At 37.2% G+C, this 72,089-nt stretch overlaps 1 long non-coding RNA gene across 1 annotated transcript; it reads right to left on the bottom strand.

The window, feature by feature from the left end:
* Window positions 1-21,837: 21,837 nt before the first annotated feature.
* On the bottom strand, window positions 21,838-62,224 carry LOC111768831 (uncharacterized). The gene is made up of 2 exons (XR_002801416.2): window positions 61,821-62,224; window positions 21,838-22,239 (listed from the first exon to the last, which is right to left on the bottom strand). It is a non-coding gene; the product is annotated as an uncharacterized lncRNA (long non-coding RNA).
* Between the last annotated feature and the right edge of the window lie 9,865 nt (window positions 62,225-72,089).

Genomic DNA, 72,089 nt, shown 5'->3' with positions numbered 1-72,089 from the left:
TGGGGCTTTTTATTTAATGCTCATAACCTCTTATGAATTTGGTACTTTTAAATTCCCATTTTACAGATAAGACAACTGAGATAGGTTTGGTAACTTGCCCACAGGCACACAACTAAGAAGTGGTAAAGCTGGGAGCCAAACTCGTGGAGACTGGACTCCGGATCTCTGCTCTTCACCCTTTCACTGTGTGTCTCGCTTGTAGGCAGGATCCAAACCAAGGTACAAAATGAAGTATTTTAAAATTAACCCAGTGTTTCACCTCCAGTACCAGATCTCAGTTATTTTAAATATTAACAGAAAAGTTCTTTCTTCTTAAATCTTATAACAGAAGAGGACATGGACAAGTAGACGAAGTGCCGTATCTCCCCCCTTGAATATCAAAGAATTGCCCGAATCGTTGTCATTATTTTATGGAGCCAAATACTACCACAGAGAGAACAAACTTTTTACATAACTAAATATCACGTGGAATCGGCTGTGTTTTTTCTATTACTATTCTACTTAAAATCTCAATGTTGAAACTGTGATCTAAAATTGATTAGTATTTATATTGCCAGAATAAATGAGATTGTTTCATGACCTTCATTGTGTTGTCTCTTCCTGCTATCTACTTGCAGAATGAAACGAGGAGAAAAATATAGAAGGAATATGATTTATGTAATAAATGGCCCCTGCTGGGCAACCCTGGTGTTCGCCAGTTCTAGTATTTATCTCCAGTAAGCCCCATTCCATCCTTCCTAGTGGGAATTCCAAACATTTGCCATGCTTCTTACCCCCCAATCTAATTTCTATTGTTTCTCTCCCCAAATAGCGTTAATTGAAGTCATTTAACATAAATTCCTCTAACCACATTCATTTTATTTGGAAAGTGTTTCTGTATTTTTAAACACATTATTTTGCATCCTCTTCTCTTTGACACCACATTCTAACTCTTTTCAACTATTTTCCCCTCAATTCCTTGTATTTTTCTTTTTTTTTTTTTAGATATTTAAACAGATGCTGGTGGAGTGACTCACTGAAGTAAAGACAGGGCTCTGGTAGTTCTGCCTTCTTGGACATTTTCTTGGGCAACTTCATACTAACAATATGCCCCTGTCTCACTCCTGTGGAACCCTCAAACTCTGAGAAACAAAGTTTGAACACCACTGTACCAGACCACACTAAGAGGTAATCTAACAGGTTTGCTCTAACCCTTCATAAGGGATCATAGTGTGCAACGGATTATAAAGGCACAGTGACAAAGCCTGGGGTTGTGTAGGAAGCCAATCCGAGCACCCAGGGTAGACCACCCTAAAACACTCCCATTAACAGAAGAAAGCTGTTTGGGTTACTCAATCTCTCTGTTTCTCTGCTGTATGCTATTTGCATTAGAGCTAATATTCTGTGTGGTTCCTCTCTACTAGAATGCTCATTTCAAAACCAAATCGAAGTCTCCTCAAAAATAGCTAGTGTGGAGGCTGCCCCAGTGGTGCAGTGGTTAAGTTTGCACACTTTGCTTCAGTGGCCCAGGATTTGAAGGTTTAGATCCCGGGTGTGGACTTAGCACCACTGATCAAGCCATGCTGTGGTGGCATCCCGCATAAAATAGAGGAAGATTGGCACAGATGTTAGCTCAGGGACCATCATCCTCAAACAAAAAGAGGAAGATAGGCAACAGCTGTTAGCTCAGGGTGAATCTTCCTCACACACACACACAAAAATAGCTAGTCTGGAAATAGTATATGTAAACACAGTAGAGAGAGGAATCATTTGATTTATTCTTGCCTCTTGCCATTTATTCTGCATTTTCTGAAAATTTGTTTGCTATATTCCCCTGCATTTGTATGGGCCATTTCAGTTAACCAACAGATTTTCATCCACAGGTTAAACTGATCCTGTGAGGTGGATAAAACAGAGGAGGAAACCAAGGTGAAGTGAGTAAATGTTGCCGGTAGAACTTGAACCCAGGGTTCCCTGTGTTTATTCAACTCAGTGGTTCTGCCTCCACAAGAAATAAGTGTTTTATTGGCACTCACTTATCTATGTGATTATGTTTCTCTTGATCATCTCACTTTTCTGGGACCTGAACAGTCTGGAAGCAAGTATTCCCATTATAGTAGAATACAATAATACGTCATTGATGGTTTCAAAATGACACTGAATCATGAGAAAAGATAAAATATGCCATACCTGTATTCTCAAGGAAGGGAAACTTATCTGATGTATATTTTAGAAAGTAGCTGAAAATTTAGCATTTCAAGACGAAAGCTTTTTTGTTCCTTGAAATTCACTTATACAAACCTCTTTATTATCTAATAGCATGTAAATAAATTAGATCCTTTTTTCAAATTAATGATAATAATAAGTTACCATTATTAGTTGCCTACTATTCATGAAGCTAGACATTAACTGCCTCGCCTTATAAGCACTCCAGCATTAAGTGTTATTATCCCTGATTTACAGGTTGTCAATGCAAATAATCCATAACCAATCTATAAACGAAAATTTGGGTGAGTTTATTCTGAGCCAAAATGTGAGGATCATAGCCTGGGGCCTTCCTTCCCGAAGGAAGAAAGGGCACCAAAGAAGTGTGGTGTGCAGAGTGGTTATATACCCTCAAAGAGGATGTTTACATATGATTGAAATGTCCCTTTTACAATAGTCATGCAGGTAACAGGTCTGCTGTCTCCGTGGACACAGCAGGTAGCCCATTTGTTGTCTCAAGCTGGGTGGTCACAGGTGAGCACAACAATCAATTCCTAGCCTAGGAAAAAATGCTTATCCTTAAGGAAACGCCAATGTGGGGGAAGTTGCACCTTTATCTTAAGACCATTTGTTCTTGTCTTTGGGACATAGCAAATATTTAAAGCAGATATACGATGCATGCTCAACAGCCATGTCAGGCCCTTTGGAAAAACAAAGTCAGGCCGAATTAGGTTTACACCAAACGGCTTCCTCATATACTCCAAGACATCCTATTGCTGGCCATTTCTATTTGTCAAGGTGGAGCTTGTATTTTTCTTGATGTTTTTCTACAAAGTTATCTTTTTTTTTCATTTTTCTCCAGCTTATCCTCCGTTAGCTCTTTGCTCTTTGGCCTAAAACCTTTTGGAATCTGACTTCTCTGTGCTAAAATATCGCTTTTTCCTGATTCCACTTCACTTCAAACTACCTTCCCTTTATTGCAATTATCTCAAAACAGGAGTAACCGTTCCAACACAGTTTCACAATACACTCAGCCACACCACACAATCTGGTTTCCCACAGTTCTACTCAACTGACAGTGCTCTCTTAGAGATAACTAGTGAGCTTCTCATTGATATACGCATGACTTTAATTTATGAAATAATTGAACATCACTTTCTACCTTTTCATTCTTCACACCTGAACTCATCTAATTTTTCTTACTTCCTTTGAATATTATTTTGTAGATGCCTTTGTTGGTTCTTCCTCTAATTGCTTCTTAAGTGTAAATTTACCCACTATTTCAATATCAACCTTGTCTATAATTGCTTAATATTTTGCCCTTGAAAGTATCACCTGCCTTCCTAGTTTTCACTTTCACTTTCAAGCTCATGACTCCCAAGTCCATGTCATCAAGTCTCAATTCTTATCTAGTTTCTAAATATCTCGTTGTAACCATGCCACCAGCCTAAAAATCACAGCTCAGAAGTGATGGTATTACTTCTTTTTCCAAGGTTACTTTTCTTCCTTTACTCAGTTTTGAATGACCATCAGCTTTTCTCCCTTATTCACTTCTTAAATTCTCACTTCTATCTTAACCATGCCACTGTTCTCGTGATCTCTCTTCTAGTCCCAGTGCTGCTGAACCAATGGTCCTTAACTGAGTGCTAGGGTATTACAATAGCTTCCTAATTGGTGTATTGACTTCTAATCTCTGGTTGTTGCAATCTATGATTCATATCACCATCACACTTCCCTTCTCAAACAAAGAGTGATGTTGACAATTTCCTTTATCAAATGTCCATACTGAATAGAGAGTGAAATAGAAACTATTCAGCCTGGCATTAAAGCCTTTTTCTTATCAGGTCACCAAAAACCTCCCTACCTACCTAACTTCAGTCATCAGAGTCTCTATTCTTTAAACTGCAACCGCTTTCCTACCTATTTGTTAGTGGCATACTACTCCTGGTGACCCTGTGTATAGCAGAGTGGTACCCTGCCAGGTCTTTTTGCCCCATCCTCTCACCTTCCAGCAATGTATCAGTCAATGGTCCTCCGCTGTTCACTGGGTTTTCGTGGCCAATTGTTTTGGAAGTGGTTGGCCGGGTCCTTCTTCCTAGTCTGTCTAGTCTGGAAGCTCCACTGAAACCTGTCCACCATCAGTGACCCTGCTGGTATTTGAAATACCAGTGACATAGCTTTCAGCATCACAGCAACACACAGCCACCAAAGTATGACAACCGACAGATGGGTGGTGCGCTTCCCTGACTGAGAAATCAACACCAGTCAAGGTGAGGAGAGCACCGAATCTTAATCACTAGACCACCAGAGCTGGCTTTCCTACTTTGCTGATTTATTTTATATTATTTTCTTATATGGTTTTATTTCCTTAGCCCTTCTCTAATTCTCTATCATATCTTCCTCATCTTCCAAGACCTAGCTAAATCTCTTTTTGACATTCACACACTTTTGACCTCATCATGTACATATTGTGTTGAATGAAATGGAATAAATTCTTTTTTTTTTCTTGAATACATTTTGAACAGTGAAAAAATAGTTTTTTGTCAAAGTGACAGAGATCCATGCTAGGAATTAGTTGCCAATGGAAAAGTGTGATTTTAAAAGCATTTACTAATGACTATAGTTAATCTCTACCTGGAACCTTACATTACTACAACTAATAGCTCATAAATTATTTTTCAAATATCTTAATTTTGAGATACTGATGTAGAAGTTTCAGGGGATGAAATTTAAAGATATTATATATGCACATCTACAATGAAATATTTCTATATTTCTCTAACCTTAATATATTTGAGATTAACAATAAAATTGCCTAATTATACAACCTAAATTATATGTTAAAAAGGTGGTTTTCTACATTTTAGAACTGGATTTGAAATTTGAAAATGGTAAATATACACTGAGATAGAGTATACTCTGACAGAGCAAAGTTTTGTCTTGCCATGCAAACTCAGTCTATCTTAAATTTCAATAGAGCTAACTCTGTTGTACTTACGTTCCACATAAATCACAGAAATACATACACTACTTTCATTATTAAAATAGTAAATAGATATCACAAATAATAATTAAGCAAAAGTAATCAATACAACTGGAAATTTCCTCGTCGATCATCCTTTTTCTCCATCATTGGGCAGTTAAAAATACATAATGCCAAATAAATGATTCTCTCCTCTAAATGCTATCTCCAAGGTTAGAGAGTCTCTATTGTCCACCTTACTCACTTCCTTCTCTCCCCATCTCTCTGTCTCCACTCTTCTGTCTCTCTCTCACACACACACAGACACAATTTAACTGACATTAATTAGATGAGATGGGGAGAGAAGGAAAGAGAAGGGGAAAATATGTGAGAAAGTCATAGTTAAAAATAAAGTATTTCGGGGCCAGCCTAGTGGCTGAATGATTAAATTTGTGTGCTCCACTTAGGCAGCCCAGGATTTTGCTGGTTTGAATCCTGGGCACAGACATGGCAGCACTCATCAAACCATACTGAGGTGGCATCCCTCATGGCACAACCAGAAGGACCTACAACTAGAATATACAACTGTGTACTGGGGGATTTTAGAGAGAAGAAGAAGAAGGAAAAAAAGAAGATTGGCAACAGATGTTAGCTCAGGGCCAATCTTTAAAAAGAAAAAAAGAAAAAAAAAGGAAATGAAAACCTTTATTAAAAAAATAAGTATTTCTGAAAGAAGAACATTAATCAGTTAAATAAGAAATGCATATCTAGCAAGAAATACCTGTTAGATGGCCTTATCTACTCTCCTGGTGTTTTATACTATTACACAATGGCATTCTCAAGTAGTTACTCTGTCACACCTATCCATAACTTGTCTTCTCATATAAATCACATTACCATTTTACACAGAATACTGGTCACAGTGGGACTGGGTGGGTACTGGAAATTGGGTTCCATTTCTCACCTGCTTTTCACAAGGACTAGAAATCACTGATTTTGTGAAGCAGGTTCTGTTTATTGGTCGTCTGGAGGCCTTGCTAATTAGCATTTAGCTGTAAGTAATGCAAGGGTTACTGACTTTAAGTAGGACTCTGTGTGAGGTCTTAGCTCAGTGTTAAGTTGAAAGAGGGCTTAGGGAATAGTCACTGTATGGACTATGTTTTCTGGAAATTATGTTAAAATCGTTGTTAGTACTTTAAGGCCAGAATCGTGTTCCCATTTGTCTTTGCACCTCTAGTCTCATTTATGGGAAGTTTAATAACAATTCCCAGTACAGTCACTTTCAAGGGACATTTTAGAACCCTCTTGTGCCATTTCTCCTCTCCATCTCTTCATTTGCTCTGTTTCCCATTTCAAGAGTCTTTTATGTTCTAAGGGAGCCATAACCCTGTATACCCAAATGGGAGTCAGGATTTGGGGATGGAGAAAATGAAGCTGAGAGAATTAGAAATGCCTTCTCCACAGCCTAATTTATGTAATTAAAATGACTTCTTCCTCCAGGCATAATTTATCATTATGGTTCTATACCCATGGTTAGATCTTTTGTTTTCTACCGAAGTCGTCAGAAACCCTTCCCAGTTATGAGCATTGACTTCTAACATTCTTCCATCCCTTTCCCTGAGACGATGGTGAACCTATCTTATCCCTGTGTTCCTACCCTTCTGTGTTCCAGTTAGTGGCTTATAGCAAAGGACAACCTTGCGCTTTTTATTCCCAGATAAGACCTACATCTACTCTTCCTCAATGACTCATCTCTATCCATCTTCATGACCCTCATAAAACTCACAGATGACTCCCTTATCTGCATCTCTAAAACCTCAGATTTCCTTCCTTCCTTTTTTTTTTGAAATGTTCCTCATTAACAAATATTTTCCCTATTGCAATAGCCTAAATAAAATCATGTTTTTAATTGTCCAGAGCAACATTTTATTTTTTACAGCTGCAACGAAGTTAAATTAAAAAAATAAAAAGTTTCTCTAAACATATCTGCAACCAGAAAGATCTTTGTCTTTTGTCTCCATAGAACTTACGAGGCTGCTCTAATGGCATAAGGAAATATTTCACTGAACTGATAACAGAAAGAAATATGGAAAACATATTTTTGAGTATGTATTGGTGGCATTACATGTTAAAACGATAAGTGAATGAGAGGAACAAAACCAGAATTTCACATTTTAAAATAGTATATTGTTGTTTAAAAGAAACACACACTCTTTTCTGAAATTAATGAGCTTTAGCAAGTTTTAATGCACCTTGAACAGGAAAATTGAGTGAAAATCTTGCTAACTCTAGGGGGTTTATGATTTCTTATCAAATTCCTTTATAGGTTTCTGAAGTGCATCAGGAATATGAATGTTTTCTAGGCATTTTTTTGAAATCTAACGTGGAAGAGATGATTCTATGTTTAAAGTATATATCATTAGTACTTGACATAAGATAGAAGTCAGTTAGAGTAAAGCAACAACGTACATACTGTGGAAATTCATTAACTTCAATAAAAGTCAAGAAATGTATAATGTTCTTATCTCTCATTCTAAAAAAGTATATCTAATTTGTCATGTGAGAATAGCCACTTGAGAATAAATTGTGTTTGGGAATGGCCTCAGTGGAATTATAAATTTACTCAGAAAATTAAATCTCACTACAGCATTTAAGCACCTGATTGATATAATGAAAAGAGCCAATGTTTGAAGATGTCCAGAAATTCTGATAGACTTGATACTAACACTGAGCAATATTTTTAGCTGAATTGTTCTTGCAAATTGTTGTCGGCCACCTATTACGTTCAGTTCACTATATAAATATCCTAGGAACACCAAGGAAAATAAGAAAAGGAAAATCCTTATCCTTCCTGGGTCATATTGAACATTCAAGGGGACACTAAAGGTAAAAGGATAAACAATGGAGACGAGTAAAAAGACATGGCAATTGCCAAATAATTGGTATATAAAGCATTTGACAAAATAAGAGTGACATATGATATAATGTACATAAAGAACTAAGCAAAATGCCTGGCATTTAATAAGTGGTCAATATGTGATACCTAGGAACATCATCTTTAAATCCGAGGGACACCACCTATTAGGGAGAAGGAATGTAAATGCTACTTGACAGGAAAAGAATTTGGTGATAAGAGGAAGCACCAGAGGACAATGTTCTAGATCATAAGGATAGGAAAAGCAAGGATATTGAGGAACAGTGTCTATATCATGGAAGTTAGAGGGTCTTAATTACAACTATACCCTTCATCATATTTTAAGGACAGCCATTAACCCCTCAGCAACACTAGAAAACTAAAGGAAGGACTCTCTAGTGTGTTCTTGGGTTTGAGGTGGATTTCACAGAGTGGACATGTAGTTTGAAAATGACCCTGGAGATTCTTCTAGTTCTTTTCTCTTGAAATTCACAGGATTTAGTAAATAATTTGTAGAATTAGTTGGAAATAAATGCGTATATGTAGGTTAAAGAGAATAAAGTTCCGTAAATATCCATCTAAGGAGTGTGGACTACAGGCAAAGGGAAGGGGGAATAGTATTTAGGGGGACAGGGCAGAGCAGAGTGACATATCGGGGGGATCTATGTGCCAATTATGTAACTAGGTTGGATGGAGGGAGGAAACTCAAGGCAAGAAAATCAATTAGGAGACTCAGAATACTGAAAGTGACTAAAACTAAACATATTCACTGAATATCTTGACAATGTAGACTGACAATGCTATTGCAATTTATAAGCCAATTCTGGTCTTTCGAGTTTTCAATTGCTGGGCAACAAATCAACCCACAACTTATGCTTAGTGATTCTGTAGGTCAGATATTCCAAAAGGGCACAGTGGCGCCTCAGCTGGAATGATTTGAATGTCTGGAGTGATTCAACATCTGGGGACTAGAATTATTTGGAGGTTTTTCACTCATTCTGGCACCTGGGGTGGAATGACTGGAAGGCTAGCCTCAGCTGGAACTGTGGGCCAGAGCACCTAATCAAGGCATGACCTCTTCATGCAGCTTGGACTTCTCAGAAGGTGGGGTCCTGTGCACATGGGACCTGTGGTGAGTTAGTGAGCATTCCAATAGACCAAGGCAAAAACTTCAAGGCTTCTTCTGATGTTGTCTTTAAGTCAAAGTCATGTAGCGTCATTTCCTTTGCATTCTATTAATCAAAGCAATCACCCAGATTCAAAGGAAAGGAGCATAGACATCACATCTCAATGGTAGGAATGTCCAAGAATTTGAGGCCATGCTTTAAAACTGACACATATAGATAGTAACAGAAAAACGTGTCAATATGAAATAAATGCAGTTTTTTTTAATCAACTGTTTTCAAAGAACCTACTACAAATTGCATACCACTTATTTTTGACTCCACTCATGCAATTCTATAATAGTCAAAATTAGGAGGCGTATAATGGACATGAGACATTAGCAATGCTGATGGAACAGAAACAGAATTGTTAATCAACAACTAAAAGCCATATTTCTAATTCAAAATTATCCTATTAGGAGCTCAAGTGTTAAAAGACATTCCATTTAAAAGACTGAAATTTCTTAGAAATGCATGCTTGAAAATGTGGCTGGCCTTCAAATGTAAAGATCATACAGATTAAAAAACCATGCAATTAATTATGCAGAAATTTTAAATGTGAGTGTTGTTATTACTTTCACAATACCACCAGCCATTTGGTTTAAATTTTTCTTTTCATTTAGGTGCTCTGAGTGGCAAATTTAGGTAAAGAATGTGGATCACCCTTAAGAGAACTCATCGCCATATGTTTTGTTTGGGTGTGAAAAATGAGACTAACCTAAACCTTTGCCACTGAGACAGGTAAAGGGTTCCCATCAATGGCCATTAAGTTTGAGTGATGAGGTTTTAAAGAGACAACTTGTAGTGTTGCTCTTTAGGAACCTCAACAGCAATTGTGCTTTAGCTGCAGGTTCCATGATCCAATGGTGTAGTTTGGCTCCACTCAGCCCCTTGCCTGTGTCACCACTCTTTGAACCCCCCTCTATGGTGTGCATCTGTTACCAATTCTCTTTCATAGAGCATCTGCTGCCAGTAGAGGCAAGCTTTTAATATGTTGATTTATCATTGTCAGATACAGGGTTTTATTGCTTGCATTTGAATATTGTATTTAAGGTGCTTTTGTGATTACAGATGTTTTACATATAAATTGCTTTATATTAGAAAAATCTTTTTTTTTAGTATTTTTAAGGAAACTTCACATTCATGTGTTTTACATTTTAATATCTTCTTCTGCATTGCCGAGCACTTGTGAATTGCTTTCTGTCTGTAATGGCAGTCACTATGAGCAACAGCATCTGTGAATGTTGCTGCTTCAAAGAAGAAAATTAAATGTGGGTATATCTTTTATTTTCTAGGGAGCCAGAATTTATTAATTGCTAAGGGGAGCTTCGATTGTTGTTTTACCCCCAAAAGGGACAGGATAGGTCATTACATAAAAACAGCTTCCCACTCCATAACCTTTTTAACCAGAAAACTATGTCAGGTTTCCACACTTTTTCTCTCACTTGTTTCTGTAGTCTTAAAATAATCTGGAAGTCTTGGGGACTGTACAGTCTTTGAAATAACAGCACCATCTACTGTCTGATCTTGAATTCATTCGTCATGTTAAGGAAAACATGAAGATGATGAAGATGAACGGGGTGCTTGGAGTTCTTTAATAATGCAGCACTAAGTAAACAATATAAACTGAAGGACGTGAAAATTCTTACCTGAAATGGAAAAATAAGGCTAATCAGACCTGGAGTTAGTCACGTTAAACAAACATTGTGAAATACTCTTTTCCATCAAGGAAGTCCATAATATACTGTTAAAATATGGAGGTAAGACAATGTTCATCATCATCGTCATCATCGTTATTTTAAACTTATTTTATATTCACTGAGATGAAGGTAAGGGGTGAGAGAGGTGGACTTAAAAAGAAATTCTTGAAGAAACTGCTACCCCTCAGGAATGCATCACTACGTAAGGTAATTGCTTCATTTTGGCGTGGTGTGCCAGCCAGCTCTCAGAGAACACCTCTCATAGTGGTAGTTGCTAGTAGGCCTGATTGCTCCCTGTCCTCAAATCCTTTTCCCAAAGGAGTAATGTTATTTCATTAAAGAAACCCAACTGTCTGGATAAATGATCAGCGAAAGTATGTCTCAGGGCTCTCATAAAGATAAGCTACCAGCTATTTGAAAAACATAGTGTGAAATTCAGGACATTCTCCAATCCTCCTTCATGCTGATTTCTTTCAATGAGCAAGAGGTCAGTTGTCACTCTGCCTCATGCACAGTTATTTTCTTGACCTCATAGCTCCCAGAGGACTGTTCTGCTTCCCACACATCTGTTGCAGACTGTATATGGCGCTTCTTGCCTCTGGAATTGGCATCAAATTATTCCACATACAGCAGAACTTTTATGCTTTCTGTCCAGTTAATTATCTCTTTTCTAAATCAGTTCAGAAAGTTTATCTTCTCTATCTGGCCTTCTATATCCCTTCTTCCCACTTCTATTCTACTTCATCTTTTTTAAATTTCAAAATGAGTCCTGAATTGAAATTCCTCACTTTAAAAAAGAGTTTTAAATAACTAATAACCTTTGCATAAAATAACGGGAGAAAACATATTCTCACTATTGATTTTTCTTGTTCTGGTCAATTTTTCTGAGATGCCATGAAATGTATTCAGTAGGAAATAAACAATGACATCATTAAAATGTCAATTGTGTTCCTATACCTATTTACCAAATAAGTGTTAACTCTCTCTTATCTGCCAAAATATGTGAAACACAATCCTTACTTTCAGAGGAGCTTACAGTTAACTAAATCTGTCCTTATTCTCTCGTCTTTTTGTTGTTGTGGTGGTGATTGTTGTTTTTGGTGAGGAAGATTGGCCCTCAGCTAACATTTGCACCAATCTTCCTCTATTTTGTATGTGGCTTGATGAGTGGTATGTAGGTCTGTTCCTGGCAGTCTAACTCACAAACCCTGGGCCACCAAAGAAGAGTGTACAAACTTAACCACTATGCCACTGGACTGGCCCCTCTCTTGTCTTTTTAAAAGACTACTGTGTTATCTGTTCATCTTCATTGTGGCAGCTAGATACTGGCCAATTACTCAGTTTTCTACTTAGCCTAACATTATCTTAGTTATTATTATAAACTACAGTAAGGTAATATTTTGAGATATTAACTATGTTTTTATTCACTGGGCAAAAATCATGACTTTATGCATGATATATATAGGGAGACAGTGATTGCAAGTGGCAAACAATAAAAGTGATAATAATAATAATAACAACAAAGCCAACTGAATTGACAAATACATTTTTTTAACTCATGGAAGAAAACAACAGCGATGGAAGTCAATATATTCAATTCCCAGGGCTACAGCTTTTCTTTCTCTTTTCTGTTTCCTGAATGAAGAAAGGTCATTTGAGAGTCAAAAAACCAAGCTCCAAAGGAAGAAGGGTGGTAAGATCATCCATGACATGTGTAGGTAAGGATGAAGCATGATAATGTAAGTGCTAGTTTCCCACTCAAAGGGGGTTATAATTCATTGGCTGTGGGGAGGAAGGCAAAAACTGGAAGAGGCAATATGACTGGGATTAGAGTGAAGTGAGCAAGACACAAGTTGGGTGCAAAATTTTAAGGGGCATCAAAAAACTCAGTAATCAAGATAAGTAATATTTTAATGCAGTGTTTGTAAAAGAAATAAAAATTAACGAAAAAACTCCATGATTGCGGCTGGCCTGGTGGCAAAGCAGTTAAGTTCATGTGCTCTGCTTGGGCAGCCAGGGGTTTACCAGATCGGATCCTGGGCACAGACCTACTCACTGCTTATCAAGCCATGCTGTGGCAGGTGTCCCACATATAAAATAGAGGAAGATGGGCACAGATGTTAGCTCAGGGCCAATTTTCCTCGAAAAAGAAAATCCATGTTAAACAAAATAGAAAAATTTTAAATAGAGACAGGGCCCCTGCAGGTGAGTGAATGTCTCTGGAAGGACCACAAATCATGATTCTCTCCTAAATGCATCTCCGGAGAGGGGTGGTCGTGATAGAAACCACAGATGGACTTAGAATAGACTGAGGAGCAGTAAGCTTTTGCCTTACAGCCCCCTCTCACTCCCATCATAGTCCAGGACACTATAAGAGGTTTGGAGAAGCCATGCATATAGACAGGGCTGGTGTGTCGATCTCAGAGGAAGCCTCCGGAAGTCCCTAACTGCATCACTGAGAAGGGTAAATAGCAGGGGGTTTGAAGAGGTTCAGAATTGCTGAGAAAGGCCAGATGAAACAAAGGTGCTGAGCCTGGGATGAGGCGGACTTAGAAATGACAGACCAAGCAAACGGCCATGCTGCAAGGACTGCAGGCTCACCGGTAGAAGCCCGAGCTGATGAGAACACAATAGAGGAAAATAAAACCTCAGGGAACGCTGTCAGGGTAGGGAGAAAAGGCATGCAGTCAATACCTGAGACACATGCAAATTTCCCCTGCACCTCAGAAGTAAAACCATCTTGACGAAAAGGAAGAAAAGGAGAGCATATGCCACTTGAAAATATGCCTCTTTGGCATAAGGATTATTTTGAACTGCTTATTTTCAGAAACAGCAGATACAAGAGAAGCTCTGAAAACAAAGTAAAAGTTACCCTTTGAAAAGGGAAATCTCCATTTATAAAGGAAATCTCTATTTGCAAGGGTGTCTCCCTCTCTGTACCATAAAGAGGAGGATGACTAAATCAAGAGAAACTCTCATCAATGGAGAAGGCGTGGGCTTAAATCTGCATAATAAACCCTACACTTGTTTACATACTTTTCCTGGCCACCTCCACATAATTGGCCTCCCCACACCCTTCCCTCTTTTGTCTTTAGTTGAAGATGGTATTTAAGCCAGAATTCTAAGCCACTTCTGAGAGTAACTCATTTTTCCCTGGATATCTCCTATGCATACATGAGGTATATGTGTTAATAAACTTCTGTTTGTTTTTCTCTTATTAAGCTTTTTGTTACAGCGTTCCCAGCTGAGAACTTAGAAAGGTGGAGGGAAAATTATTTTTTCCTCCCCTACGTTACCCAAAAGAGACTGAATTTTAAGTCGCAAGTGACTGTGGATAGAAACGGGGTTTTAAAAGCTATAACTTAGGTTGGTTTTAGAAAATCTAAACCATAATTTTTCTATGTGCATTTAGTAACTCAAAAGAGTGATCCTTGGAGGATCAGCATCAGCATCACCTGGCTGCTTGTTAGAAATGCATGGAGAATCCTGGGTGCCACACCACATATACAAAGAAGAACCTGCATTTTAGCCAGATCCCTAATGTGAGGGAAACAAAACAGCTCTATTGACAAAAGACCCCTGCATACTAATGTGGAACGAGAGAGAGAGAACATCATTTTAATAATGGGTAAGCATTATTAGAGTTCCAGGCATGTAAGGTAGTGTGAACAGCAGAGGGAAAATAATTTTTTCTCTACCTTCTTGGCTGAGATCCACCCTATAATAAAAGACAAATTAACAAGAGAAAAACAAACGGAAGTTTGATAACATGTCTACCTCAAGTATATATGGGAGATACCCAGCAAAATGAATAAACTCTCAGAAATGACCCAAGCCACCACCTTAAATACTATTTTCAGCTAAAGACAAAAGAAAGATGTTGGGGGGTGGGGAGGCCAGTTATGAGAGGTTAGCAGGGAAAACACAGTAAAGAAGAGTAAGTTTTGTCATGCAGATTTAAATCCATGCCTTCTCCATGGAGAAAAGTTTCTCTTCCTGGTACACAAATGAAGAAACCCTTAAAGTGTAGATTTCTCTTATAAATATAAATTTGCCTCACAAAAGGATAGCTTCTAATCTGTTTCCAGAGATCCTCCTGAAAATAATCAGGACTATTTTCTCAAAATAATCATGTCAAAAAAATCACCTCAAAATAATCTGTATGCCAAAGAAGCATATTTTGGGGTGGCATATTCCACTACCCTTCATGTGAAAGTGACCACAAAGTTTGGACAGAATTTCACACAAATTTATATAAAAAGTAGAAGAGAGAACAGTGAAAACTTCTCTTATTCCCTTGAGAGACAAGAGGACCAACTTTAGGATTGTGTCGTCTATGCCTGTGAGAGACCCCTGAGCTAATTTCTGGAGGTAAAAGTTCACAGTTCCAAGGGTCAGAAGGCCCAGGAACTTGCACTGCAAAATCAAAAGACCAAGCCTTTTTATCAGATGCCCTGCGTTCTCAAGGAGACACCCTAAGGCAGCAGACTCCCTTCTCAAAAAAAATGTTTAGGGGCTACTCCTGTGGCATCGTGGTTGAGTTCAGCGCACTCTGCTTTGGTGGCCCAGGTTCACAGGTTTGGATCCGGAGCATGGACTACACCACTTGTCAACTGTGCTGTGGTGGTGACCCACATATAAAGTGGAGGAAGATTGGTACAAATGTTAACTCAGGGTTAATCTACCTCAAGCAAAATAAAAGGAAAAAAAAAATAACTTTATCATTTTACCCTTACATACACAATTAGTACTCATATTCACAGTTGAGAAGCACTATGTTACATCAGCAACTTAAGTCAATATTCAGGTCTATGACTATGAATATGGGTTTAATGGTTCAACATTCTTCTTGTACGACTTCTGGGATGTTTCCAATTATATCAGTGAGAGAGCAATCTAGAGCCAGGTCAGCAAACTTTTTGTAAGGGACGGGATAGTAAATATTTTAGACCGCACAGTCTGTTCTGCAACTACTCAACTCTGCCATTGCAGCACAAAAATGGCCACAGGAATGAGGATGATTATATTCCAATAAAACTTTATTTACAATAGGCAGCATGGCAGTTTTGGCCCACAGGCCATGGTTTTCCAAATCCTATTCTAGAATGGTCTATGGAATGGTTCTTCTAAATATAAGGCAGTACTTGCTAAGGAATAAGGTTTGTCATTCCCCTAAGATCATTTCTTCATAATTCTTAAATTCTCTAGCAGTCTTTTGGCACATGCCCTCTGTGACCAAAGAGTTATTCATCTCTGTTGTACAGTCTTAGCACACATGAGGGCATGGCTTTCTGTTCTCAACCTTAGATTACAGAAGATTAAAACATTTAAAATGCCCTTTGCTTATGCTGATAATGAAATTCCTTGCTGCCAGCTTTGTACGTGTTACAGATGGATCTGTGTGGCATCCTTAAAATCAATATAGAATATTTCAAGTGTTAAGTAAAGTATGCCTATTTAGAACACTTGAAAAATAAGAGCTTAATAATGTTAAATAATAAAATAATAGTATCAGTAATATCTTTTGAATATATAATGATTTAATATCTCTCTTTTGCTCCTTTGTCCTTTGGTTGTTAAACAATTGGACCAAGTAGATAGGAAAAATATATCTAGGGCTTCAGAAAATTAAATGAGATGCTCAAGGTCACATAGCAAATAAAAGTTGGACATTGGCTCAAAGCCACGTTCCTACTTACTATTCTAGTATACTTTTCACTACAATATAATGTCTTCAACTAGTAATAGGGCTATGTATTAATGTGCTTGATAAAATCTGTAGTTAAACTCCACAATACTCTTCTAGAAGTGTTCTCAAATTCATTAGTGACCTAGATAGAACTGTTACATGTGTTTCTATTTCCTTTTATCACACCCTGTTGCATTGCACATTTCTCCTTTACAGAAAAATTTTAGATTTGTTTTCAAGGAACTGTTATGTGCATTATATTTTTATAAAAATACAATAGATGATCAACTGGCCAATAAGCTTCTCCCTTTGAGTAAGTTACATTCTTTGAGATACTCACAAATGAGTTAATTTACCCAGTGAAGTCCAGAACAAATGCCAGTCTTGTACATCTCGTAAAGGTGTATTTGATCTCTTACATTCACACCCATCTATTGGAGATCATCTGCCCTAATTGCCTTGTTCTTCTCTAGGTAAATATTAGTTGCACCTGAAAGTACATATTATCAAGCTTTAAATTCCATTAGGAGGGTCTCAATTTTTATCTGTGTTCTTTTTCTCTTTCCATTACTGCCCTATATACCTTTGGAAGATATTTAATGAAGTTAAAAGAAAGAGACTTTTCAATTCTTGGCATAATACTCTTCCTTCAGGATTTGGGAAACCTCTCAGCACAGTGGTAAATATGAATAAGGTATGCAAAGAATGAGAGGGGTCTCTCTGTTTTTGCTTCCTTCTTCCAAAAGTACTCTCAGTTCTTTTAGGAAAAGAACATGTAGGTACTGAAAAATGACATTGTAATGCAATTCTTTCTTGTTAGCACTAGTGTGATCCTTTTGATACTTGCATTAAAAGTCTCCCAACATGTTTTTGCTATAATGAATGGAAATGTATTCCCTCAAAAGCCTTTTAACTTTCTGCTTAATAGGGGGATTCAAAAGGAAAGTAAAAAACTGAGAAAGAGTGAAAACAGTAAAGTAGAATTACAGGTATAGTTACACGGCTTGTATATGTATAATAGGCTTAGGTTGTGTTTCTGAAATGATTCAAGTTCTCTGACTATATTGACCACTCATTTTGGTTTTGTCCTTATGTATTTTTGCCTTGTTTCAGAAAAGACTTGAGGTACCTGACGAGCAGAACATGAATAATAAAATGTTGGCGAAAACAAGTAAGAAGCAAGAATAAAAAATAGAGGGAAATATAAATGAAAGACTGAAAGTAGATAGTCATGACTGGGTAGAGTTGACAAGATGAGAAGGAGGAGGGAAAAAGAGTGGCAGAGAACCAACCAAATCCATGCACTTACGTTATACATTCTGCATATTTGTGATCATTGACCCTTAAGTTAGACTCTATGTTTACTGACAACAAAAGCAAAAAAGTAGTATAGCTCTGACTATCACAGAGCAGAACTACATCCTTCTTTAGGTGATCAAAGCTGCATTATGATACTTAAGATCTAAAAGCAAAAGCAAGATAACTTAGTGTTATGGACTGAATCACACCCCCTCAAATTCCATATGTTGAAGCCCTAACTCCCAATGTGATTTAGAGATAGGGCCTTTAAAGGAATAATTAAGATTAAATGAGGTCATAATGATGAAACCCTAATCCAATAGGACCAGTACCCTTATAGAAGACGAAGAGGTACCAGGAGTGTGTGCACACAGGAGAAAGACCATGTGAGGACCCAGAGGGAAGGCAGCCATCTGTGAGCCAGGAAGAGAGTCCTGATCAGAAACCAACTCTGCCAGCACCTTGATCTAGGACTTTCAGCCTCAGGATTGTGAGAAAATGAATTTCGGTTGTTTAAGCCACTCAGTCTGTGGTCTTCTGTTATGGCAGCCCTAGCAGACTAATATATTTAGAGACAGCAATATGAGCAACCTGGGACATGAGTTCTCAGCATTTCAATACATTATATAGTAATATGTTTCAAATGGCAGATTACTGGGATTTTTTAATAAAAACTAAGGATAATACATTAAAAGGCCACCTATAGGAGGCAACCTTGCACAACGCTAAATATAATCTCATATAAGATTTTTGCTTGTCTAACTCAGTCTAAGGCTAGAACTTAGAGAAAAAGATAAAGGATACCAGAGAATAGCATCTAAATAGAGAAATAGGTAGATAATAGACGATAGATAGAGATTAGATAGATGAATGTATTTAAAAACGTAAATTTTCATTATCCAGCTTTGAAAATATAGAAATTTTGTTTCTATATAATTTAAAATATTTATTTAAATAATATTACATGATAATGCAATATTTTAATATTTTTAGTAGTATTAATAAAATTTTATCAACTTTTTAAGGAACTGCCAAACTGTTTTTCAAAGTGGCTGTACTATTTTAAATTCCCACCAGCTATATATGAGGGTTCCAATTTTTTATTCCACTCCTAGGACTATACCCAAGAAAAATGAAAACATACATCAGTGCAAAAACTTGTATATTAATGCTCATAAGAGTATTATTTGTAATAACCAAAAAATTGGGAATAACAAATTTCTATCAACTGAAAAATGGACAAATAAGATGTAAAATATCCATACGATGGAATATTATTTACAATCAAAAGGAATGAAGCACTGACACGTGCTACAACGTGAATGAACCTTGAAAACATTATGCTACCTGAAAGTAGCCAGACACAAAAGCCACTTATTATATTTGAAATGTCCAGAAAGAAATTCTGGGGACAGAAAGTAGATTAGTGGCTGCTTAGGGTTTGGACAGGGATAGGAGAAGAGTGAAAATTGACTGCTAATGGGACAGAGTTCCTTTCTGGGGAGGCAGGCAAGAAAGTCCTAAAATTGATTGTGATGATTGCACTACCCTGTAAATATACCAAAAAACCCACATTTTTATACACTTTCAAATGGGTGAATTGTACGTTGTGTGAATTATATCTCAATAAAGCTGTTAAAAAAATGCTAAAATACAATGTTATACAGAAAATCTAGAAAATTCACATTAAAAATTAGCTATAATTCCAGTAAGACACAAGTAATCTCTGTTTATATTTAGTCTCATTTTTGCAGACATTGATTTTTTTTTTTAGATTATAATATACAAAACATTTTTAGCTTTTTTTTTTCTTTTAGGAATATACCCAGAGGATTTCTGATACCATTGACCATTCTGCAGGAATTCATGGTGAATTCTTCAAAGACATGAAAGAGTCATCTAGAAGGGAAGAAATTCGTACCAGTTCTTCACGTTAAGAACTCCCCTTATTCTCTCTGCTCTCTGGGAATCTTGTTATTGAGGGCTATGATTATTAATTGAAGTGTTCCTTTGGATGCACTTGGTTAGAAAAAAGCTTGAGCACCACTAAAGAGGAATTATACAGCATGATTGTTTTGATCAGTCTATCCAGAGGTGAGCATGATTGCCTACCCAGGAATTTATTTGGATGTCCGGACAGATGACACAATGCACTCAACACTGAATATGAATAGAAAGTATTCAGAACTCACAATAAGCTGGGAATTCTCAGAAGGGGAGGGGCTCAAACAGAGGTTTGATAAAAAGTCAAGCCAAGGGTGGGGTTGAAAGGGTGGGGATACCTTAGGATTTCATTGCCATTAGGGAGTGGAATTGGGGGGTGGAATTCCCACGTGGGCGAGAGGCAGCACTATAAAGTTCCCTTGGCTGAAGAGACAAAGGGCCTGTGTTGACTTTCTTATCCCAGTTGCCCAGATACGGAGCAGACAGGGAAGAGTGATGGGGATCTAAAGGCTGTCAATGGTCAAACATCAAAAATGGTCAACTTCTTTGTTGTGCTGGCCAGACAACCTTTAGCAAATTTTCTTTTAATTGAGGTCATAATAGTGTATACCATTGTGAAATTTCAGTCGTGCATTATTATTTGACCGTCACCATATAAGTGCGCCCCTTCGCCACTTGTGCCCATCCCTTTCAGCCCTCTTCCCCTGGTAACCACTAAACTGTTTTTTAGTGACTATTTTTACCCACATGTGTAAAAATCAATGAAACCAGCCATGTAAATATTTCTATAATATTACTATGGCAGGTCTCCTTTTAAGACAGTCTGATTGAGTTAAGTATAAGATATATCCTTTAAGTAACTAGACAAAATAGGTTACTCTATAGGTCTACTGGTCATGAACCCAATAAAATTTGGAAGTCATCTACCTAAAGTAACAATTCTAGTTTCTGTGAAAGCAGCCTACAACCATACATGTGTATGTCCTGGGCTATAGCAAAATACTGACAGAATCGTAGAAAATTTTATTGCATGTGCCATTCATTCTATGGAGTCCAGCCCATAATTACTGTAGCCACTTCTAGCCCTGGTAACATGACAAATCATCACACATATGTCCTATATGTAACTATATTTAGGTGCCTGAGAGAAGAGATTGCAGTAGCAACTTTTCCTTATATCTTAAGAAATGTCTGCCTATTACAACTTAGGGCAGAAGAAGTGGGCAGTACATATTTTGAATGATGCCAAGGTTTCCAGAAATTTTATCATTGATATTAAATTTTTTCTTTCTCTAAACACATTAGCCTGGCAAATGAAGCCCTCTGTGATGAAGACACAATTAATTTTAGCATCCTTGTACCTGATCCCCATCCTACTAAAACTCAGCCATGTTACACACAGGTATTTCCCATATGTGGCATGCTGTGACACCCATCAGTTAATTTTCTTATGGTGCTTTCTCTGCTTGAAATACCAGTTGTTCCCTTGTCCATGTGACAAACAACAATTGAAAACTCAGTTTGAATGTGTTACCTGAATATCGTTTCCTCCGAAGCCCTTCTTTATCACCCCAGTAACTTTGATAGTCCATAGTCCTTCCCTGTGTCCCTACTTGATGCTGTATCTATAGATTTTGCTTGTTTATATCTTTGATTTTCTCTTTCATGCTATGTGCTCCTACACTGTTGGGACTGTGTAGTTTCTACTTATGCCCAGTTTTTAGTACAATTACTTCTATTTATTAGCTGTTTGATATAAGGAAGGTGGAAAAGAAGGATGGAAGGAAGGAAGGAATGAACAAAGTAAGGAAGGAAGGAAGGCAAGGGAAGGAAAGAAGGAAGGATAGAAGTAAGGAAGGAAAGAAGAGTGGAAGGAAGGAAGACTGGAAAGAAGGAAGGAAGGAAGGGATTTTAACCTCAACAAAGGTTAAACATGATTCCCATTTTGATAAAAATAGAGCCTATCACTTTTCTAATATAAATTTACTCTTCTCTGCCAAATTTAATTCTTATTCTCAAGTCCATTCCACATCCAACTGAAATAAACAAAGATGAACTCAAAAACTCTGTTGCTTGCCCCTTTTTTCTAAATTTCTGTCCTTCTCCCCCTCTGTCACCACAATCTTGCTAAAGGTCCCCAGGTCCCTTCAATAATCCACAGGTTCCTTGAGGTCCCCTGTGCCTTTCTAGGGATTGAGCTCTCTGTGGATTACATTTCTCTCTCTCTCTTCTTCATGTTTTTTTTTTTTTTTCTTTTCCATCAATTAAAGCTTGTTCTTCTTCTGACATATATTTGAAGGGGTCATCTCTCAGCAGCCTGTCTTGGTGAGAAGTGTTCCAACGTTAATTGATTCACACAACATGCTGCCCTCTGGGTCATTTGCCTAGAACAAGGGAAAAGATTTTAAAGGTATAATCTCAGTGCCCTTAACCATGCAGTGGGAGATATTTTCCCAATTTAGAACTATTACCTGTATGAGATATATCCTATAATGCTGTTTACATATACAATAGTCTTGCAATAAAAGCAACTATTTATTGAGTATGAACATATAATAATAATGAGTGTGAATAACTAAGTATGTTCATATATCAATAATAGCGATTATCTATTCTGTGTTAGCCACTGGGCTAAGTCCTTCATGCCTATTAACCCGTTTAAAGTTCACATCAATCGTGAAAGATAAGTACTCTTCATATAAGTATACTTCATACTTAGAGAAACCAAGCTCTGTAGAGATGAAATTGTTTGCTCCAACTCACATAGCTGATAAGTGACAAAACTGCTATTTTAAAATTAGGGCCTTTCTGACTCTAAAGCCCAATACAATATTGCTGCCCTGGTCTTAAGGACTCCTTGGTCAACCCACCAGACAAGGGCAATGAACTCAATGTCAAGCCTCAGCGCTTGCAATATGTGATACCCTCAGGAAAATGTTGGCAATTCTATTTTCCCGAAGCAATAGTCTGAATTTGTTTGATTTCCCTCATGGCTTTTTTTTTCTTTTGGAGCAGGAAGTTTTGTTTACATTCTAGGCATTTCCTCCCATGTACCCTTCTGGCTGTGACATTAGTCTTGGTTGGCTGAACCTAATTTTATACAATTTGCTGCTGAGATGGTTGACCCTTTCAACTTATTTAAGGTCACTGATATAGCAAATTTTCATCGACCTACAGTTATGTAGCTCTTTTAAAAAAAATTTTTTTACAGCTAGGTAAATTTTTTAGTTATGTAATATTTTTAAAAAAGAGAAAATTGCAAGTCTACTTCTAGAGAGCATTAAAAGTTCTATTCTCATGGGACCAAATTATTTATATATTTCTCATAAACATATTACTTATGATTCAGAGTAGTTTTAGCCATACTTTTAGTAGCAAAATTTTAGTAAATGATTTGTTGTCTATAATATTTGGCGCAAGTTGTTGGTTGCTTATTAATTTTCTAAGCTTTTTCGGTTGTTGCTGCTGTTTTTATCTGACTTTTACTTTGTTTTGATGTTTGTTTTTGGACAGGAATACCTAATTCTGAAGTTCATATGCATTTTTTTGCCTCAGGGTTATGTTTCACATTTTTAAAGGATTGGTTTTACCTGTTTATTCTTGTTTTTTCTACATTCTGCAAGCAAGGTCGCTATTTTGTCACTCCTGGGTATACGTATCTCTTTCCAAACTCCTTTGAGATTTCAGCTCTCTGACAGGAAGTGTACAATTGTTCCTACTTTCAGGTCAGATCCATTCTCCCTAAAGTGTGGGATTCTCTACTCTGACTTGCTCAGTGCCTTAGGCAGGGGCAGGGGGAAAGGAAAATGTGGAGTTCCTTGTTCAAAATGCAGCGGGAGAGGTGCTGCAGGGCCATGAAAGGTACTAGAAGGTAAAGTCTTTCCTCCGTTGACTGTCGATACATCATAGTGCTTTTTATTTGCCATTTAATTTTGCTCTAATTAAAGAAAAATCAAAAATTTAAATTATTAGCATGAATTTTATTGTTCTTCATATTGTGCAATGCCAGTTTTAAATGCAAATATAAGCACTTATCTCATATATGGAATTGCCAAAATTACACAATTTGTATTTCCTAGCTCATACATACGTATGTATTTCATTCTTAACAGAACAGTGGAAATGCTGCACAAAACTAGCTCAACTCGTTTTTATTTCACTTCTGGCTACACACATATTCGACTAACATTCTCCTTCTGCTTGCTGATGAGGAAGGACAAACTGAAAGGAAAAGGAACTGCGGGTTGCCCAATCCATTTCTTTTCTGTCCATGTCCTCATTTTTCAGCATGAGTGGTTGGCTGATGTAGGGAAGTAATATGAGTAAAAAGGATATGATAAGATGCCTTGCTCATTGATGCCACTCAGAACATTTTGCCTTCTTCCTGTGTTTAAAGGAAGTTCCGGTTTAAAAGGCATGTGTGGCCTCTGAAGGCTGTCAGTGCCTCCACTTACTCAAACACAGAGGGAACACACTTATTTTGTACTTTTGAGCCTTGCTGAACTACCCATGCATCGTGTGTTCACTGGAATTCTGTGCTCGCAGGGCACCATGTCCACTGTATGCAAATGTGGCAAAAACATGCACGTTACATGTATTCCTTTTGCCTGGGTGTGTGCTCCATTGCCATACTTCATTGATAAAACACAAGATCAATGATAAGATTATTAAGAATTTCAAGATGGTGACAGCAGAGTGTTGAACCAAGTGCAGGGTCCTCCCAAGCGCCCGTGCAATGTGAATGCACAGGTTGACCTCCCAGGAAGCCAGCCCTGACACAATCCACCTAACCCCGGTGGCAAACTTCTACTGGTTGGTTCTGCATCTATAGCTGTTCTGAGCTTAACTGCATTTTGTTTAGTTTAGCTCTTGAAACTCTCTTTTGCAAGGTCACCTTTAAACCACATGACACCTTTGTGAAACTACAGGAAGGTACCTCCTTCTCTAGACAGACAGAGCCTCATGATAAGGCAAATGACTAACTCATTTCCCACGGAACACTATGGCTATGGACTCTTTTAAAGGATATTACTTGCACACTCACATGCATCAGCCTTAATATTTTTTCACTAACACTTATGGACTGTTAAAGCCAAGAAATAGCATAGGAAGCAGGTATTATTGCTGTGGCCCTGCCTCTAACCTCCTGAATCTTCTTTCACAGAGACTTTTCTTTGCTCTCCTGCCGCCCTGACCCCATAAGATATCTAGTTTCATTGTTCCTGGTCTTTGCGACTTGTAAACAATTAAGGTACCTCCAAATGCCGTTACTATCAGTTGATTAAACTGGCCTTGGAGCCTTCTAGAACTCAGCTACAACAATTCCTACCTCCTCAGCTGCCCATCATTATTGGCATAAAACCATTGTTGAAGATTTCTTGCACTTACTACTGATGATCTGCCTGAGTTCCTCTTGTTCTGGAACTTTCCTAGTGTTGTGGACACCCTCCCCCTGTCTGAGTTGGCGTAGTGGCTGCTGCTGCCTCAAATGCACTGCTGACACCAACTTCATTGGAATTTAGAATATGCCTGCCTCTGGGATATGTAGTCCTTACCTCAGTCAAATGAAAATTCAGAGACAAAATCATTTAGAAGAAGGAAGGAAAATTTTCCTCACAAAAATGGAAGAGAGTTAGACATTAAAAAGACAGGCTCACCAAATAAAGAACACAGCAAGCATTTAAAAGAAAAAAAACAAGGGGCCATCCAGGTGGTGTAGTGATTAAGTTTGCATGTTCTGCCCAAGGTTCACAGGTTGAGACTCTGAGTGTGGACCTAGCACGGCTTGTCAAGCTTGATGCTGTGGTGGCATCCCACATAAATTAAAAAATAGAAGACGATTGGTACAGGTGTCAGTGCCGCAACAGTCTTCCTCAAGCAAAAAGAGAAAGATTGTCAACAGATGTTAGCTCAGGGCCAATCTTCCTCAAAAGGAAAGAAAAGAAAATTTCCAAGGTTACTCAGTGTACATTATTGTGTTCATAGTGGAAAAACTACACATGACTGTCATATTCTGAAGGATCCTGTCATATCTTCAGATGTCACCATAGCAAACATCAGGGACAAAGTTGTTTCTGTTAAAAAATGCTAGATTTTTAACATTGCAGAATAGTGAATTTATCCCTAAATAATTCAGCATTATCTTCTCAGACCAAAAGCATTCTTTTTTTTTAAGGTATGCTTTTTTTTCGGTGAGGAAGATTGGCCCTGAGCTCACTTCTGTTGCCAATCTTCTTTTTTTTTTTTTTCCTCCCCAAAGCCCCAGTACATAGTTGTATATTCTACTTGTAAGTCATTCTAGTTCTTCTATGTGGGGTGCCACCAAAGCATGGCTCGGTGAGCAGTGCGTTGATCCATGCCCAGGATCCAAACCAGTGAAGCCTGGGCCACCAAAGCAGAGTATGTGAACTTAACCACTTGGCATGGCATCAACCCACCCCTGCCAAGAGCATTCTTTACATAACCATGATATCCTTTTAACACCCAAGGTATTTAACATTTATATCATAATATTGTATAACGTTCAGTCCATATTCAAATGTACCCACTTGTCTCCAAAATGTTCTTTTATAAAAATTCAGAATCCAATCGAAATCACATATTGTGTGGTTTTCATGTCTGTTTAATCTCCTTGAAGGAAGGAGCTGTATCTAGAACAGTCCCACTAACTTTTTCTTTGTTCCTGTTTTCTAATTCATGATGTTGATATTTTGAAGAAACCAAGCTAGTTGGTGTTTTTTAGAATCTTCTATTGATGGACTATTAATATCCTAGTACCAAATTATTAAGTTATACAGGTTGTACAATTTGTTTTAATATTGGGTGTTAATTAGTTCCCTTGTGCAATTTCTCTCATTTTTGTTTTCTTATCTCTTCTTGGATATTTACTTTTCTATATTAACTTTAGAATCTAATTTTCTACCTTTAGTAAAAGAAGAAATCTTGTTGGAATTTTTATTGAGATCAAATTAATGTTATGTATTGACTTGGGAAAATTGGAATACAAGTGTTAACCTAAAAATAAAGAGTCAAAGTGAGAGGCATTTATTTTGGGATGATAGAATTGCAAGTTGGGGAGCACAGATTGACGTAGAAACCCAAATAGTATCCTGCCAGTGAGTAAAACTCAGGGGCTTTTTTAAGGCACAGAAGCGAGATTTGTATTACAAAGAATGTTAATTGGGGTTGGTGGCAGAAAGCTAATCTTGGTTAAATGTAATTGATTGCTAAGGCTAGCTAGCGGGAGGCAAAAGTCCATCACTGTGACGAATTGCAATGTTCTCTGAATATTTGTGTCTCGACTCAGTTCAAAAGTTCACGTTCTGCCTGATGAGGACGTGCAGAAGACCCATTTCCTTAATGGTTTCTCAGTTCCATTTCAAATCCCTTAGACATAAGTGACTCCATTTTGTTTCGCATTCACACAAGCCAGGCTCTTAATCATAAAAGCAGTATTAGAAGACCTCTTAATGTTTCAAAGAGGTGGAACTTTTCCCCAGAATTCATACTTTTACTGATAACTTTAAAGAAGCCAATGCTAAACAAGATATTAATTTAAAAAAAATTTTTTTATCACCAAACATAGAAAAGTAGAGAGAATTGTATAATGAATGACCTAGAACCCATCACTCAGCTTCAATAATGATCAGCAATGATTTTTTTTCTCCTCTACCCACAGTCTGTTTTCCCTGGGACCGGGCTATTTTACCACATGGTGTTTTTTTCCGTATGTGCTATAGACATGTAATCTAGCTTTGCTAAAATACCATTATCTCTTCAAAGATCATCAAAGTTTTACTCTTCTTAATTTAAATCATGGCTGTAGTAGTCAAACTAAAAGTGAAAACCAGTGCATTCAATCAAGCTGAAAAGTAATTGATTCACTGAATAGACAATCCTTTCCACATAGTAAACTAGAATGACCAGGTATTCAGATAGATTATATAGATAATTTCTTGTTTCAAATATTTTCTGAGATAAAATAAAATATAAACTATAAATGGAGGTCATATTAGGAGCATTCCATGGATATGACCACATTTTGCCTAGGGAAATGTCTTTTAACAGTGGGATGCTGATAGTACAGCATAGGTATTTTTAAGAAAGCCAGTGGCATCTATCTGAATTTTTGCATTTAATCCAACACTAGTTGTCTTATCACTTATACTGAATTCATGGTGCTTATTGTTCTCAGAACAAAGTAAAACTAACCCATATCTCTTATGGCCTCTACTTACCTTTCCAGTCTATCTCATGTTGTGGCCTCCCTATACTCCGTGATCCAGCTGTTCTGAACTGCCCATCATTCTCCAAATGTGTTGGTCTCTCTCTGCCTCTAGGTTTTTAAGTGTACCTTATTCTTCTCACTCTTCCTGCTTTCCTCCACTTATCTCATATAATTTGACTAGTGCCTCACACAAAGGTCTAGATCGATATCACGCCTCCTGGAAACCATCCCTGACCCCCAAATTCCGATTTAGTACATTTTAAGAGTACTTATGTGATATATATTTACACGTTTTACTCTTCTTCCAAGACCATGAGCTTTTTGAAGGAAAGAGCTGCGTCTCAGTCATCTTTTTTATTTGCATCTTCTAAATAAATTCTCCTTATAAAATAGAGCTTATAAAGCTGTGTGAATGAACACTATCAGGAAAACATTTTCTCTACACAGAAATATAATCCACTGATTCATGGAATCTCAGTTGTAGCTCTTTGTCTGCCAAGAATGGATCACATGACGTACAAGTCATTTCTCTCTCTCTGTGTTTTCGGTAGCTCTAAAATGAGAATCCTAATATCAGTCAGGCATAACCTACAAAATTACTGTGAGATCTGGATGCATTAAAAAATACAAATGTAAGAAATTTTGGAAAAGAGGAAAGGGAATGGTATTAACCTCATCCTGGGACCTCTGAACCATTATATTACAAGGAACAGGCACAGTGCCTGCCATACGTAAGTGTTCAATACGTGTTAGTTCATGTCTCTCATATATCACCTCACAGCTAGTGTATTTGGAGAGGGATACATTGAACCTGTAATTATTGCAAGGTGTCTAAAAAGCTCTGCTACAATGAGCACCTTTTATATGAAGGCTTTTTAAGGGTAAACTTTAAGAGGTATCTCCTTAACATAAATTAGCACAAACAAGCAGCATTAAGTTTCAGAGATTTTTGAATAATTATCTAGTACACCTATACACATGCAAATCATTGGGGGGGGGAGCAGTATTTTTTTTTCTTTTGGCTTGGCATGTTTCTTTTGGAAAGGCAAAATATTTTACGACTGTAGGTTTACTCTGTAGCTGGCAGAACTAGTGGAACATTATCATGCTTGATGAAACACTACTTCTCCTGCTCAAACAAATGTATATCAAAATGAAAGTAAGTGAAGAGATTGCTGCTTTTTAGATTAGTGTCTATTATCAATAAGCAGAGATTTCAAGTACTCTAGCTAATGCGATTTCTTTGCCATTAAGGAAAATTTATTGTTCTATTGTATGAATAGTTGTCAAATCTTTATACAATGAGTCAGATAATCCTTTGCACAATATTTAGTACCTCTGTAAAAAATGAGATTTGAAATGTATTGAACAAGGGACTGGCTTTTAACATTTCTTCTCAGATAAAATGCTTGCTGCTTGAACATTTGATACAGATATAATCAGATAATATTTGCATGTGGCAGAGCGCCCAGTAGCTATTTACATGTGGCTGCCATCTTGTCGATTAATCACACATGATCCACATGAATTAAGGAATCTAATATGACCAAATTGGTCATGTCACCATTACTCCAAATTCAAAACAGGCCCAACATGTCAAAGCATGCAATTCTGGATTTGATTACACACAAGGTTTTCTAGCAGTGAGTGAGATCAATAGGATGTACTAGTGTGTCTGTGGGGTGGTGGAGTCAGGGTGGGGGAAACACAGAGGAGCAATAGAAGTGCAACAAAGCAGACCATGACAGCATCTTCTGTTTACTCCTTGGTAAGAATGTTCCAGGTGGGGCCAGCCCGGTGGTACAGCGGTTAAGAGCACACGTTCTACCTCGGCGGCCCAGGGTTAGCCCATTCGGATCCCGGATGTGGAGATGGCACCACTTGGCAAGCCATGGTGTGGCAGGCGTCCCACATATACAGTAGAGGAAGATGGGCATGGATGTTAGCTCAGGACCAGGCTTCCTCAGCAAAAGGAAGAGGATTGGCAGATGTTAGCTCAGGGCTAATCTTCCTCAAAAAAGAAAAAAAAAAAAAAAGAATGGTTCAGGCTAGGGAGGCTGGGGTCAGAGAGATCATGAATGAGTGACAAGATTGTTGTCTCAGAAGGCTGGCTAGGAAGTAAGGACTAGATGATGCAGAAATCCTAGCAAACAGGATCTGTCACAGAGTTGAATTTTTGGGTCAAACTTCTGGGTCACCAGAAGGGTTAGCAAGAGCAAGAAAAATCACAGTCTTATAGGAAATCTACACAGCTTCATACCATGGTATGCATCCACGAAGGGAAAACACAAATTTGGGAGCCAATTAGAAAACCTAAGAACAAGACTGGAGCTTCATACATCTCAAGGCAGAAAATCAAAATATAAAATTCAAGTTAGAACAAAGACAAAAATTGACTTGATGTTTCAAAACATGAACTATGGACAATGACTTCTTAAATTGTCCTTGACCAGAAAAAGGATTTTCCCAGGGACTTGGGTTTAGATAAATAAATCTAGATGTAAGATTTAGAGAAATATAGGGAACCAGGCAAGACATGCACAATGCTGAAGATACACTATCAAACGTTTGCTGATAAATACGCAATATTTGCAATATTTGCTGATTTCTGTAGTGTAAATATGCCCATCATGGTTGATTTCAAGCTACTAACATGTTATCAACTTGCTTACAAAATTCCTGAAAATATTAGGATTTTCTTGTGAGCCAATGAAAACTCATTCCAACATACCACTCTTATCACGGATAAGTCTATCTTAGACGAAATTTATCAAACAATTGATTGAACTTTTTAAAAATAAAATTATCAATTATTTTTAATCAATGTTTATTTTAAAATTTTTTATCATTTAAAAAATATTTGCTGAGTACCTTCTATGTACCAATGCTTGTATTGTCCATCTCACAACGTTGCATCCAATGGAGCATTTATTCTGGAAGTTCATGGAATGTATTGTATATAGGACATAAACAATCCCTGAATTATTTTAAATTAGATATCTAATAATTCAATCAGAAGATTCTTGTACTTAACCTATTTTGAGAGATTAAACACAGCCACAAATTCTTTGCTATTCCTTCCTCTGGAAGTAGAATCTAATTCTATTCTCTTTGTACCTGCGCTGGTACAAGTTGCTTGACCTAACTCAGGGCCCAATATGTCATAAGCATTCACTAAATCACTGGTGAATAAATCAGGTTTTCTTTACTTGTGTTCCTAATAACATGGAACTGGTCTCCAAATAATATGCAATGGTTCATAAGGTTATTTTGTATATTTTTATATGTGCATATTTTCACATAAAGAAGCAATCATTTTTATCATATTTTCAAATTGGAATAAATTAAAAATAAAGTTTTCTCTTTATCTCCTCTTCTCTCCTCCAGAGCATAAAAGCTATAAGTAGTCTTCCATTTTCTAAATTCTCAAAGCATTGTATTTAATTGTAGCCTCACAGTTTTAGAGTTGCATAGTTGTGTAGTCATGTCTTTTTTTCTCCAGGGTCATCTTACTTCCTGGAGAGCAGCTGCCATGTCCGATTGCCTGTGGGATCTCAATCCTCAGCATTTATTAGCGAACTGGTACACGGTGTATACTCAGTATCCTTGTCAAATTGGTTTAATACTTCAAGTTTTACTACATTCCAATTTTTTTTTTTTGAGGAAGATTAGCCCTGAGCTAACATCTGCCACCAATCTCCCTCTTTTTGCAGAGAAGACTGGCCCTGAGCTAACATCTGTGCCCCTCTTCCTTTGCTTTATTTATGGGACACCTGCCACAGCGTGGCTTGACAAGCAGTGCATAGGTCCGCACTTCGATCCAAACCAGTGAATCCTGGGTCACTGAAGTGGAGCATGCAAACTTAACCTCTGTGCCACTGGGCAGGCCCCAACATTCCAGTTTTTAACGAATAAAACATAAAATACAGAATGAGTAAATATGGTTCTGTCTAGTACACACGCATTCTTTTCTTAGAATTTCCACTGCCTCAAAGTATATTGATGTTGGTGGTGGTCTTTACATTCTGCTTTACGTTCTAATATTGACATATCTAAGATGTAAACTACTATCAAATTAATATAACGTTGTGAAGATAAATTGCTTAAGGAAGTTGCATAGGACAAATTTACTGGGATCAAATTGAAAATTATGACAAAGTGATAAGTGAACTTATCTGCATAGATTTGGGCCAAGGATTCAGTGAGAATTTGTAACAGTGGAGACCCTATCCCAACACTCATATGATCAAATTGACTTTAATAAAAAAATACAGGTCACCACCAGCAAGAGGGAAGCTATAGTCTTCAGTCTTTTTTTTTTTTTTGAGGAAGATTAGCCCTGAGCTAACTACTGCCAGTCCTCCTCTTTTTAGCTGAGGAAGCCTGGCCCTGAGCTAACATCGTGCCCATCTTCCTCTACTTCATACGTGGGACACCTACCACAGCATGGCGTGCCAAGCAGTGCCATGTCCACACCCGGGATCCAGGCCAGCGAACCCTGGGCTGCTGAGAAGTGGAATGTGGGAACTTAACTGCTTCGCCACCGGGCCGGCCCCTTTCAGTCTTTCTGTGGCTCCACACACCATCACTGCTAATGTCATTGAACTTTTGGTTACAGATTAACGTAACCTCTCATTTAGCAAAGTACCTTCATGTTATAAATCAGGATATTATTTAAAGTCTTATTTTTCATATTGGTCATTTGCATACAGCTCTTCCAACCTCAGACAAAGAGAAAAATTAATATCTATATATCGTACATGACATTTTCCCTGAAGAGGTGATGATGGAAGAGAGGGGTATAAAAGAACACCTCATCTTACAATTCTGTGCTTATTTTGTGAAAGGTTAGAGCCACTTTTAGATCCTTAAGCCCTAGATTTCAATTTTAATTTAAGCATTCTTTGCCAGTGACCTTTCCCTTTTATTGCAAAAAGACAGTGTTCAGTTTGACACTTTTGTTCTTCAAAATCTACCCGCTTCCTTGACTTTTAAGTTAGAACTGAGAGAGCCTATCAGAGTCTGTCATACGGCAGGATTTTTTTTTTCTTTCAGGCTTTTGAGTTGTCTTTATTGGAGCAGGCATGATTCAGCCTAAAGCAAAAAAGTCTTAAGAGCAGTCTTTAAAGGAGCTGGATTGTCAATGGAGAGAAAACAGGAAAAACCACCTTTTCAGTGATGTAGTGTCTACAGCCTCTCACTCCCTACTCATTTCAAAGCCTGTCAGGTACCAGGAGCTTGTTAAATTTATAAGCTGATAAAAATTGATGTTAATTTTAATTAACCCACGTTAATTTTCCTAAGTAGTGGAGGTAAGTGACAAATTATTCAGTAATAGTTACAGCATATATATTCCGTTTATTTTTTCCAAGGTATTGGGAAATTCTAGCAATTCAATGATATACACCATTAGTTCTGACGTCAACTGGTTGGAAAATATGAGCCCTTCAATGCAGCTACTACTATAATACCTATTTAAAACCTCTTCTAATGATGACAATTAAATATATCATAGTTTGGCAGTATGGAGATTTCTCAAAAAGTTAAAAATAGAAATATCATATGACTCAGCTATCCCAGTACTGGATATTTATCCAAAGAACTTGAAATCAACAATTCAAAGAGACTTCTGTACCCCTATGTTCATGGCAGCATCATTCACTATAGCAAAGGCATGGAAGTAATTCAAGTGCCCAACAACTGACGAGAGGATAAAGATGATGTGGTATATATACACAATGAAATGCTACTCAGCCATAATAAAAGACAAAATCGTCCCATTTGCAACAACATGGATAGACCTTGAGGGAATTATGTTAAGTGAAATAAGCCAGACAAAGAAAGACAAGCACCATAGGATTTCACTCATATGTGGAAGATAAACAAACACATGAATAAAGAGAACAGATGAGTGGTTACCAGAGGGGAAGGAAGTTGGAGAGTGGGCATAAGGGGTAAAGGGGCACATACATATGGTGACTGGCAAATAATAATGTACAACTGAAATTTCACAGTGTTGGAAACAGTTATGACCTCAATAAAATAAAATATTTAGATATATATCACATATATATATATATATATACATGTGATATATATATATCATACTTTGGGTTGTTATAATGTGTTTGGCAAAGGCCTTGTATAAAATACCATGAAATTTTTAAAAATTTGAAAGTTTTATCAACATTATTAACATTTGTTTATTGAGTAAAAAACTGAGGCAGGATTGTATTAATCAAAACAGACACACAACAAACATGAGAGACACGGCAGCTGTCTTTAAAGAGAAGAAGTAACAAAGGCCACATGCATCGATGTCAAAATAATCTAGTTAAAAATGGAAAAATAAATAATCACCCAGAAATTTTTTCATCTAAACCAATCATGTTCCCAATTGACTTAGTTTTGTTTAATTTGGGAGAAAGATGTTTGGGCAACACTATTTTATTCAATGGAAAATATTTTCTTATAGCTGCAAAAAAATCTGCTAAGCATCTTCCCTGTACTAATGGTTGTCTAGTACTCAGTAAACATTCTTCCTCTCTCTCTTCCTCTCCTTTTCCTGTCTCCCTTTAACAAATATTCTGTTAGCACCAAATTTGTCCCAGGTATTATGTTAGACACCTGGGATTTAAAGTATGGTACCTGGCCTTATGGAGCTAATAACAAGTTAAGATGGGCTGGGGAAATTTCTTTGAAGATAAAACACACTTGTTTGATGAAAATAATTATTTATATAGTAAACCTCATTATAAGGATTTTAAATGGGATGATACGTGAAGTGATGAATTCTGCATGTGGAATTGGGGTAGGCTTTATAAAGATTTCCTCACTATTGTGTTCTAAGAGATCTATTGGAAGGTTCTGTCTCACCAGGGTTATTTCTCACTGGGACGTAGCTAAGTTGTTATCCCTGCCCATCTCCTGCCCCTGCTACACATACACAAACACCACAATCACCTACAACATGCTTCTCCCCTTCAGCAATTCAAATACAACCCATCTTTAAAGGTGCAGTTGAAGTCATGTTAAGACTCAGGATGGGACATAATCTTCAATTGCCTGATTGCCTTTGAGTGTCATATTTTTACGGGGCTCCTGTATATATAAAATTAAATTTGTTTTTCTCCTGTTAATCTGTCTTATGTCCATTTAATTATTAGACTAGCCAACCAACCAAGAAGGGAAGAAGGGAAAGTTTTTCCTCTCCAAAAAGCTCTGTGGATTCTCTTCTCTTAGCAGGAAATTTAGCAGTGAACTATGTACAACTAGGTTGAGTCTTTTCCCTGAGACTTTGACAGTTGCTCAATAATCCTTACCCTTTTCTTCCATATCCCCAATCCTTATCCTACATGTTTATATTCTATTATAGGCTGTCAGTAATAATGTTTCTAATGAATTAAAGAGTGCTACATACTTTCCTGTGCATGAGAAGATATACAAAGAAAAAGGACTGAAACAACGCTAGTTGTCGTATTACCAACCAAGTGTATGGTCTTAGTTTTTTGTAACTTAATGCTTTAAAAGCATTTTAGCAGAATTCATTCTCAGTGATAATGGAGCTCAGTCTGGATTTAATAGGATTCTACCAACGTGAAATGTTAAAGAACGGCCTCAAAGAAAGGTGACTCATACACAGAAAATACTGTTTGTGTATAGTCATTAGACATCCCAGGTGCACACTGGTTTGCCGGAGGAAACTGAAAATGTCCCCTTTATGATGTATTTTCCATTTTTTATTTGGGCTTTTAATCGTTCTCTTTCTGAAGTACAAGGAAGAAAGACTGCGAAGGGTTTTTAAAAGGAGGAAAAAGTTGACTTCCGGTCTCTTTCTCTCCCAAAGTTGCAAGTCTTTCAATGATCTTGTTTTAAAGTATATGCACATTTACCCCTCCAAGAAAAACCACGACATGCTTTGATTTGATGTCCTTCCTGCAGCTATTCACTTCCTTAAGGAGAAAGTAAAAAAGGTTTTTTGGACTTGAAAGATTTGGATTTAGGGGGTCGGTTTATTATAGTGCCTTTATCTCCCCCTTTCCTTCTGCCTGCACTGAGCACAAAGAAATTTCCTTAGAACTTTAAGAGGAAAATGACATTTCCCCTGGGTTGTCCTTGAGTGAACAGCTGCAGACTTCAGATTTTTAAGATAACTCATGCAGCAGCACATGTGAGGAAACAGGTCCTGCCCTCACTTAAAAGTTCAAAGGCTATGGTAGAAAAATGTGCCCATAACAAGTGGCTTCTGAAGAGGCTGAACCTGTACCGAGTTGACAAGGTTAAAGGTTGGCAAATATTAGGAGGTTAGGGTGAAAAGACTCAATAAAGACCTCTCATAAAAGTTGGCCAAAAGAGAGATGATCTAGATAAGGTCAAAGAACAGAAGAGTTGATCAGCAGGAAACACACACAGTGGTCACAAATCAAAGCAGAGAGAGGAATTGCTGAATGAGATGTCAGTTGATTTTTTCTCCCACAAAACGTTAAAAATGTAGGTATATAAATCAAAATAAAAAGTATTTTTAAAGACATATAACAATTATCTACATGAGTTCAATCTGTATATGATACAGGATTGGTTTCCTCTAGGAGAAGCCACCAGGGACACTCAGCGTCCTTAACCTGGGATCCAGATCTCAGAGCTGCCTTATAAGTGGGGCTCTCTCATCGTTACTTTTCTTTACATACTTGGACAATATAACGACTGAAACATATAAAGTGGACCTAACTCATCAAATTTCACTGTGCCATATAATAACATATTTTTAGTTTCATAAAAGAGTTGTTCATTTTTCACAGCCCTCCAGGGCACGCTAATTACTTCACCATGTTGTTGTAAACTATAAGGAAACAAACATATTTTTAATCCTCCTCCCACATTAGAGAAACTAAGCCTTGAAGAGCATTGAGGGAGTCCCAAAATTGTTCTTCAAATAGCCTCTAAATGATCTCTCTAAAAATACAGACCTATCACATCATTGTTAATAATATCTTCTGTCTTCATTTTCCTCGTAAGGATTATGAGAAGTGATCGATCTGAAACCTCCAGTAAAATGCCAGGCACAAGGCAGTGTTCAAGAAATACCAATCCTTCTCCTTCTCTTGAAAGACAATATACAGACCAGGTCAAGTGGAAACCCTACTTGTCACAATACCCAGAAATGATCCAAAAAATGTAACAAATTTATTTTAAAATCACAGCTGAATTTTTAAGGAAGTAAGGAAAAGCAGAAAGAAGGAATCAAAAACAGAATGAGAAATGTGAACTGGTACTGGGAGTGTAATGGGGTGGCAGTGAGGATTTTCTATTGGGGAAAAAAATAAGAACTGTGGTTTAATGGTCACCCAGAGAGAGGAGATGAGGCCTTTGGTTTAGAAGAGCCAGGGAGCAGGATTCCAAACCATATAAAGCTGGGACTCTGAAAGAACTACATGTTCATAGCAAATGTGGCCTAAAAATAAATCTTTATCTTGACACAAAAAGATGACCAAGAAGCTTGGCTCCCTTGTCCTGACTCTCACTTGAAAAAAGTCTCTCTTGATAAAACTAAAAATTAATGTTATGTTAATTAAAAATTCAATAGAGAATACAACAGCGTAATAGACACAGAGGAAGAAACAAATGGAGCCAAGGATAGATTTGACTAAATTATCCAGAATCCAGTACAGACAGATAAGGGAATAAAACATGTGAATAGAGTTTGCGATAAAGAACACAGAATACATGTCTCCAACATCTGTCCAGTAGGAGTTGCTAAAGGAATAGATAGAATGAATGGAGAAAGAATAAATATTTAAGGTGAAAATAAATGAAAATTTTTCAGAATGGAGGAAACAGGGAAATCCATAGATTTGGAAATCACAATGAGTAACAAATAGGTTAGATATAATAAATCTAACTTTAAGCACATAGACAAGTGAATCCAGAACTCAAAGGAAGAGCTTAGAGGCAAAGAGAAAGAAAAGACTAATTACCTACAAAACAATAAAAATTAGGCTACAATAAAATTCTCTGAGTAGGGAGAAGATAGAGCAATAATGTATTTAATGTTCTGAGAAAAAGTAACTAGTAACCCAGAATTCTACACCCCAGTAAATAAGCACTTAAGATTGAGTGTGGAATAATGATTTTTAAACACATAGTAACTGAGCCCCTCCGCCAACAGATTCTCAAAGAAATATCTTCTAAAAGAAATAACTTCCCAGAGAAAAGGAGAATTGGAACACAGAAAGAAGTAAAGAGATATTTGGAAGAATGGGGAGCAAATAAATTATTAAATGTATAGATTCATTAAAAATTTAACCAGTAATAACTAAAAATAATTGTTTAAAAAATAAGGTAAGTAAAATACTGTGTAGTAAAGATGTTAGAACTAATATCAGCAATGAAAAATTCTGCATGCTTATAGTGAGAGCACAGCTTAAACAATTAACATGAATATTATAATCATCTTAATGGCAATGTTTTTGGGTGAAAAAAGTAACTGATTCAAGAAGAAAGTGAAACCCTGACTAGTTCTATAACAATTATAGGATTGAATGAATCAATAGTAAATTCTACACGTTAGACCCACATACCACACAAAGGCCAAATAAAGACTTAAATTCTACAAAAGAATTCAAGGACAAGATTATTCGATCTTATTTTAGTTCTTTCAGAGAATACAAATTAAAGGAATTTTCCTTTATTTATTTCAAAATTTAAGTATAATCTGATACTAACATCAAACAGATTATGAGAAAGAAAAATTATAGGCACATCTTTTAAACCTGAATGAAAAAACACTAAATAAAATAATAGCAAAGCAAATTCAATATATATATAAAATATATAAAAATCAGAGTATGTTTCTCAAAGAATACAAGAATGTTTTAACATAAAACATTTAGTTATGCAATTTCTCTCATTAACATATTAAATGTCAAAACTAGCACCTTAAGAGATACAAATATTAGTATAATTCAACACTGATTAATGAAAAGTCTTAGCAATTCAGTAAAGAAAGGAGTTTACTTAAAATAAGCCCTACAATAAACATTATATTTAATGGTGAAATATGAGAATTCCACTTTAAATCACTTTTAAAATCCTATTTTAACAAACGACTCTTTGAGGCACAGAAAAAGAGAAAAATATGGTCTCATTATTTAGAGTCATGTGATTATCTGCCTAGAAAATTCAAGAGAAGTGATTGATGGGGTTCAGGACTGGCTATCCCTAAATATCGCACCTTGGCAAATTGAATATTTTAAGCTGAAGGAGTTTGAGAAAATGGCAGAAGCAGGAAGGTCACTCTCCCCTCCCTACCTACGCCCCTAAAATAAGTCATTAAACCCTCAGGTGGGAGACGCCCTTTCTATACCCAGAGGAAGGGAGCATTCTTATTTCTGAAGATAAAGTGATGCCAAATAGAAGTAGAACAAACAGATCTTACTAAGTTTCCTCTAGTTTCCTATGCTTACCTCATACTCTTTGACCTATCATATTTCTACACAACTATCCATTCTTTATCAAACCTAGCAGAAAAATACTCAGGTTTAACTGTTTCTTTGGGCCTTCATTTCCTTATGAAGGCTCCTACGTCTGGAAAAACTTTAATTAAATAAATTTATATTCATTTCTCCTGTTAAACTTTGTCAGTTTCATTTCCTGACCCAGCCAAGGACCCTAAGAGGGTCAAGGAAAACTACGCCCCCACCCAGAGAATTGGAATTAATAAAAGATTCCAGAAAATTTGTTACATAAAAGGATATGAAAATCAATTAGTTGCCTGTATACCCACAACAAATAGTTAGGAAATATGCTTGATTTAAAAAATAAAAGTATGATTGAAAATGGAAGCAAAAGAATAATGTTCTTAGGAGAAATTTTTTAAAGATGTATAAAAATTTTATGAAGAAATTTACAAAACTTTGAGGTATTAAAAAGACTTAAAACACTTGGGCAAATGTCTTTGAGAGGAAGATTCACTATCATAATTGTAAAATTTTCCCAGAATAGTTCAATCTATACACATAATAATTTTAATCAAAATTCCAACAAGTTTTATTTTGGTCTCCATAAGCAGGACCGAATAATTCACATAGAAAGTTAAATGGGCAAGAATAGCTAAGGGATGCTAATGATTAATAAGGGACCCTTGTGCAACCAAATATTTGTTTACTATCATTCTGCAGTAAATAAGACAGCATGGTGCTGACAAAAAAATAAACAAAGAGTTTCAGAGTTTGACACTGACTTTTCCATTTATGGAATCTTGGTATAAGACAGGCTTAGCCTAGAAAGTCAGTGGATAAAGTTTGAACTATTCAACAAATGGTCCTGATAACGTTGGTTTTCTACTTGAAAAAGATAATATTGGAATTGAATGGGAACAGAATATATCACCCCAAAATATGACAGCTTGGAATGTGGACTATTTTGAGCTGAAGGCAATCAAGACCCAGTCGACTGAGGAAAAACTTTTACCTCTGCTTTAATTACCTAAAGAATTCAGAGAGGTGAGATCTCACCAAGATGGCGGCATAGGCAGACTCTGAACTCACCTTCTCCCACAAACACAACCAGGTTACAACTATTCTTGGAAAAATTACCCTGGAGAGAAAACTGAAAACTGAATAAGGAGAACTTCCACAACAAGGGACAGTCCTGATTGAGGTGGAAGAGGCAGAAATTCCTTCTGGAGTGAAAAAGGCCACCTCCACAAGTGGCAGACCTTCACAGCTGGCCAGGTGGGAACCTCTGTAAGGTATGCAGCCCTCCATGGAGAAGTGAGGACCTTAGTGGGGACCCATTACTGCTGTAAGCATCCTTCAGACTCAGCCCAACTGAGACGAGGGACCTACTAATTGGCTTTGCTGGCTAGCAGCAGGGAACATGCCCAGAAAAGCTATCTGACAAAAGCCAAAAAAACTCAGGTCTTAAAGGGCCCAAATTCACCTGTCTCAAAGAGCAACCTAAAATCAACAGAAAGAAAGCTGCACAGTCCATTGGTGAAAAGAGACTCACCTGGTAGGCTCTGGGTGCATGTTGGTGGGAAGCGAGACCTCTCCAGAGACTGAGACATTGCTGGTAGCCATTGTTGTGAACTAGTACAGGTATGCTGACACAGGTGCTGGCAGAAGCCATTGAAGTTCTTCCCCTGGCTTGTTAGCCCAGGGATCTGCCAGACCCACTAGAGTGCAGATTTAATCCAGTTCAGCCAGGACAGGCAGCCAGCCCTAGAGACCAGCACCACCCAATGGCAAGGCTTCAGGCTACTTGTTGGCCTGCATAGACTCAGTGCCTTGATCCTCTACAGGCAGATGAGTGTGTCTGTCTCTGTGGGGCAGGGCCTGTGTGAGGACCAGGTGAACTGTGGGGGGCATTGGTGGAGAGTGGGGTGACTGGGTACACTCCAGGAGGTCAGGAAGTGTGCACAGACCAGGGCTGTGTTGACAGTGTGTGTGGACCTGTGGGGGGTGGGGCTTATCAGTCGTGGAAGATCTGTGCTTTACAAAGAGCCACAAAGAGGATTTGCCACACCTTCCAAAGCCTGAAACAATTGGGCGCTCCCATGTCTAGGGCAAGCCCCACTCAGCTGCAATCCTAAGAGAGCTGACAACAGTCTTGCAGGCCTGAGGCCTATAGCAACTGTAAGCCTCTGAGCCTAGCAATAAGCTACACTGGGTACCTACCAAATTATCAGGAAAACTGAAACAGGAGTGTGCTATTAGATCTTGTAGCCGACAGTGCTGGGGCACCCCAAACCTGATTTACAAATAGCCTTCCAGGGAGAGAAAGACTAAACTCCCTGGATACCTGCAGTAAGAGCAACCCTGCCACAGCAGGACACAAGTAGCCCACACAGGGGTCACTCCTGGATCATTTAGACTGGTGATGAGAGGGAAGCACACTGCTGGGCCTCAAAAGGCATCTCTTATATAAGGCTACTTCTCCAAGATCAGCAGACATAGCTGACTCACCTAATACATAGATGTAAGCACAGAGAAAGAGACATAATGAGGAGTCAAAGGAATATGTTCCAAGTAAGGGAATAAGACAAAACCCCAGAAAATGAATTAAATGAAACAGAAATAGTCAATATACCTGAAAAAGACTTTAAACAAAAGCACCTAAGGATACTCACTGATATTGGGAGAAGACAGGATGAACACAGTGAGAATGTCAACAAAGAATTGGAAAATATAAAAATGAACCAATCAGAAATGAAGAATACAATAGTGGAAATGAAAAATTCACTAGAGGGACTAAATAGCAGAGGAGATGATACAGAAGAATGGATCAGAGAGCTGGAAAAAAGACTAGAGGGAATCATCCAAACTGAACAGATAAAAGAAAAAAGAGTTAGACAGAATGAGAACACTCTAAGGGAACTCTGGGACAATATCAAGCACACTAACATTCATATTATATGTGTCCCAGAGGGAGAAGAGAGAGACAGAGGACCAGAAAATCTATTTGAAGAAAAAATAGCTGAAAACTTTCCTAACCTAAGGAAGGAAACAGACATCCAAGTACAGGAAGCACAGAGAGCACCAAAGGTGATCACCAACACGCCCACACTGAGACACATTATAATTAAAATGTCCAAAATTAAAGGTAAAGAGAAAATCCTAAAAGCGGCAAGAGAAAGGAAACAAGGAACATATAAAGGAATGCCCATAAGGCTATTGGTGGACTTCTCAGCCAAAACCCTACAGGCTAGAAGAGAATGCATGACATATTTAAAGTGCTGAAAGGAAAAACCCTACAGCCAAGAATACTCAATCCAGCAAAGTTATCATTCAAAATGGAAGGAGAGATAAAGAGCTTCTCAGAGAGCAAAAATTAAAGAAGTTTATCACCAAGAAACCAGTTCTACAAGAAATGCTGAAGGGATCTGTTTAAGTGGGAAAGAGAAGAACACAAACAGGGATAAGAAAATTATCAAAAAAAATAGGCAATAAAATCACTGGTAAAGGCAATAATACACTGAAGGAAGCAGATCAACCACCTATGAAGATAATATGTAGGTTAAAAGACAAAAGTACTAAAATTACCTATTTCAATGAGAAGAGGGTAATGGATAGATACACACAAAACAAGAGGTTAGATATGATTTCAAAACATAAAGTGTGGGAGGAGGGGAGTAAAAGAGTAGAGCTTTTAGAAAGAGGTCAAGCTAAAGAAACTATCAACTCAATATAGATTGGTATATACATAAAACATTATATAGGAACCTCATGGTAATCACAAACCAGAAAACTATAAGTAAACAAATAAATAAGAGGAAAGAAATCAAACATATTATTAAACAAAGCTATCAAGCCACAAGGGAAGAGAGCAAGAGAAGAAGAAAGAAACAAAGAAATACTAAAACACTCAGACAGAAAAAAGTAACAAAATGGCAATAAATACGTTTCTATCAATAGTTACTTTAAATGTCAATGGCTAAATACCAATCAAAAGACATAGGGTGGCTGATTAGATAAAAAAACAAGACCCATATATATGCTGCATACAAGAGACACACTTCAGACCTAAAGACACTCACAAACTGAGAGTGAAAGGATGGAAAAAGATGCTCCATGCAAGTGGCAAAAAAAAGAAAGTGGGGATAGCAATACTTATATCAGACAAAATAGACTTAAAAACAAAAACTGTAACAACAGACAAAGAAGGGCACTACATAATGATAAAGGGAACAATCCAACAAGAAGATATAACACTTGTAAATATCTATGCACCCAACATAGGAGTGCCTAAATATATAAAGCAATTATTAACAGACATAAAAGGAGAAACAGATAGTAACACAATAATAGTAGAGGACTTTAACACTCGACTTACACCAGTGGATAGATCATCCAAATAGAAGATCAATAAGGAAACACTCGCCTTAAAGGACACATTAGATCAGACGAACTTAGTAGATATATACAGAACATTCCATCCGAAAAACCACAGAATACACTTTCTTTTCAAATGCACATGGAATATTCTCAAGGATTGATCATATATTAAGCCACAAGACAGGTCTCAATAAATTTAAGAAGATCAAAATAATACCAAGCATCTTTTCTGACCACAAAGGTAAGAAACTAGAAATCAACTACAGGAAGAAAATCAGAAAAGCGACAAAAATGTGATGATTAAATAACATGCTACAGAACAATGACTGGGTCAATGAAGGAGTCAAAGGAGAAATAAAAAAATTCCTGGAGACAAATGAAAATGAAATACGACATACCAAAATCTATGGGATACAGCAAAAGTGATTCTACAAGGGAAATTGATAGCAATTCAGGCCTACTTCAACAAACAAGAAAAACCTCAAATAAACAATCTAACAGTGAACCTAAAGGAAGTGGAAAAAGAAGAACAAACAAGGCCCAAAAATCAGTAGAAATAAGGTAATAATAAAAATCAGAGCAGAAATAAATGAATTGGAGACTAAAAAAAAAAAAATAGAAAAAATTTAATGAAACCAAGAGCTGGTTATTTGAAAAGATAAACAAAATTGACAGACGTTTAGCTAGACTCACCAAGAAAAAAAGAGAGAAGGCTCAAATAAATAAAATCAGGAATGAAAGAGGAGAAATTAAAATGGACACCTCAGAAATACAAAAAATTATAAGAGAATGCTATGAACAGCTATAGGCCAACAAGTTGGATAATCTAGAAGAAATGGATAAATTCTTAGAGTCATACAACCTCCCAAAACTGGATCAAGAAGAAGTACAGAATTTGAATAGACCAATCACCAGTAAGGAGAACAAAACAGTAATCAAACACCTCCCCAAAAATAAATATCCAGGACCAGATGGCTTCCCTGGTGAGTTCTACCAATCATTCAAAGAAGACTTAACACCTGTCCTTCTCAAACTCTTCCAAAAACTTGAAGTGGAGGGGAGGCTCCCTAACTCATACTACAAAGCCAACGTTATCCTGATACCAAAACCAGACAAGCACAACATAAAAAAAGAAAATTATAGGCCAATATCACTGATGAACATTGATGCAAAAATCATCAACAAAATACTAGCAAATTGAACACAACAATACATTAAAAAGATCATACATCATGATCAAGTGGGTTTTATTCCAGGGATGCAGGGATGATTCAACATCTGCAAATCTATCAACGTGATACACCATATTAACAAAATGAAGAATAAAAATCACACGATCATCTCAATAGATGCAGAGAAAGCATTTGACAAGATACAGCATCCATTTATGATGAAAACCTAAATAAAATGAGTATAGAAGGAAATTCCTCAACATAATAAAGGCCATATATGACAAAACCACAGCTTATATTTTGCTCAATGGAGAAAAACTGAAAGCTATCCCTCTAAGAACAGGAACCAGACAAGGATGCCCACTCTCACCACTCGTTTAACATAGCATTGGAAGTCCCAGCCAGAGCAATCAGGCAAGAGAAAGAAAGAAAAGGGATCCAAACTGGAAAAGAAGAAGTGAAACTGTTACTCTTTGCAAACGACATAATTTTATACATAGAAAACCCTAAAGAATCCACTAAAAAACTTTTAGAAGTAATTAATGAATAAATCAAGTTGCAGGATACAAAATCAACATGCAAGAATCGGTTGTGTTTCTGTACACTAAAAACGAAGTAGCAGAAAGAGAAATTTAGAATACAATCCTATTTACAATTGCAAGAAAAAGAATGAAATACCTAGGAATAAACTTAACCACAGAGGTAAAAGATCTGTATACTGAAAACTATAACACATTGTTGAAAGAAATAGAAGTCATAAAGAAATGGAAAGATATTCTGTGCTCTTGGATTGGAAGAATTAGCATAGTTAAAATGTCCATATTTCCTAAAGCAGTCTATAGATTCAGTGTAATCCCAATCAAACTTTGAAGAAAATTTTTTACAGATATAGAACAAAGAATCCTAAAATTTATATGGAACAACAGAAGATGCCAACGAGCCAAAGCAATCCTGAGGAAAAAGAACAAAGCCGGAGGCATCACACTCCCTGATTTCAAAATATGCTACAAACTCATAGTAACCAAAACAGCATGGTAGTAGCACAAAAACAGACACACAGATTGATGAAACAGAATTAAGAGCCCAGAAATAAACCCACACATTTATGGACAGCTAATTTTTTGACAAGGGAGCCAAGAGCATACAATGGAAAAAGGAGAGTCTCTTCAAAAATTGGTTTTCGGAAAACTGGACAGCCACATGTGAAAGCATGAAAGTAGACCATTCCCTTACACCATGCCAAAAAATCAACTCAAAATGAAATAAAGACTTGAATGTAAGATCTGAAGCCATGAAACTTCTAGAAGAAAACATAGGCAGCACACTCTTTGACATTGGTCTTAGCAGCATATTTTCAAGTACCATGTCTGTCAGCACAAGGGAAACAAAAGAAAAAATAAACAAATGGGACTACATCAAACTAAAAAGCTTCTGCACAGCAAAGGAAACCATCAACAGAACAGAAGGACAACCTCACAATTGGGAGATGATATTTGCAAACCATATATCGGATAAGGGGTTAATATCCAAAATATACAAAGAACTCATACATCTCTAAAAACCAACAACCCAATTAGAAAATGTGCAAAAGATCTGAACAGAGATTTCTCCAAAGAAGATATACCGATGGCCAACAGGCACATGAAAACATGTTCAACATCATTAATTATCAGGAAATGCAAATCAAAACTACAATGAGGCATCACCTCACTCTTTTTTTTTTTAAAGATTTTATTTTTTCCTTTTTCTCCCCAAAGCCCCCCAGTACATAGTTGTATATTCTTTGTTGTGGGTCCTTCTAGTTGTGGCATGTGGGACGCTGCCTCAGCGTGGTTTGATGAGCAGTGTCATGTCCACGCCCAGGATTCGAACCAACGAAACACTGGGCCGCCTGCAGCGGAGCGCGCGAACTTAACCACTCGGCCACGGGGCCAGCCCCGAGGTATCACCTCACTCTTGTCAGAATGGCTATAATTAACAAGACAGGAAACAACAAGTGTTGGAGAGGATGTGAAGAGAAGGGAACCCTATACACTGCTGTTGGGAGTGTAAACTGATGCAGCCGCTATGGAAAACAGTACAGAGTTTCCTCAGAAAATTAAGAATAGATCTACCATATGATCCAGCTATTCCACTGCTGGGTATTTATCCAAAGAACTTGAAAACACAAAGGCATAAAGATGCAGGTACCCCTATGTTTGTTGCAGCCTTATTCACAATAGCCAAGACTTGGAAGCAACCTGGGTGCCCATCAAGGGATGAATGGATAAAGAAGATGAGGTATATATACACAATGAAATACTACTCAGCCATGAGAAATGATGAAATCTGGCCATTTGTGACAACATGGATTGACCTTGAGGGTATTATTCTAAATGAAATAAGTCAGAGGGAGAAAGTCAAATACCATATGTTCTCACTCATAAGTAGAAGATAAAAACAACGACAAACAAACCCATAGCAACAGAGATTGGATTGGTGGTTACCAGAGGGAAAGGGAGAAGGGGGGATGGTGAAAGAGGTGATTAGGCGCACATGTGGTGACGGATTATAATTAGTCTTTGGGTGGTGAACATGATGTAATCTACACAGAATTTGAAATATGTTATGATGTACATCTGAAAGTTATATAATGTTATAATCCAGTGTTACTGCAATAATAAAAAACAAATTTTTAAATAAAATAAAATGAAAGATGAAAGAAAAAATTCAGAGAGTTGTCCTGTACCAGAAAGAAAGCTATTATCAGACATAATTTTTTTATCTGAAAGACTTACCCACATGGCAGGACAACCATCTTATCACCAAACATCTGTTCTTCTTAACTTCCTATGAATTACCCTTGTCCAGTTTGAAGCCCCAGGCCCCTATTTCACTGCTTAGCTCAGGCTGGCACATGAGCTTCAATTGCCTGACTGCCTTTGAATCTTATATCTTTGGAGATCCTGTACATACAAAATTAAATTTGATTTTTTCCTGTTAATCTGTCTTATGTCAATTTAATTTTTAGACCAGCTAAAGAAGCCAGAAAGGAAGAAGGGAGAATTTTTCTGCCCCCATAGGTTCATATCTCATCTCATTCTTATTTAAAGATATATCAGATTAATTAAAGATTTATACATGAAAATCAAAAATTTTGGAAGAAAATATATGAAGACATATTTATGACTTGAGTGTAGGGGAGAATTTCTTAAAACAAGATGTAAAAAGGCCAAATTATAAATAAAATGATTGATAAATATGCCTACATCAAATTATTTTGAAAAAAAGATAAACTTCAGAAACAAGTTACAGATTTGTTAAAGTTACATTTACAAACATACATGCATATCTGATGAAATGCAACATACACATGTGATGAAATACTAGTCTTCAGCCTAGAAATCAATATCTAAGAGAGAGAGAAAAAAAGAAAAGAAATATAAATAAAGGATATTAATAGGCATTTCTCAAAAGAGGAATGCCAAATGGCCAATAAACATATGAAAAGAGGTTCAGTCTCATTAGTAATCAGAAAAATGCAATTTTAAATCAAAATGAGGTACAATTTGCCACCTTTCAAGTGGAAAACATCCTAAAGCACGAAATACCAAATGGTTATGAGGATGCCAAACACTTGCCGACTCTCATACACTATTTAAGGGAGTGTAAATCGGTCAAACTACCTTATAGAAAAACCCTTTTGCAGCATCTAGTAAAGGTAGAGAGGCGTATCCTCCATATTCTAGCAATTCCTCTTATGTATCTATCCCAGAGAAATTCTTACATGTAAATTCAGGAAGAAATATACAAGAATGCTTACTGAAGCATTATACTTAGCCAAAAAGAAGAGAGGAGTACAGAACAATTTACATCAAAAGAGAAGTGGATACATAATTTGAGGTATAGTCATACATTGTAAGCATATTACAGTTAAAAAGAACGAAAATATGCATGGACGTGGACAAATCAATATATCTATATTAAAAATCAAATAACATTGATCAAAAATGGGGGTATTTATAGTATGAGATATACAGCATAATACAAATATATTTCAAAATCACAAAATAATTCTACATATCGTTTATGCATACATGTAAATGAAATTGCACAGGAATAAAAGCTAGAAACTTCAGAATGATGGTATTCCTGCACAGGAGCCGAGGGCAAGGAAAAGGTGGAAAATTTCAACTCTTTTCCACTGTTCCTTCCCTTCTTCTAAAGAATCTGAAGTAAACACAGCAAAATGCTATATGTGTGTGGTGGGGCCTTTGAGCGTCTATTATACTATTCCCCAGCTTTTTATGTTGAAATATTATTTCAGTGTTGAAGTTTAGTAACAACAATAATAATAAATGCTGCATTCCTGAAGTTTTTAATATATTAAAATCTTAAGGTTGAAGATATTGGTTTGATATTTAATAAAAAGGCTATAAAATTCTGAACTCCTCTCTTTATTCAAACAATGGGAATTCTATGGTTAGCTGGTTACAAGTTGTAAAAAGCCATGATATTCATATGCATTCCAGAATTATGAGACATATCAAACCTCTGATGTCAGCTGAACTAAATATATTTTAACATTTGCTTACTTTAAAGATGCAAAGTCTCTTCTGTGGTTTCTTGTGGGCTATTTTCATTTTGAATTGTACCAATTGGCTTTCTTGAGGAAAAAAATCAGGGGACAAAAAAAGCATCTAGGGACATGAGAAACTCGAATATTTGGCTACATATTCCCCTAGCAAAGTGAAGATGTATCTAATTAGAAGGAAGAATCAAGTGAGTTATTTGACATACTATAATCAATTCAACCAACTGGGATATATATATATTGTATATATTAACATTTCAGTAGGTTCCTTGTCCTCACATACAGACAACTTATTCAATTCAGGAAATATCTATGGGATAGAGAATTTCAAGATTAAACTAGTGGATCAAACATTCACAACTAATTTTACTCCAATCCCAAACTCACTAAAATAACTATAAAGACATTCTTTTATTTTTATTTTATTTATTTTATTTTTTAATGAAATAAATAACCTGAGCTAACACATGTTGCCAATCTTCTTTTTTGTTTCTTCTTCTTCTCCCCTAAGCCCCCCAGTACATAGTTGTATATTCTAGTTGTAGGTCCTTCTGGCTGTGCTATGTGGGTCACTGCCTCAGCATGGCCTGATGAGTGGTGCCATGTCCAAGCCCAGGATCTGTACTGGGGAAACGACAGGTAGCCAAAGCGGAGTGTGATGAACTTAGCCACTTTGCCACAGGACTGGCCCCTATTTTTTTAATTTTTAATTTAATTTAAATTTTTTTATTGCAATAACATTGGTTTATAACACCATATAAATTTCAAGTGGACATGGTTATATTTCGATTTCTGTGTAGATTGCATCATGTTGACCATCCAAAGACTAATTGCAATCCATTACCACACACATAAAGATGTTCTTTTAAAAATGCACAAACCTATGAGGAGAGGGAGAAGAGGAAAGGAAACAGTACCAAGAAAATTTTGGAATTTGAAAAAAGGTAAAGGAATGACAGCTAACTTAGCAGACGCAAAGAAGCTTAATCCTAAATCAGTGGTGGAGAAAGCTGAGAACCAATCCAGTTTACAACATAAAATCTTCAAAAAGCTCAGGAATGAAGCAGAAGGCTAAAAAAAAAAAGATAGGTTAAAAGATATTTGTGAAACAGATTCCTACACAATATTTCATTTACTTTATGAACTCTCCCTGGCAGATGACTGGAGGTTTATCCTCTGAAGATGATAAAAGAGGAGATTTGATATGGGGTCAAAGGGTTCAGATGTATCTATGGGTACAATACTAAAAAGAAGGGATTAAGTTGTAAATATTCTGACTGTTGAATGTTGAGGTCCCAATTCTCTTCCTTGATTCAGACTCCAGAATGTTGCAGAATTTTATATGACATGCAGAAGATTAGAGAAATCTGACCAACCCAAGAAGACCTAAAGTTTTTAGCATTGTGGTATCAAAAAAATGGCCCAAGTGATTGCCTTATGCTAAAACTACCATTAATCTTGCCAAATAGATATGAGTAGATTTTATATCCATTACACAAGAAAAAGGTGCTAAAAAGTTGAACATCCAGAAAACAGAAAAACCTCTTAGAAATTAAAAGTGCTGAGATCTCATCAAGATGGTGCTGTGAGCAGACGTTGAACTCACCTCCTCCCATGAACACAAGCAGGTTACAACAATTTTGGGAAGAATCACCCTGGATTGAAAACTGAAAACTTGATAAAAAGAACACCCATGACAAGGGACAGTCCTGACGAAAGCAGAAGAGGCAGTAACTCTGGTAGGAGAGGAAAAAAGCCACCTTTGGGAGCAGTGGAGCTTCTCAGCTGGCCAGGCAGGAGCCACCCTAAGGTACGAGCCCTCCCTGGAGGAGTGAGGTCTGGAGCGGGGGCAATACTGCTATAACCATCCTTCGGACTCAGCCCAACTGAGAGGGGGGTCTTACTGTCTGGCTTTTCTGGCTATTAACTGCAGCAAGGACACCCCAGAAAAACTATCAGCCGAAAGCCGAAAAGATCCGGGTCTTAAAGGGCCCACGCACAAACTCACTCATTGCAGCAACCTAAAATCACCAGAGAGAAGGCTGACTGTCCTTTGGTGAAACAAGACTCAACTGGTGGGCTCTGGGGGCATCTTGGTGAGAGGAGGATCCTCTCTGGAGACTGAGACATTGGTGGGGGCCATTGTTCTGAGTTGGTCCAGGCGTCTGATATGGACACCGGTGGGGGCCATTGAGGTGCATCCCTTGGGCTTTTAGGCCAGGGGTCTGCCACACCCACTAGAGCACAGATTTAATCCAGTTCAGCCAGGGCAGGCAACCCACCTTAGGGACTGGCCCCACCTAATAGCATGCCCTCAGGCTACTTTTCAGCCTGCGTTGACTGAGTGCCTTGATCCTCTATAGGCAGGGAAGGGTGTCTGCCTCTGTGGGGCAGGGCTTGTGTGAGGACCAAGTGAACTGTGGGGGGCATTGTGGCAGAGGTGGGGGCCTCTGCAGTGTGGCATTGGGGTACACTCCAGGGGGTTGAGAAGTGTGCATGGACCAGGACTGTGTTGACAGTGTATGTGGTCCAGTGGGGGGTGAGGCTTATCAGTGGCAGAAGACTTGTCCTTCACAAATAGCCATAAAAAGGATCAGCCCCACCTTCCAAAGCCTGAAACAACTGAGTGCCTCCATGCCAAGGGCTAGCCCCACTCAGCTGCACTCCTAAGAGAACTGACAACAGCTTGTTGGCCTCAGGCCTATCACAACCATACGCCCCTGAGCCTACCACCAGCTACACTGGATCCCAACCCAATTAAGAGGACAATTGCAATAAAAGTGTGCTAATAGACTTTGTAGCCAACAGTGCTGAGGCCCCTCCAAACCGGATTTACAAACAGCTGGCCAGGGAAGGAAAGATTAGACTCCCCAGGTACCTGCAGTGGGAGCAGCCCTGCCACAGCAGAAGAACACAAGTAGCTCACAAAGGGGTCACTCCTGGTTCTTATGGTCTGGTGACGAGAGGGAAGCACACTGCTGGGCCTCATAAGGCATCTCATACATAAGGCCACTTCTCCAAGATCAGGAGACATAGCTGACTCACCTAGTACAAAGAAAATAGCACAGAGAAAGCGGCATAATGAGGAGGCAAAGGAATACTTTCCAAGCAAGGGAACGCTACAAAACACCAGAAAAAGAACTAAGTGAAACAGAAACTAGCGACCTCCTTGACAAAGAATTCAAACAAAATATAATGAGGATGCTCACAGATATGTGGAGAAGAATGGATGAACACAGTGAGCACATCAGCAAAGAACTGGAAGATATAAAAAAGAACCAATCAGAAATGAAGACTACAATACTCGAAATGAGAAATTCACTAGAGGGACTCAATAGCAGAGTAGAGGAAGCAGAAGAATGGATCAGCAAGCTAGATGAAAGATTAGAGGAAATCACCCAAGCAGAACAGAAAAGAGAAAAAAGAATTAGACAGAATGAGAACAGTTTAAGGAAACTCTGGGACAATATCAAGTGTGCTAACATTTGGATTATAGGGGTCCCAGATGGAGAAGAGAGAGACAAAGGGGCAGAAAATTTATTTGTCGAAATAATAGAGGAAAACTTTCCTCACCTGAGGAAGGAAACAGGCATCCAAGTTCAGGAAGCATAGAGAGCTCCAAACAAGAGAAGCCCAAAGAGGCCCACACCAAGACATATTATAATCAAAATGTCTAAAATTAAAGACAAAGAGAGAATCCTAAAAGCAGCAAGAGAAAGGCCACAAGTGACATATGAAGGGAAACCCATCAGGCTGTCAGCAGACTTCTCAGTCGAGACCCTACAGGCGAGAAGAGAATGGCACGACATATTTGAAGTGCTAAAAGGAAAAAACCTACAACCAAGAATACTCTATCCATCAAGGCTGTCATTTAGAATGGAAGGAGAGATAAAGAGCTTCCCAGATAAGCAAAAATTAAAGGAGTTTATCACTAAGAAACCAGTTCTACAAGAAATGCTGAAGGGACTTATTTAAGTGGGAAAGCAATGACCACAAGAAGAGATAAAAGAAAAAAAATTATCAAAAAAACCCAAAACAACAAGAAAAAACAGGCAATAAAATCACTTGTAAGGTAAAAGTATATTAAAGGCAGCAGATCAACTACCTGTGAAGATAATATGAAGGTTAAAAGACAAATGTACTAAAATAACCTATTTCAATGATAAGAGGGTAATGGATAAACAGACACTACACAAAAGACTATATATGATGTGAAAAACATGTAATGTGGGAGGAGGGGAGTGAAAAAGTAAAGCTTTTACAAAGAGGTCAAGCTAAAGAGTCTATCTACTCAATATAGACTGTTATATGCATAGTATATTAAATAGGATCCTCATGGTAACCACAAACCAGAAACCTATAACAAGTAGGAAAAAAAGTAAGACAAAAGAAATCAAACATATTACTAAAGATAGCCATCAAACCACAAGTGAAGAGAGCAAGAGAAAAAGAAAGGAACTGAGAAGAACTACTAAAACACCCAAAAAAGAGGAAAAGTGACAAAATGGCAATAAATACATATTTATCAATAGCTACTTCAAATGTCAATGGACTAAATGCTCCAATCAAATGCCATAAGGTGGCCAACTGGATGAAAAAACAAGATCCATGTATATGCTGCATACAAGAGACACACTTCAGACCTACAGACACTCACAAACTGAAAGTGAAAGGATGGAAAAAGACGTTCCATGCAAATGGGAAAGAAAAGAAAGCGGGGGTAGCAATACTTATATCAGACAAAATAGACTGTAAATCAAAAACTGTACTGAGACAAAGACGGGCACTACATAATGATAAAGGGAACAATCCAACAAGAAAATATAACACTTGTAAATATCTAGGCACCCAACATAGGAGCACCTAAATATATAAAGCAATTATTAACAGACGTAAGAGGAGAAATAGACAGTAACACAATAATATTAGGGGACTTTAACACTCGACTTACTCCAATGGATAGATCATCCAAACAGAAGATCAATAAGGAAACACTTGCCTTAAAGGACACAATAGACCAGATGGACTTAGTAGATATATACAGAACATTCCATGCAAAAACCACAGAATACACATTCTTTTCAAATGCCCATCGAGCATTCTCCAGGATTGATCACATATTAGGCCACAAAACAAGTCTCAATAAATTTAAGAAGATCGAAATAATACCATGCATCTTTTCTGACCACAAAGGTATGAAACTGGAAATCAACTACAGAAAGAAAACCAGAAAAGCTGTAAAAATGTGGAGATTGAACAAAATGCTACTGAACAATGATTGGGTCAATGAAGAAATCAAAGAAGAAATAAAAAAATTCCTGGAGACAAATGAAAATGAAAACACGACATGCCAAAATCTGTGGCATACAGCAAAAGCTATTCTACAAGGGAAGTTTATAGCAATTCAGGCCTACATCAACAAAGAATAAAAATCCCAAATAGACATTCTAAAAGTGCACCTAAAGGTACTGGAAAAAGAACAACAAACAAAGCCCAAAATCAGCAGAACGAAGGAAATAATAAAAATCAGAGCAGAAATAAACGAAATAGAGACTAAAAAAACAATAGAAAAAATTAATGAAACCAAGAGCTGGTTCTTCGAAAAGATAAACAAAATTGACAAACCCTTAGCTAGACTCACCAAGAAAAAAAGAGAGAAGCCTCAAATAAATAAAATCAGAAACAAAAGAGGAGAGATTACAACAGACACCTCAGAAATACAAAAGATAATAAGAGAATACTATGAAAAGCTATATGCCAACAAATTGGATAATCCAGAAGAAATGGATAAAGTCTTAGAAACATACAACCTTCCAAAACTGGACCAAGAAGAGGTAGAAAATGTGAATAGACTGATCACCAGTAAGGAGATTGAAACAGCAATTAAAAATCTCCCAAAAAATAAAAGTCCAGGACCAGATGGCTTCCCTGGTGAATTCTACCAAACATTCAAAGAAGACTTAATACCTATCCTTCTCAAACTCTTCCAAAAAATTGAAGAGGAGGGGAGGCTTCCTAACTCCTTCTACGAAGCAAACATTATCCCGATACCAAAACCAGAGAAGGACAACACAAAAAAAGAAAATTACAGGCCAATATCACTGATGAACATTGATGCAAAAATCCTCAACAAAATACTAGCAAATTGAACACAACAATACATTAAAAAGATCATACATCATGATCAAGTGGGTTTCATTCCGGGGATGCAGGGATGGTTCAACATCTGCAAATCTATCAATGTGATACACCACATTAACAAAATGGAGAATAAAAATCACATGATCATCTCAATAGATGCAGAGAAAGCATTTGACAAGATACAGCATCCATTTATGATAAAAACTCTAAATAAAATGAGTATAAAAGGAAAATACCTCAACATAATAAAGCCCATATATGACAAACCCACAGCAAATATCACTCTCAATGGAGAAAAACTGAAAGCTATCCCTCTAAGAACAGGAACCAGACAAGGATGCCCACTGTCACCACTCATTTAACATAGTATTGGAAGTTCTAGCCAGAGCAATCAGGCAAGAAAAAGAAATAAAAGGGATCCACATTGGAAAAGAAGAAGTGAAACTGTCACTCTTTGCAGACGACATGATTTTATATCTAGAAAACCCTAAAGAGTCCACTAAAAACTTTTAGAATTAATAAAGGAATACAATCAAGTTGCGGGATACAAAATCAATGTACAAAAATTGGTTGCATTTCTATACACTAACAACGAAGTAGCAGAAAGAGAAATTAAGAATACAATCCCATTTACAGTTGCAACAAAAATGATAAAATACCTAGGAATATACTTAACAAAAGAGGTGAAAGACCTGTACCCTGAAAACTATAAGACATTGTTGAAAGAAATCGAAGAAGACACAAAGAAATGGAAAGATCTTCCGTGCTCTTGGATTGGAAGAATTAACATTGTTAAAATGTCCATACTTCCTAAAGCAATCTGTAGATTCAACACAATCCCTATCAAAGTTCCAACAACATTTTTTACAGAAATAGAACAAAGAATCCTAAAATTTATATGGAACAACAAAAGACCCCGAATAGCAAAAAGGATTCCTGAGAAAAAAGAACAAAGCTGGAGGCGTCACTCTCCCCGATTTCAAATTACACTACAAAGCCATAGTAACCAAAACAGCATGGTACTGGCACAAAAACAGACATACAGATCAATGGAACAAAATTGAGAGCCCAGAAGTAAACCCACACATTTATGGACAGCTAATATTCGACAAGGGAGCCAAGAGCATACAATGGAGAAAGGAGAGTCTCTTCAATAAACGGTGTTGGGAAAACTGGACAGCCACATGCAAAAGAATGAAAGTAGACCATTCCCTTACACCATGCACAAAAATCAACTCAAAATGTACTAAAGACTTGAATGTAAGACCCGAAACCATGAGACTTCTAGAAGAAAACATAGGCAGGACGCTCTATAACATTGGTCTGAGCAGCATATTTTCAAGTCCCATGTCTGACTGGGCAAGGGAAACAAAAGAAAAAATGAACCATTGGGACTACATCAAACTAAAAAGCTTCTGAACAGCAAAGGAAACCATCAACAGAACAGAAGGACAACCTAACAATTGGGAGAAGATATTTGCAAACCACATATCAGATAAGGGGTTAATATCCAAAATATACAAAAAACTCATACAGCTCAACAACAAAAAAACCAACAATCCAATTAGAAAATGGGCAAAAGATCTGAACAGAGATTTCTCCAAAGAAGATATACAGATGGCCAACAGGCATATGAAAAGATGCTCAACATCATTAGCTATCAGGGAAATGCAAATCAAAACTACAATGAGGTATCACCTCACTCCGGTCAGAATGGCTATAATTAACAAGACAGGAAACAACAAATGTTGGAGAGGGTGTGGAGAGAAGGGAACCCTTGTTCACTGCTGGTGGCAGTGCAAACTCGTGCAGCCTCTATGGAAAGCAGTTTGGAGTATCCTCAGAAAATTAAGGCTAGATCTACCATATGATCCAGCTATTCCACTGCTGGGTATTTATCCAAAGAACTTGAAAACACAAAGGCATAAAGATACTTGCACCTCTATGTTCATTGTGGCATTATACACAATAGCCAAGACTTGGAAGCAACCTAGATGCCCATCAAGGGACGAATGGATAAAGAAGATGTGGTATTTATACACGATGGACTACTACTCAGCCATAAGAAATGACGAAATCCGGCCATTTGTGACAACATGGATGGACCGTGATGGTATTATGCTGAGTGAAATAAGTCAGAGGGAGAAAGTCAAATACCATTTGACCTCACTCATAAGTAGAAGATAAAAAAAAAAAAAAAGAAAAAAAGAAAAAACACATAGCATTGGAGATTGGACTGGTGGTTACCATTGGGGAAGGCGGGAGGGGGAGGGCAAAAGGGGTGGTTAGGGTCACATGTGAGGGGATGCACTGTAATTAGTGCTCGGGTGGTGAACATGATGTAATGTATACAGAATTCGAAATATGATGTACATCCGAAAAAAAAAAATTAAAAAAAAGAAATTAAAAGTATTACCCACAATAATGCTCATTTTAAGACAAAAATTACAATTGAGCAGTATTCCCAGAAATGAGTAAAAAAATTTAAGAAATGGGCAAGAGGAGTGTGATAGATTAAGTAAGGCTGCCAACATTTGGGGTACTCTTCTCATGGAAAATGCAGTCTAATTTCCCTCCTCTTGAATCTGGCCTGGAAGTAGTGACTGTTTTGACAAATAAAATATGACAGAAGTGGCATGAGAAGAAGAAATTAACAGAGCTCACTTATGTTATATTAACTTCCTTTACCAATGGTGTGTACATGGTCTAATGTCTGGGACTGCTGGGTGCTTGAATTAACATTATTTGCTAAGAGGAGGAGAATTTATACATTGAAAGCTCTTAGCAGGATGTTCTCTAACTAAAGGATCATTTAGATTTAAAAAAAAAAAAAAGCCCAACATCAATGTCTATGAGATATGGTTTCTTGGAAAATGTCACATAAACCATACAACTCTAAGATATAAACTGGCTAAAACTGTCAAAAGGAACCATTTCAACACTCTGAAAATCAATCAAAAGTAAGCAAAAAACCAAGAATATATTTGTGAAAACTGAATTTCAGATAAGAACAGCAGGAACCTGCTGTGTTCTTGCCCAAGACTGCTCCCATGTAGACACTGCGTCTTTTATTCTGCATTAGAAGTCCACTTCTGATGCAGGAGAGAATGGTTTGGAGGAGGACCCTTAATGCCCCAGACCTCTCACTACGTTGTATGAGTCTCTCAATTGCCTATATCCTTGAGATGATTGGCAAAGCTTGATATTGGGTAAAATGTTTGATTTATGTGAGTCTCATTTGACAACTTGATCCTGTATGTTAGTTCAAGATGCTGTACTAGTTTCCGGGTCAAGCCATAAGAGACTGACAGCTTCTCCTACTTGTCTCTTGGAATATTCTCTTTGAGCAGCCATGTAGGAGGTCTAATTCCTCTCTCTTTGAATCTGAGCTGATTTCAGAGACTGCTTTAGCAATGGAATATGGTGGAAGTGATGATTTGATAATTTCTGGGTCCACCCCTTCAGAGATAAACAAACAGCCTCCTCTTCCTGCCTCCTGACACCTTCTCTTGGGAGCCCTGAGGCACCATACCAGAAGTCTGGCTACCTCTGAGATTGCCTATTTGAGAAGCCACGTGTAAGCACCCTGGTGAACAGCCTGAGCTAAGCCAAGCCCTTCAGTCTTCCCCACCAAGGTGCCAAGTCATGTGACAGTGTCTTGGCTCATTCGCTCCTTCTATCAGATTAGTTCCACCAAGTGACCTCACTCAATGCCTCAGGAATAAGAAGAATTGTCCAGGCAAACCTTGCCTGAATTTCCAACCCAGCAAATCATAAGATATGATCAAATTATTGTTGTTTAGCAAAATTGGTTATGAAGCAATATATAACTGAATCAAGGAGAAAAAATAAATTAAAGACAATTCCAGGCAGTACAGCATTGAAAAACATCAGGGTTCCAGAAGGAGACAATTGGTAAACAGATATCAATGAAAGGTAATCAATGAAAACTTTAATAAAAAATTTTCCCAGTGCCGGCCCCGTGGCCGAGTGGTTAAGTTCGCCTGCCCTGCTTTGGCGCCCCAGGGTTTCGCTGGTTTGGACCCTCGGTGTGGACATGGCACCGCTCATCAGGCCATGCTGAGGCGGCATCCCACATGCCACAACTAGAAGGACCCGCAACTAAAAATACACAACTATGAACTGGGGGGCTTTGGGAGAAAAAAGAAAAAAAATCTTTAAGAAAAAAAAAAATTTTCCAGAACTGACAAACGCAAATTTCTAGATTGAAAATGCCCATAAGTCCCCAGCATAATATCTGAAAATAGACTTACACTAAGGCAATCAGTGTGAAATTACTCCAGTACACTGGAAGAGAAAAAGCAGATCTCTGAATTTCTTGAAAAAGACAAAAATAAAAAATTAGAATAATAAAATAAAGTGCCATACAAAGGATGAGTATGTAGCATGGTTCCCAGCTTCTCAACAACAGAGCAGTGACTTCAAAGTTCTGAAAGAAAGTTATTTTTAACTCAGATACACGACCCAAGTTATCAATCAAAAGGAAGAGCAGAATAAAGTCATTTTAATATTCAAGTTCTCAAAAACATGCACTTCCAAGTCATCTTTTGTGAGGAAGCCTCTACTGAGGAAACATTCAGAAATCCTTGGATATTTGTGAGAAGAGGAATGAGAGGATGAGAATTATGGTTTAAATTATATCTTATTCCTGAAACGTTTTAAAAAAACTTGTATTTTACAAAAAATCCCCGCTCTCAATAGCAAAAGTTATGATACCTTGAATATCTAGGATTCTGAGTTGTGAAATACTCTAGGAAAACAAAAGACCTTGTAGTATTAGTGGCTTCATGAGTGAAAGACCATTTATCCACCCATCCATTTGATGAGGATGTTAGCTAGATTATTTGTCATTATGCAGAATGAATAAGAGCTTCTAGACTCTTGAAAACAGATAACCCAATAGGTAAAAGAAATTTTGCAATTAAAGACAGCTGACATAGAGGGAGAGGGTATGTATTATATTCTTGTTCAAATTTCAGTTCTGCTACTAATCAGCTGCTGTGAAATTAGAGAACTTGACTAACTTCTGTAGGTTTCCATATTCTTATTAATAAAATGGAAATATCTATTTCAGTTATTACTGAGGTAAATAACATAATATATACAATTTACAGTTCAGTAACTGGCATTTAATAGGCATTTAATAACTGGCAGATTAGCTTTTCTTTCAATTATTCTTTTATTTCTTTGTTCATTCTTTCTTATTAAGTGGTCACATTGTACATAACCCTACCCAGAGGCAGTTCAGAATCCTGAAACTGGGAAAAATAAACAGAGAGCTAAAACTGATGCTTGGAAATTGATGGCTAAGGGGACAGTTTGAGAATAGAATGAAAGATTCTCAAGAGAATTTCCTGTTTCAGCATGAGTAGCAGAAAAGTATTAATGATGAGTTTAACAACTATAGCATTATTAGAGCTGAACGTCAGTTGAAACATTCTTGTCTGTCACAAGTTGTAAACGAAGCCTGAGGCATCTCATGAGAGAGAAAAAGATAATAAGCCAATGTTTAGAGAAAAAAACTGATAAAAAAAGTTTAAGGTGATAATAGAGTATACCTTGTTTTTGATTTTTATTTCTAACACTTGCTTGCTCTAGCTAGTGCTTTTATATTTTAAACATGGTCCGAAAATTTAAACTGTATATATTATCTTTTTAAACTGTTTATTTTATTTCATTTTTAAAGGAGAGGAATGTGTGCCATTATTAAGTGGATTATCCTTTTTTAAAATCTATACCTGAAGTAATTCTAACTGCTGAGCCTTTAGTATGAGAACCAAAAACACCAATCGCCAGGAAGCGACTACCACCCAAAGACAAGGCAGATAGAACTCAGATTCTCTGTGACTTGCCCTGAAACATCAACCCTTTATAAAGTAACGAAAAGACTTGTTATGAAGTGGTATCTTCTAGAAGGTGGCCTTAGGGCCTGGCTCCTGAGAAGTGTATTACCAAGAAATCACTGAATGAGATTACAAAGTTTTTTTTTCAAAATTACCTAGTTAGCAGAATCATAAAGGCTGAGAGGAAGTTTAGTCCAAGGCAACATAGTCAATCTTCTTGATTCCTCGAAAGCTGAAGCTGAGCAGCATAAGCCCCAGAGTTCGAATAAAGACTCCTAATGCAATTCTTCCCTTTGCTAAAATTTTCACTGGGAGAAAGTTACTTGAAAATTTGGAAGTCCTCTTGGGATTAACTTCTCCCCCTTCAAATGGGCTTCTCTACTTAATATACAACTTTATTTCTCACTGCCAATATCCCTCGAAAGATATACTTCTGTGATCAACATAGACACATCAACCAAAATTGGAAAGCAAATTCAGAGACTGTAGAAAAAATTATCTTCACTCTGGCTAATAAACACACAAAGCTGGTTCTTACCTACAGGTCTTCCAACCTGTCACTTCCCTTCTAGAATCTCTCCCTTTGTCATCTTGGTCTGGACAAATTCTTCTCAGAATTCTACGTTCTGGTCAAGCCTCAAGCTCATCATCAAGCCATGCATGACTAATTGTTATATTTTTCTGTAATTTTCCTTAAAACACTTCAATTGAGGCATTGGTTGAAATACACACACACACACCACTTTAGAAATATATAGTTATCATTTAAATGTGGAAGCAATTTTCATCTCTGCTCAAACCTAGACACTCTACTTTTATCACAATGTATGCCAGGACATCATTTTCCAATGGAGATTCTGTGTGAAATGGATAAAAATATTGTTAGACACTCCCACTCTTTCATGGACAGGGTATAAAAATGTACCAGACTCAAAAGCTATACCTTTGGGAATAGAGCCTTACATTTGGAATATGAACAAGTCCCACAGCAAACCACTTGTGGAAGGATATTTTCACCTGAAATAGAATAGATGTTTGGTTTCCTTGAGTGAAATTTTCATGAAAATTGTTAGTGGCGTACATGAAAAAGCAGAGCTGACACTCCACTATGTAGGGAGGACAAGTTTTATGAAGAAATTTGTGTGTGTCTTGTGATCAATGCCTGTAAGTATGGCCTGTATGTATGGCCGAACTCATTCTGAGACTTGCTTTTTTTTTTTTCCTGTTTGGTAGTGAAGCTGAAAACAAGAAGATGCGTAATCCTCATCAACTTTAACTATTGGAAGTCACCAAAATTCTACCAAAATCTACCAAACCTAATTCAGTAATTGTGAATGACCAAGTTGTATAAACGTGCAACAAGATTCCCTCTTCCATCCCCAGTCATCAGACTCCCCAGGTATTGTTAGCTGGAACACATGATATAGAATTTAGTACAGGAATACATCTGCCATCTTCCCTTTTCCCACAGTTCTCTGTCCCCTTTCTAAACTTCCTGGCTCTCACTGATTCCTGCTTTATCTGTTTTATTCATTATTTCACTTCTTTCAGTTTTCTCTTTCAGTTTTCAGTTATCACCAAACTGAAGGCACACTGAAATGGTGTGGGTAAAAAGAGCATAAACTTTAGAGCCTTATGGTGCTATGTTCAAATCCCAGCTAAACAATTTCCTAGCAGTTTGACCTTGTGCAAGCAATTTATAGTACTTCAGTATGTTCCATGTAAAATGCATCTAATTACGCCCAACTTACTTGAGAAATTTCTGAGAGATAAATGTGATGGGGTGTGCAGAGTGCCTAGCATAATAATTGACAAGCAGCACACTCTCTAAAATTGTTGGTTACCTTCTCTTTTACTTAGTATAGTACTGAGCATAAAGTAAGAACTTGATAAATACTTGCTGACTGATTGATAAATGTAAATGAATTTTTCAATGTAGATTAAGCGCTGTTTTCATTTTGGTTAAATATATTTCATTCTCACCTCCAGGGTCATGTCACAATTTTCATGTCATATGATATGGGAGTAAACACAGATCACTGATCATTTAACATCCAATTAATATTTTTGAAAGAAGACATTGCCTCCAGTACAAGCCAAGTAATCTAATAAAAAACAGGTACAAATGACCAGTATCTTTTGAAACACTTCACATTTTTAAGAATAATGTGCTTAGGGTCATGATCACTAACAATGGTTTACATATTCTTTCTTCAAGTCAATATGCTCCCCTTGCTTGTTGTCATTATGTTTCTCAACTAATGTCAAAAATGCAATAAAACTCAAGATATAAAAATTAAACAAGAAGTCTATCTTAATTATACTAAGAGGGGTAACTAAAAGAAAAATAAATCATTCACTTAAAATCAAATAGTTCAAATCACCTCTCATTTATGAGGAGGCAAAAGAAACAAAATGTGTATAATTTTTACATTTACATAAACCTAACTTTCAAGTATGTACCTACAAATGAAATGTCAAAAGAGCACAAAGCATAGAAACACAGGTAAACAAAGTGTGGCACATTTCCATTTCCCTGTCTTGTTTAGTGAACCACAAGTCAATTATAAGTTCTACTTTTTCTGCCTAAAATGACTTCTGCAGCGTCTGGGCAAAGGTTGTCTCTAGCATTGACTACTTCATATTCCCCATCTCCCCTTTCTCTGTTTGTCATTCAGGCTCAAATAATGTAACCAAGCAGGGAAATTTTAGCTGTCCAACACACCAGACATGATGAGATTTTGTCACTGTGGTGAGCTATTTCATCTGTTTGTCACTGTATCTTTGGAACTGACAATACTCACGTATGCACGCAGAATTGAAATATTTAAATGGCTTCTTTCTTTTTTCATACATGTTTTAAGCCATTTTAATAATTTTTAATATTTTATGTGCATTCAATCCACATCAGAAAGAACTAATTTTAAAAATTAGTCTTTTTTCCTCAAAAGGATACTATTTCTTTACTGTTATCAACTATGGAACTGTGTTCACATTATCAAACAAAGATACATGGATTATGGTCTGGGAATCTTTGCTGCAGTTGAAGTTTCCATCAATTTCTGCATTCTGAGTTACACAAAGCTCTGACAATCAACATACTGCAAAACAATACTGGCATTGTTAAGGCAACACTCAACACACAGAAAGCGCCAATACAAACTGGCTAAGACCAAATACACAGTCGTGTGGAAAATGACAATTTTGTTTTATTGTCAGTAGGCTAAGAATAGACTCTGTGTGTGTGTGTGTGTGTGTGTGTGTGTGTGTGTTGGTTTTTAGGCTGTGTGTTAGGAATGATACATGTGTTGGTATCCTAAAAATTAAAAGAATTCTCAGATCTTTGTCAATGTGCCTCCTCACACTAATATGCACACAATCTAATGTGAAAATAGACATATTTAAAGCACAGTAGATACAGATCTGTCTATCCCAGTATAAAAGAATTTTTAAACATATTTGCCTTGCTATCCTTGACAGTGGATCAGTGGGCCAAAATTCCCTGGGTTCAAATCCCAGCTTCTCCCTTACTAGCTCTGTGATGTAGCAAAAGCTACTAAAGTCTATCTCTTTCTCGCATGTAAAGTGGGCATAATAGGAGCGTGTAACTTATGGAGTTTTGTGACAATTAAAGGGGTCAGTCAATACATGCAAAGTACTTATAATCGAAAGTGTCACATAGTAAGTGCCCAATAATTATTGTGGACTTATTGTTTTTTTCCAATAATAGATATTTCTCTTAATTCATATCAATTGCTTCCATTTTGGTTTCCAGAGGAGTTGCAAAACAACTTCTTTATAGACCCACAGAATATGATATTCTATATGATCTGCTTCCAATATAATTAATTATAGAAAAAATACATTGTATTAAGTGTTCAGTATGTGCCAGTCAACAGTCATTGTGTATGTATCCATATATTAGATATATACACATTTAATCCACTAAATTAGGTGCTATTATATCTCCCACTTTATAGAGAAAACCAAGGCACGTAGAAACAAATAACATTTTACCCAAATTGTTACGATAAGTATATTTTAGAGCTGAGATGTGAACCAGATCTATCTAAGGCCAACATTTGTGCTCTTAACTACAACCTACCAGTGAACCGGCATTCCAATGAAAAGATATGGTGAACAGTTGACCTGCACAAATTTATCTTTCTAAGTGCTAAAGCTACTTGCTCTGTGCATAACTCATTTTGTATATTCTCTCTTGTATAAGATATGATCATGGAGAGTGGAGAGTCACACTTGACATGTATTTGTGGAATTAAATTATTTAAATTAAGTGATATGGTACTTTTGACTTTTTCTTGAAGTTCTTGATTTACAATTCTTTAATTACTTTTGTGACTTTTCTTGACCCTCTCCTATTTCTCTAAATCTCTTTTAAGGTGTGAAAACCAAATAGATATAGTATTCTAGTAAAGGCATAAGTAATGCAAATTCTAACAGATGTTTCCGTTTTAAGAAAAAAATTTCCTATTATTATACTGCAGCTCAGTTTTTCCCAACATTCTGGGAAAGCTTAGCTTTCCTTTAACATGGGAAAAAATGATTTCCTACTTTCACCATCTTACCTATATTTATCCTTATTTGCAGGCAGCCAGTTTCTAAGCTCTGGGAGAAAGCTAAATGTCTGGGCAAGCTTTTCACAAAAATGTATTTGAGTCCACTAGTCTCTCAAGTTATCTCTTAGAAATGGGTTCTATGCACAAAGAATTTAACTATAGCTGCGTCTTGTAGATTCCCAATGCAGATTTAAAAATATGCACTTCTGATTTTTGCTTGATCCAGCTTTCCCCAGTTTGGTAGTCACAGAGACTTTTTTCTCATAGCACCTATGAGCATCCACTACCATCACTAGTAGGGGGCACAGCTAACTATTGGTCTCATCTCCCCTTCTCTGTTGGCCCTGCTAACTCCACACTGGTAAATTTGGGTACTTTACAGAGAAATAGAAGAGTCTTTGGGAAAGAGAATGATATCTAGTTACTTGATATGAAATATAATTTAATTTGTGACCATACTTACGATAACTAACATAGAATTAGGATTTAAGACCACAGAAGATGAGCTTGTAGTAAGTTATGGGAAGAGGTTTCTGAGTTATGATTGTTCAATCCTGATTTGGTCACCTGTGAATGGAATCCGTGCTGACCTTCCTCAGGGTCCAATCTTTAAAGATGTGGGATATAATGTTAAATGTGAGTAAGCACATTTTATTAGTTATGAAGCACTGAATTAGGTTCTGGGAGATAAATAAAAATTAATCAAGGACAAGATAAGCTTTTATAATCTACATAGTGATCTATCTGCACATAATACTACATTAAAAAAAGTGATAGGGACCATAAGAACAGTGCAAGTAAAGTGCTGAGAGAGTTTAAGAAGGAAGGTAATGCTTTCAATTCTTCCTGGAAGTGATACCAATTCAACTCTACTATAAAGGATGAGTAGAACTTAGACACATCAAAATAAAAACTACTTAGGTTAGCTAGTAGAGAGACATTCCAGATAAAGGAGAAATATAAGCAAAGACATAGAAACAGGGTATTAATGGGAACTGCTGAGCTACTCATAGAGTTGATATGAAGATTAAAGTAGATAATAGTGGATACTTCTGCTTTAAGTCATATCAGACTATATAATTTGGGTTAACCATCCCACTCAGATAGAACAAACTGGAAAAAAATATTTTTTAAAAAAGTATGGATTATTCAGTTGAGTTCCTGTTTCTGGTCTTACATAAAAGGAGCTTAGAAGGCATCAACAACAAGAGAAAAGCTGAACAAACTGAAAATCAACAACAATTCTTAGATCAATCAGAGAATTTAGGTCACAGGGCAAACTGCTGCCCACAAAATTGGAAGAACAGGGAAACCCAGAAAATCACAGTTCACCAGAGCAGAAGCCCCCACCCGCGAGCAAAAGTCTGCACCTGGAACCAGCACCAGGTAAAACAGAAACTGTAATTGAAGGGCTGGAGGCTCAGTATAGGCGAGCATGAGAGTTTAAAACTTTCCTGAGTTTTATATCCAGGAACCTCTCCAGGTTTTCAGAGTGAAGATTGAAGAAAAACTCTGCTTCTGGTGAGGAAGTGGGGTTGGGGGTGGGCAGGAGAGGAAGCAACCCTTTTAAAATAGGCCACAGCACACTGTTCACCTTGACAAAAGCCTGCCCTCAAGCAAAACTGTTTTGCCAAGACTATTTTGGCACCTTGTGTTTTGCCAGAGCCTAACAAACCGGAGGGGAGAATACCTAACTTCAGCCCTCTCTAGCCTTCCACTTGGGGGAAAGGAAAGGCTCTCTAAAAGATGGAGACATTCTGGAAAAGGCAAAATTATAAAGACAATAAAAGGATTGTAGTTTTGAGGTGTTCCGGGGGAAGGAGGGAGGGATGAATAAGTGGAGAACAGGGCATTTGTAGGGCAATGAAATTATTTCTATATGATACTGTAATGGTGGATACATGTCATTGCACATTCGTTAATACCCAGAGAACATACGAAATAAAGAGTGAACCCTAATGTACTCTAAGAACTTTAGTTGGGAATAATGTATTAATATTGACTCACCAATTGTAATGAATTTACCACATTAATGCAAGATATTAATAATAAAAGGAAAACTGTGCAGGGTGGAGGGGCTGTCATATAAGAACTCACTAGCTGTTCAATTTTTCCGTAAATATAAAATTTTTCTAAAATATAAAGTTTATTAATTTAAAAAATAGATAAATTATATGGTAAAAAATTCATCAAACTGCATTTTAATTGGGTGTAATTTGTTATATGCAATTTAAACAACGCTGATTTTTTTAAAAATAGCATTATAAAAAATACTTAAAACTATACTTGAAAAACAACAAAAAGACCTGTACACTGAAAACATTGCTGGAAAAAATTAAAGAAGATGTAAATACATAGGGAATTATACCACGTTTAGGAATTGGATGACTCAATATTGTTAAGATGTAAATTATCTTTAGATCTTTAAATTATCTTTAAATTGATCTACAGGTTCAATGCAATTGTCAGAATCATAGCAGACTTTTTGTTTTAGAAATACACAGGCTGATTCAAAAGTTCGTATGGAAACGCAAAGGACTTAACCATATCCAAACAATCTTGAGTAAAAAAAAATAATAATAAGTTACAGGACTTCAAGACTTAGTATAATGCTACTGTAATCAACACAGAATAATATTGGCATAAAGATAGATAAATAGATCAATAGAACAGAAGAGAGAACTCAGAAATAATCCCTCAATTGTATGTTCAACTAATTCTCAATAAATTTGCTAAAGTAATACAATGGGGGAATGAAAGTCTGTTTAATAAATCATGTTGAAATTCCTAGAGCTCTAAATAAAAAGTAAATTTTACTTCAACCCATCCTACACAAAAATTAATTTTAGATGGATCATAGACTTTGGCATTAAAAATAAATCTTTAAGCTTCTGAAAGGCAAAAGAGAAGACAATATCATTACAACTTGGAAGTATGCAAAAGTTTTTTAGAGGACACAGAAAGCCATAACCTTAAAAGAAGGAAAAAAGGTAAATTAGATTTCATAAATTTTTGAAAATTCTGCTTATCGAAAGATACTGTTAAGAAAATAATCATCTAGGGGCTGGCCTGGTGGTGCAGCAGTTAAGTTGGCACGTTCTGCTTTGGCTGCCCAGGGTTCACTGGTTCAGATCCCAGGTGCAGACCTAGGCACTGCTTGCCAAGCCATGCTGTGGCAGGCATCCCACATATAAAGTAGAGGAAGATGGGCATGGCTATTAGCTCAGAGCCAGTCTTCCTCAGCAAAAAAGAGGATGATTGGCAGCAGATGTTAACTCAGGGCTAATCTTCCTCAAAGCAAAACAAAAGAAAATGATCATCTATAGATGAGAGAAAATATTTGCAAAGCACATATCTGATGTAGAAGAAAAAATATATACATCTGTATATATTTGTATCTTACAACTCAGTAATAAGTGACAAACCCATAGCTGATATGCGTAAAGCACTTAGGACACAGACTAAGAGCACAATCTGTAAGGGACATTCCATGGGTTCAAATCCTAGTTCCTCCACTTCCTTGCTGTGTGGTTTGGGGTAAATTGCTGTAATTTCTTTCGGCTTTAATTCCCCATTTGTACGAAGGGGACTGTAATTGTACCTACATTCTAGTTTGAGGTTTAAATGAGTTAATCCATGTAAAAGTAATTAAAATAGTTCTGGCACACAGGTATTATTAGATGTGAACATTGTCATCATCTTCATCACCATGAGAACACTGAAAGGGCAAATGAAGAACAGTTGGGAAATATGTTTGACTAAATAGGTAGAAATTTAAAAGCTAATAAGAGGTGACTAAGCGCTTTGTGCTTTATTCTGTGACACTGTAACACTAAAAAAATATTAATACTATTTTGAGATACTATTATCATAATTTTACAGATAAGAACCTGAAAGCTGAAGAAATTCATTACCATGTCCCTGATCACACAGCAAGTAAGTGAAGAACAGAAATTCAAATACTTCACAAAGCTTCATCTGGCAGGAGGGGATCAAATGGATTCAAAAGGGAGAAAAGTCAGCAGGTAGGAGGGCAAATTAGGAGCCTCAATATTCCCTGCAAATGGATAAGGGTTGTGATAGTGGAAATTGAAAATTGGGGATGGATGAGAATCAGCAGGATTTGAAAAGAGATTTAATGTGACAGCAAAGGAGGAATCAAAGAGGAGTCCATGCTAGTTAGGACTGGGGGACTGGAAAAATGGTGGAGCCGTAAGCAAAAATAGGGACCACTGAGGAGCAGCAGGTTTGTGCTGGGAGCTGAAAAATTTAATTTCGACATAGTTTAATTGTGGGGTTAGCACACTCATCATCATGATGAGAAACATTTATTAAATATTGCATTATGCAAGCCTGTGCTTAACACAGCAAGCTAAATGATGTGCCCCTAAACTCTCACAGTGGGAGGAAAGGGAGGTAAATTCTGCCATATGGTGCACAGCAGGAGGGATGCTGGGGAAAAGGGAGAGGAAGGTGAGACTGGAGCATTTGGTGACCTCCCTCATGGTGAAGCCTTGGGGAGTTTAGAGGCTCTTTGAAATCCATGACAAACAAAAGGAAAGGGGAGGCCGACTGGCAGGATGGAAAGAAACTCAGATCAATTTTACCTGTGATGCATCTTGTCAGAACTCCCTGAGCCTGGCCCAGGTTTCCCAGAGCCTGAGGTTGGGACAGGCTGGTGTGGACCTGGTACCAAGCTGCAGGAAGGGAGCTGAAAGATTTGTCCAGGAACAAAGCTGGAATCAAGCTAAGCTGTGAGGCAAGACCAGGTGCAAGGCGACGTGAAAGTTAAATCACCTAGGCGAGAACAGGCAGGCTGGAAACAGAGAGAGAGGGGAAAGAGGCGGCCTGTGGAGACAATCCACGGCCGTCTGGCATTTCAGACTGTCTTTTTATAGGGAGCCTCAGGACTTGGCTAAAGCCGACAAAGGAGTTTGTTACAGAAACTGAGCCTGTTCAGACACAACAAAATGGGCAGAGACTTCCAGGGTGGCAAAGAGACACACAGATGGAGGTGAGGAGCTAAGAACAAGGAGTACAGCTTACGTTGTTCTCAAACTAAACAGGAACCCAAAAGCACCTTTATAAATCTTTTCCTCAACTTTTTTTTTTTCCTTCAAACTGCTTTGGAGATTCCAACCCTTTTTTATTTTTCTAAAGAAAGCCTATCTTGAAATCCCATCTTTTACAAATGACACACTCTCCCACAGAGCTCTTTCTCCAAGATTTGAAAGCTGGCATATGGCTGTGAAGAGGCAAGTCCGGGCTGCCTCTGCCCATATCATGCGCATCTCGTACATAACAGAGGACTTTCGGCTCCCTGGCTGCCGATCTCCCATCTTTCATCTGCACCAAATTCACAATGATGAGGAAGAAAGGAAAGCAATTTAATTCTCAATGGTACTTGATATAGCTGCTGTAAAACATCATTTCTGCTTTATACCATGTAAGCAGTAATAACACAGGAACTCTGAAAATTGTCAGTTGGACGGTAAAAATGGTGCAAGGAAAGTTTCACAGAATAAATCTGTGTAATAAGAAAAAAATCTATATGTTACAGTGGGTTTTCATCAAAGATTCCAAAACCACCCACTTATCCTCTGCAAAGAACTTGTTACAGCTCATTTTCTATCTGTGTATGTAACTCCATCCCAAGATGAGCATCTGTCAAGCCTGGAAAGCATAACATTTATAATATTGTTTTCATTCTTGACTGAACACATAAAAAGCACAAAATCTAGTTAGAAGAATGGCATATGTGCGTGTGGCTTTTCTCAAAGCCTTTGCCACAGGCTCTTGCACACCCTCTTATATTATTTACAGGCTACTTGGGGGTTTTGCTTAGAG

Source organism: Equus caballus, chromosome 18 (assembly GCF_041296265.1).
Source record: "Equus caballus isolate H_3958 breed thoroughbred chromosome 18, TB-T2T, whole genome shotgun sequence".
In the NCBI taxonomy this organism is placed as follows: Eukaryota; Metazoa; Chordata; class Mammalia; order Perissodactyla; family Equidae; genus Equus; species Equus caballus.
The sequence above is the reverse complement of the archived record's forward strand: the minus strand, read 5'-3'. Positions and strand labels throughout refer to the sequence as shown.